Source organism: Chlamydotis macqueenii, chromosome 5 (genome assembly GCF_036417535.1).
Source record: "Chlamydotis macqueenii isolate bChlMac1 chromosome 5, bChlMac1.mat, whole genome shotgun sequence".
Taxonomy (NCBI): domain Eukaryota; kingdom Metazoa; phylum Chordata; class Aves; order Otidiformes; family Otididae; genus Chlamydotis; species Chlamydotis macqueenii.
In genome coordinates, this window is record NC_141560.1 from 41,618,320 (window position 1) to 41,672,898 (window position 54,579).

The 54,579-nt window shown below is 40.7% G+C and overlaps 1 protein-coding gene across 1 annotated transcript; it reads right to left on the reverse strand.

The window, feature by feature from the left end:
* Positions 1–4,330: 4,330 nt before the first annotated feature.
* On the reverse strand, positions 4,331–33,318 carry LOC104479783 (cytosolic phospholipase A2 beta). Its single transcript, XM_086748240.1, has 21 exons — positions 33,298–33,318; positions 27,390–27,462; positions 26,154–26,330; positions 25,395–25,531; positions 24,581–24,712; positions 23,318–23,376; positions 21,546–21,588; positions 20,257–20,320; positions 19,698–19,825; positions 19,465–19,575; positions 18,383–18,420; positions 17,339–17,474; positions 16,240–16,376; positions 15,755–15,977; positions 15,041–15,158; positions 14,042–14,179; positions 12,733–12,837; positions 11,911–12,096; positions 8,660–8,826; positions 7,931–8,117; positions 4,331–4,575 (listed from the first exon to the last, which is right to left on the reverse strand). The coding sequence occupies exons 1-21, from the start codon at positions 33,316–33,318 to the stop codon at positions 4,331–4,333; spliced, it is 2,625 nt and encodes an 874-aa protein (XP_086604366.1).
* Positions 33,319–54,579: the final 21,261 nt, after the last annotated feature.

Below are 54,579 nucleotides of genomic sequence, written 5' to 3' on the forward strand. Positions count from 1 at the left end.
TAACTCACCAATTAACTGGTAACAGTAAAGTTCAGTGAAAGGCAGACTTTTGTACACATTTAAATCAAATCAGCATGAGGCAAAATAAAGCTGTGCCTTGCTGTGGCTCAGTACAGCTGCCTTCCTACCCTACCTTGTGCCATTTCACTGTAGAGGGTTTTACCACAGGAGGCGGATTTTTTTTTTCCCACTTTTTTTCCAGGCTCTCAAAGACTTTGTAAACCAGAACATCGTCTCTCTCTGAGGTTTCCACCCAATCTTGAAACAAGTAAATACCCTACAAAGTGCTCAGCAGCATCTAGCATAAGTAGTGCTAACACAACTGGGAAAAATGTATTGTGTTTAGGTGCATAAAGACTTTCATGGATCTGGTGCTCCTTTGCAATATTTTATTTTTAATTAATACATTATTAAATGGTTAAAAGACACAAGAAAGCAATTTCTATATAGAGTAGCTAACAGTTATGAGAACAAACTTTTGTTCCCTTTGTGTTTGGCAGCAGACAGCAAGCTCTGTATTTTTTCAGGGTTTTCCAGCAAAAAGTTCATCTGAGAGCAGTGATCTGGGTGCATTTCAGATGAGGTTTTCGTGCACACGCATCCATCCTCACTGCTAAAGCAAACATAACACCAAGGCCCCATTTATAAGCATGCCATGTGTTTCACACACGCCTTTTTACAGTGAGACGCAGAGAGATGCTTTCTCCTCGCAGTGCCTGCTTTGGTTTTCACGCACGCCACTCAAACAGCCATTCAATAGCGTGTGGCACAAGGCCAGGCAAGACTGGGCACAAGGAACAAACATACAACCTTTGGGGAACAAACACACAGCATTTCAGTGGCCCATTCCCTTTTCTACCTGAAAGGAAACACGCACCAAGGAGCAGACCTGAGCGCAGGTCAGCGATCAGCTGTACGTCACTGCAGCTATGCTCTAGAGGTTTGTGGGTTTCGGGCTGTGCAAATCAGCGTGCTCTGAACCAGAGCGAGCCCAGATGTGCTTTGGGGACAGCACGTGCCAGCCACCAGCTCCCAACAAGCTGCGTGGACATGACTGTACCCAGAGTGGGTCCCTCCATCCCGCAGAGTCCTCCAGCAGCCTCTGCCCTCGCAAATGACCTCCAGCCACAGCGTCAGGCCAGCAACATGCGCCCTCAGTGTCATGCTACAAAAACAACCAAAACAACAAACAAATGCACGCTGATGGGCAATGATACTGCCCTCACATACTTTCAGGCTCTGAAATGCAAAAATATATTTTAAAAAACTATTATAATTTAAGGCTACAGAGGTATCACATGGGGCCCCAAGGAGCTCGGGGGGCACGTGCTTGTCTGTGCCCCTGGGCTGGAAGATTAAACAGCAGTCCCCAGCTCTGCTTTAAGTGTTGGCACAACCTTGGGTGACAATTCTCCTGGCAAAAGGAGCATGACATCATCTTCCCACCTCCTTCCCCACACACAGCCACCTCCCTCACTCTATAACAGGGTTTAACAGTCCCTCAGAAAAGTTATTCTCCACTGACCGGGTTACCTGAAAACCCTGTGGAGTTTTTTTGGCTCTTTGATATTTTAGTGGGCATTTCTGTTTGCATTAGCAGCACTATGAATGCACCAAACACACCCCAGCTACAGGTCTGTGGAGCATTTAGAGAGACCCAATTTTCGCAGCACCGCTGAGCTTCCTTGCTGCTGGGCACGTGATTCCAAGGCTCAAGGAGGTTACAGATCACTCACTGTAGCCCATGAACAAAACAGGGATATCTTTTTCCAGCAGCACAGCATAAAAATTAGGTAGATGAGGTAATACAGTGTTCCTATTTACAGTATGTAAACAAAAGGCAGGTACATCACTTCATTGGTGGTCTTGTTCCTGACACATCTGCTGGATCTCGGTGGGGGCTGCCTTGAATCTCCTGAAGGCCAAGTCTTCCAGCTTCAGTTAGGTATTGGTTTCATGTCAAAAGAAATCCCAGTCCATTGTGAGAACACCAGTGTCCCTGACTGAAATGAGTCCTTTAACCACTGCAGCAGCAAAGTTGCTGTCAGCTGCTATTACTGGGGCTCCCCACAAGCTGCTGCCCCCCGCCCCGAGCTCTCTCCTCCAGCTCAGCCCTTTGCACCTCCTGTGTAATAGCATAATGCTGGAAGACGCAAGCAATAATCTGATGCCCCAAACACATCAGCACAGCGAGGGCATGGAGATGGGCAGGACGATGGCATCACGCACTCCTTGTCCATCCTTCCCGCTCCTGCTGCCTGGTCGAGGTGAGCAGGGGTCAAACACCAACTGGCTGGGGGACCAAGCGCCGGAGCCTGGGTGAATCAGGGCACAGCAGCACATGGGATGTGGGAGCACACAGCCTCTTTGCAGTCATGCTGGAATCAGTTTTTGTTCTGTGCAAGCAGGCTATAGGAGGCACTTCTTCATAGGATCAGCCAGAGAGCCCCATGTGCTTGTATGTGCACATACCTGCACCATGGCATACTGTGCCAAGACGTGCTGCTCTCCCACGCAAAGTTAACAGATCCTGCTGGTAGGACTCTCTCTTCCAAAATAGTGCTCTGCTGCCATCTCACATTTCAACTCAAAATGGCTCACTATTTTTTTCTTGCAGATGGTATCTGATTAGTTCTTATCTTCTCATGGTCTGAATTCAGTTGTACAGTTGCATTCCAGCTGTTAAGACTCCTCAGGTTTTGCATGGTACTCTTTAGCTCAGCAAATCAGCATTGTACAAGGAATATTGCTGAGGCTTACTCATTGTCTTCGCTTGCAGCAGCAGAAGCATTCAGTAGATGCAGGATTCAGGCAATGAAGCCTTTTGTAAATGCTCTCCCTCTGAGCTTGAATACTGGCTGTGTATACCAAAAAGGCAGACTCCCGTTTCTCTGTCTAATTTTGGATTTCAAGTAAAACTAATTCTTGACATCAAGTAAAATTCCAACACAGAAGAAATGTATAAGATTTTCCTTGGAGGTCTCGATGAATATGCTGTGTTTGGATTAAATAAGCCAGAAGCAGGTCCAAATCCTTCACTGCTAGGAAGTTTGGAAACTTCTCTGACTGTGGAGCTCTGTTTCATATTGTGCAGCATCCTTTCCTACCATCTAGGTAATGGTTTCATATAGTGGAGGGCTATAAAGATGTTCCAAGCTCCTAATTCAAGGTAAAGTCTCTCACTGCACTCCAAAGCAAATTAAAACCAGGTGTCATTTTCCCAAATATTTTCCTCCAGCACGGAGGTGTGATAAAGAATTTCCTTTTTTTAATTTGTGCTGTATTTTAGTGTAGCACCTATTAAAAATACCTTGCCTATGATGTTAGGGATAGAAGACAGTAAATGGAAAAGATCTGGGTGTGAAAATACAATGGCTATGCACTCTGTTAGCGAGTTATGTCATCCTACATTCAGTTTACATACATAAGGAGCACAAGCTTATGTCTCGGTCATGATTATTAAATTAAATATACTTGAGTCTATGGTAATTATTCCCCTCAAGTTTCTGGTATCAAAAGCTTGTTTCAGGCTCTTGACATTTTAATGCATAAAGGCACTACCTGTATAAATCAACATAATCACTCACGCCTTATGCAGAGTTTTTCCTCCAGCCAACGCTCAAAAGAACCGTACTCGCTCTCCACAGCTAATGTCCTCTCTCCTTGAAATGTAACTGCCTCCCTCGTGGCAGTCTGGAGCAGTGTTTCTGTGCCAAACTCTTGCAGGGGAATGGAAAAAAAAGGAATAATTTCTACATCAGCAAAGGGAACCGGCCAGGCAGAATGCAATTGTCCATGTTGCCGTTTGGCCGTTGTTCACAGATATATATGACTCTTTGGCCTGACTTCAAAGCTGAGCCCACCAATTCAGTGCAAATCCTAGATGCTCAGCCTATCTGAAAATCTGGACATTACTGAATGCAAATGGCCAGGACTTGGTTTGTAAAGAAGTATTGAAAAGACACCAACAATGGGCTCAGGATTGAGGGGACAGGCACATCTGAAGAACTATCACTATCACCACCACCATATTCTATAACACTGGGGAGATCCTGGAAGGTCTCTGCTAACCAGGATCCTAATTTCTTAACAAGTAAGACCACAGTGTGAGGCTCTTGTGGTCTGAAAACTTAGGGGAAGGAGATTAAATAAACCCTTTTGAAAGCTAGGAACTTGACCAAGGCAAGATGAGAAATGTGCGGGTTTCCTCAGTTTCCTGCAAATAACGAACACTGCGACGTGTTGTAATGTGACTGTGACATGTTATGATGAGACTGTGATACGCTGTAATGTGACTGTCGTAGCCTTCAGTGGGAAACAAAAACTCAGCCTAGGGGTATCCAGCTCCAGAGTGACTGGGGAGATTCCCAGTCCTGCCGCTTCTCCTCCGTTCTACGGCACTCCGGATTGCCTGGAGGAGCAGATCTTCGTTATTGAGGATGTTGTACTTGCTCAGGTTCACAAGTTTGTCAAAATTTTCAGAGGAGTAGATTAACCTAATGAGGTAATAGGGTGAGCAGTTGTTGTCCAGATTTACTTTGCCTTCTTCCATCTCTGAGAGACCACGCTTTACCCCTGCAGAGAAAGACAAAAGCCACCACAGTGAGGTGAATCTGGAGCACAAAACAGACAGTGTTGTAAGGGACTGATCTACTTTGCAGAACTCACTATTAAAAACAGCCTCCAGGAAAGATTGCACCTCCTCACAGCTTGAAAGAGCCATTCCTGGTCAGCTTTCCCAGCCGCTCCTCCATCCCCCTCCTGCTAAAGCTCAGACCTGGAAATCCCTCAGCAGGGCTGGCAGGAATCATTACCTTTCCCCTCGTTCTGCCCCTGCAGACAGTCATTCCTGGGCAGCATGCCCCAGGGTCCACATCCTTTCCCAAACCCTATAAAACTGACTCTCAGACAAGCCACACACCTGGAACATCCTTCAAAATCCATGATCAGACCTTGATTAGCGGTGATGAGAGTGTATCTGCCAGCCAGAGCAAGTGAACAGCCTAGTACGTACAAGGAGGCCTCGTGATGCTAACCAAGCAGGACTGCCTGTTGCAGAGTGCGGAGGTGCAGAGGGAACAGAGCACCCCACATCAGCTTCTCATTCTTCAACTCAGCCTCAGGTTAACCCAGCCTCTTGGATTTTCCAACATTCATCCTCCCTGTTAGGTCAGGGAGGACATCTTAAAAGGACACCCTCATTGCCTGCAACAGGGACTTCTGCAGCCCCATATTTATGCTTCTACAAAATGTTTAGAGTGACATTTTTTTCTGGTTTTTTACCTGTCTCCTTGCACTCTGAACCAAATATGTCCAAATCACAAATGTACTGTGAGAAGACTGTCAGCAGGGCTACAAACAGACTGCTGAGATATTCCTTATGATGTCCACCAGAACCGCACGAAAATTACACATGAATGTTGCTTGAGACATAGCAGCTTTTGGTCTAACCTAGTGGTTTCTCAGCAGTGTGATCTCAGGGTGCTGGGCACAGGCTGTCACTAGAAGTAGCTGTATTAAAAATGTCCAAGCTTTGCTTCATTGAGCCTCCCAGTATTCAGAGAGCCATATTCTCTGTGCTATCCACATCCAGATACAGCTGCATCTGCCGCAAGCACGCAAAAGCACAGTCTATAGTTGTGCTATGGACACTTCACAAGCTGATTCTCTTTTCTAGAATTTAAATAGTTAAAAGTAAGAAAAATAAGTACCCACATTCCACAAGGTGTCTCTCAGCCATCTAGAAATGAAAAGCTCCACTATTAAACTTGAAATCCATGCAAGCAGGTTGCCAAGGTCCCTCCTCCCCCAGCCACCCACATCAGTTGCTGGCTGTCAGCTTGACTGATGAATCACTGGCTGCTCAGAGACACACAGGTGAGTATCACAGCTCACAAATTTGGGCCTGGAGCGCTGAGAAGCTGCAGCAGCTGCTTTGCTCTGCATAATCTCATCCATCTTTCATTCAGAGAGACTCTAAAACACCTGTTTTACCTGCTAGCCACTGCTCAAGGGCTGTATCTCACCGCGCATTGCCATTTGGACCATCTCCAGCCCCCAACTAACAAGCCTACTTCCCTCTACTGGGTATCTCCTCTGTTCATCCATAGAGTCTCTAACCATGATTCTATTGCTGTATCTCTCACTGCACATATTCTCTGAGCATTGGTGAACATCATAGCAGGAAAAGAGCTTTACTTAATTTGTTTTGCTGTTGTTCATAACCTTCCCCAAATGTTCGCTCAGAGACATCCATTTTGCTGTGGTCCCAGTGCTGTAACACAATTTCGGGTAAAGCTGAAAGGAGAGTGAATGCTCTGTCTGCTGTGTTGAGCAGTAGTGAGGGAGAGCAGAAATCCCCCATGGCCTGATAACTCAAAAGGTGGTGTGTGAGATACATCAGGGTTTGTTGCTGTAAGAGCTCCAGGACAGAGGAAGGTGTCAGGTTAAGGAAGTCAGACAGCAGAGGCACCAACAAGTTACCACCTGTCTGATTTTTGCAGAATATCCCACATGGTGTTGGAAAAACAGCCTGTACTGAGGCTCTCTTGTTCTAACACAGCCTTCATGGTTGCATTCAAAGACAACACATGAGGGCAGACCCCACTGCCAAGGGACTGCTGTGCCTCCACGTGGGACCAACCCAACTGCCTATGTCCCCATAGCAAAGCCACGTCTGTTGTTGAATTCCCTGGAGAAAGGGAGGAAGGATATGAGCTGTGTTACCTGGGAAACTTAGGGTCTTGCTGTCTGTTAATCATGTGCACAGGGCTGCAAACTCATGTGTAAAGCTCTTTATAAGTACAGCACAAGGCTCTTCTCTGTGAGCTAATACAGGCTTTCCCTTACGTACACCACAGACTAGCAGAGCTTTCTGGGAAGCTCTTTCTATTCACTGTCTTTTGGTAAAGGAAGCAACCTTCTTCTCCCACAATGCTTGCACCAACACCATATAATGGCTAGGCCAAGGTAGGACAATTGGTAACTTTTATGCTTCTTACCCTTATGCCAGCAAAACATTGCATCCCCTCCACCTCCTACTATTTATTTTTCTGAATATGTTAACAGAATTACTTGACCTAGCTGTTAGCAGCCACGTGCCCATTCCTTCTGCTCTGACTCTTGGGCCACAAACATAATTCTTATTATTGCTGGAGAGACTTGCTAATTCTCTCCACCTAAATGGAGATTGGCACAAAGGCATGAGAGTATGGGAGAAACAACCAGTGCTCAGCCCGCTTGCTTACTGCTAGGTCTTAAATTGATAGGGGGAAGGTGAGAGAAGAAGGAGCTGGCAGATGTTCTCGGTCTCTTCTAGATCAAGGAGAAATTCTGGCCCTACCTTTTCCCCAAAATCTTACCATTGCAAGTGCTGCCTTCTCCAGTATGCCTTGCAGTGTGAGTTGTGACTTAAAGCCTCGTTCTATCTTGTGTCTTACTCAACATCTGTCAGTCTGCTGTGGTGTGCTAACCTGCCTCTTGAGGAGTACGCGGAGGCTAATCAGTAGAGACATGGACCTGCCTCAGCTACCTCTGTCACATCATTGTTTACTGGATGGAAGATACGGTTTCACTCTGTAAATGGGGAACATAATCTTGGTTTTGGTGAGAAGGTTAACACAACTAGGTCAACAGCAAAAGAGCTGACACCTCCTTCTCCTCTGCCATGGTGGAAACTCATGTACTTGGAGCTGAATGCAGTAACCTAAACCTGGCCTGACAGATATGTGGGCATGCTCATTGATAGCCCAATGGAAGAGGCAAATGCACGTGTATGATGGTGATGGGTAGGAGACAGGATGGTCTCACTCACACAAAGGCTGTGCCCTCACTTAAAATTATTGCTACAAAGGACAAATAAGATCCATGCTGTGGAAAGACAAGTGGCTCAAACTCACCTAGAAAGTATAGTTTTGTTGACTGAACTTACCAGGCTCCTTGAATTCCTTAAAGGTGTCATTCACCAGGGGGAAATGGATTACTATGGGCGCTCTGGGGTCCTCCGCATCCGAAAACACATAACATTCCTTTGGGTTCTTCTGTTCTTCTTTACTTAGCTCCACTTTGGGGAATGGGATTTTTTGTATCTTGCAATATTTGTATGTCATCTCCAATTGCTGTGGACACAGAATGTCATTGCCTTAATGCTAACATTAAGAAAATAATCAGGTTTACTGAGGTTTCATAGAAACACTGTGACAGCTTAATTCAGACCCTAGAATCACTCTGCAATGAATGTGTAGTCTGAAGTAGTCACAGTATAACCCTACTTTCTGCCACCACTCACCACAAGTCAGAAGATGCTTCTTATCACCCTATAATGTTTTTTACAGCTAGAGGGAATGACCAAAAGCCACACTTAGAATTTGTCATGAGGATAGACCAGGAAAGATCAAGGTCATGTCTCCAGTAACCAATTGTTACTGCAATTCCCTGAGGATCCTAGAAAGTGTATGCTGCAATCCGCTACAGAGAAAAGAGCCCAACAGTTTCTACAGTTCTGGTCTTGAAGGAAGTTTCTTTCCTCCTACAAGATACAGTGACTGGTTTGCTACGGAGTATATGATCAAGGCTTAGACAGCCACTTTCATAAAAGTTTTAATAACAGAAGAAGAGGTTTATCAGGGCTGCAAGGAGCAGAGCATGTAAATTTTCTCACCTTGAACACATTCCCCAAACCATAATCAAGTGAGATAATGACATCTACATTCCTCTCTGGCTTGAAAAGTGCTGCACCACTGGTGTTGATGAAATAGCCAACATCTATCAGGCAAAGATATTTCTGCAGCGGTGTCAGATTGTTAGGGAAAGAGTCCAACACAGTGTCTGAAAAAAAATATTTTTGATATTGTTAGTGTTGCATTGGTAGGAAAGGAGGAGCCAGTAATTCTGTCTGTGCTACGTGTTACGGGCAGCCCCTTGGTTGCCCTCAAGACCAGGCTCACCTCCCTCCACAATGCGAGCCCACAGACGTGGCCTCAGGAGCACACTCTCCAAACTGCACGTCTGAGCACATCTGGTCTGTTACCACACTCCCCCAGGCACACTCACAAAGGCAGGCTGTGAGGCAGCCAGGCAGAGAACAGGTGAGACACTGACTGCACTGGACTCACAGATGCTCGGGGGAGTGATTTTTCACAGAATACAGACTTTAGCCGATTTTTTTCCCCCTAAGAACTGGGAAAAATGCAAACAACAAAAACAATTTCACAATATAGCAACAAATCTAACAAATGCAGTACATCACTGCACTTCTGCGTTGCTTGTTTTTTGCTTTTGCATTCTCAGGATTAGACTCCTCTCCCAGGGTGAAAGATCTGACTTCACCCTGCTTTCAGTGATCTCTCATATAAATTACCTTAGCCATGCTGCACAAAAATACCACATCATGCACACAGCATCCCCTACCAACAGCTTAAAATCTTGCTTGAATAAGCTAAACCTCACATTAACACCAAAGGGAGCCAAAAGGGGATTATACCAACTGGCAAGCTGAGATCTAAAGCCAATTTCTGATAGCTAGACTCTTACTTCTCTGCTAGCAACCCCACCAGCCTGCCCTGTAGACAGTAAGTCCACTATTGTTCCCCTGGTACCATTTCTAGTCCAATGGAATAAGAAACATTTTGTCATGGTTTTAAATATCAAAATAGTGGTTTCAGAGTGTTCCTCAAGTTCACAAAATGAGGTAGCAAAGCCCAGAGTAGAGCCCTTGAGCCTTAAATCATTTTGTGCTTAGGTACTTTAAGAAACTGTTGATCACTGAAATACTGCAGGTAAGTTCCAGCATTTCACTTCTTTCAATCTCCCTGAGTCTCCCTGGCCTCATTCTATAGTGTTGACTTAAACCACGCAGAATAACTCTAGCTTGTTCCATAGCCTGGAATGTTTGACAGCAGCTTGAAGTAATAACTCATATTTTTTCCATTCCCTCACTTTACAAAATTATTTGCTTATTTTAGCATTCACGGCTGCTGGGAATTCACAGATTCTGCTGTAATGAGACATTCGCTTGCAATCCCTCACAAAAGAAACAGAGCATACTTTTTAGTTTTATTTGGCCTGGTGAATATTTTTAGTTGAAATTCTGTTACCCCCATTTTCTTATCACAGAGATGGAACTGTGCAGCATTTATTCATGGCTAGATATGTGAATTAGAAGTAGGCATTTCCTCGGGAGAGTCTATTCTTCTATCCCACACACAAAAAGGGACTTTAAAGAAGTCCTGCCTCAGGAATTCCCTTGAAAGCACAAACCCTACTGTAAATGCATTAAACTAATTCCAGGCTCTGAGCTCTCAAATTTCTCACCATGAAAATCAGGCTTTTCACATGGCATTTAAAGTCTTGTTTTAATGGGTCAGATAACCTGAGCTGCAGGGAAGCCTTTAAAACAGCTATATTCTGGAGACTTCACCTACCATGAGGAAGAGCTGACTTCACCTACCCCTCACAGAGCTGACATTTCCTCTTGCACCTAGAGATGGATGCATACCTGGTTTTAGCTTGGTCTCATGCAGGAAGCCAAAAGAGGATATAAAATCTGCTAATTCTTCCCTCTCCAGACTTTTTGTTTCCCTTTTCCCACTCCAGACTTCATGCTTTTCACTTATTTTACTTTATTTGTGTCATAAATATCTACTCTGAGGTAATCTTTAGTGTCCCTATGCTCTCTTCCTCCAAATCCTCCTTGAAATCTGCTTCTACCCATTTGCCTTTACAAAATTGCTAGTCAGCAAATGTAAGGAAAATTATTTTTTTTAACATTTACTGACTGATAATTTTATCCTTCATCCACCCTCTTAAGCTACTTGCTTGCTCCTTCTCTCACCCATGCTAGTTGGTGCTTCTTATGCTAGTTGTTTTCTCCTTCTCTCACTTGTTTTCTTAGACCAGATTCTTTTAGGACACAGACTTTTTGCTTACTGAACATTTTGAAACCACTTAGCACACTGTGGGCTCTGCCTTAATCAGAAAAAAAACCTCCACCATCTCTTGCCATTGTCAGCAAACCATGTAGCAATGGCAGCGTGGGACAGAAAGTGTTGTAACTTAAATGAAAGAGGGGTGATAAAACCCGAGTTGCCCAAGAGAAGGACTCAGAGGAGGCAGAGAACAGGTGTTTTCTTGCTGAAGTTAGATTAACCTTAATAACGTCGGGTCCTCCCACACTGCTACCTGCTCATGGAATAAATGAGGACACTAGGATTACAGGAAGGTTTGTGATGAACAAAAGCTCAGCTCCATCACCTTGCTATCATTTCACAGATTCTTTCACAGATTTTGAGATAAAACTATTCTGACTGTTTACTTTCGCTGCCTGCAGAGCACAGGCCACAGAAAAATCTCTGTTCTATATATATATACCAAGTCTACAGATTCTGTTTAATATGTATATAGTCTAAACCTAAGTGGCTTTAACTTTCCGTTGTTGGATCTTGGTATTTCTGATTCTGAAGGGTTAAAGAAAGGTGTCTGGATGGATAAACCATCAGGCAGAAATACCACACAAATGGGCAACCACATGCGTGCAGCCAGTCCTTTCCTTCATCTGATCCGCATCATAACCTGCCATTTTATGCTTCCAGTGTTACCTTTGTTTCTTGACCTCTAAAGATTCTAACCTTTCTGAATCTTTTGACTATTGTACCTATGCAGAGTGACAAACTTCCTGTAGAAGAGCATGCTTTGACACAAATTACAGATATCTTCAAGAGGTGAAAGAGTGGCCCATGGACTAGTTCATTTTAACCTGTACCCTAAAGAAAGAGACACCATGAACATAGTTCCATCTCAGCAAATTTCTAAACCCTGAGAAAACATCTCTAAATATGAGATTTCCAAAGTCTAAAAAAAAAGAAAATCTGAGATGTTACCTGCACACTGCAGTTAACTCTTTGTTGCAGTTACCTTTCCATTCAATAAATTTTCTCTGATGGATATAATCCTTATGAAATTCTAATCCTCTCAGGAAGTTATGAGACTTTCCCAGTAGCGGCCGCTTGGTCATAATGTCCTGAAACATTTCATACAATTTCCCTGACAAACAAGATGGCGGCTCAATGGCAGTGATATCATCCTCAGGGGAATGTTTTTCTGAAACAGGGAAGGAATTGTGAGAAAAAACATCAGCAATCTGTTCTGCTAGGCACCCTTACCAGCTAGCTGCCCTTGCTATCTTTCTGTGGGTGCCTCCCCTTCCTGTTTCTTGCAGTCTGCTTGAAAACATACGCACATGACCAGTCCCATTTAAACAAAGAGATATTTGGTTTTGTTTAAAGCAAGCACAGTTTTTGTCTCTTACTCTTTCAAATGACAAACTAGCTTTGTACTTTTGCCTACAAGTAAAAGCCACCCTTCTCATTTCCAGTCATGGGCAGAGTCATTTAACAGACTGAGCAAATTCTAAATGAAAAACAACTGTAACTAGCATGAAGTGTGCCTCTGGGTTAAAAATAAAATAAAATAAAATAAAATAAAATAAAATAAAATAAAATAAAATAAAATAAAATAAAACAAAACAAAACATCACATAGTGATCATTCTGATACAGGTGAAAATCATGCTGGAAGATCCACAGCAAAGCAAGAGGGAGAGAATTTAGGGAGCGACAATTTAGGGAGAACATGTGAGAGATTATTCAAACAGTAGCAATAGTGTATCTTTCTTAATCCTCTCCTGAATAGAAAGCACTGTCTAGTCAAAAACAAATACTGATTTTGAAGCTCTTACCTATATCTACCATATCTTTGGCCCATCGTTCCCAGAATTCATTTGAATTTGAAGACCAGTACAATCCATCCAGCAAATTCCTAGTAAAGATATTTGTCCAAAGACCTGTAAGTCAAACCACATGGGAGAAAATGCTCCATCACCTCATTAACCACTGATGAGTACAAGTATCCATGCTACATATTATTGACCCCCGTGAACTGACCCTGCCATGACACAGCTTAAGCAGTAGGTCTCACAGAGTTCAAACATAATAGTGTTGGCACTTCAGTGCTCTTTCTCAAGAGGCAACTACACACAGACCGTTCACTGTACAGTACAGAGTAACAAAATAAGAGGTATCGTCACCTAAATGATGTTTTAGAGTGTTTACTGTGTACTTGTGAAAGAAAGCAGGCTTTGAAAGCATGGTGAAGCCATGTAAGCATAAAGCCCTTCTTTAAACTGATTTATTCTTTGCATTTATCTAAGACTCATTTTTTCCTTTCAAGCATGTTTTGCTTCTGGGGAGTTCAACTGGTCCAGGATCAAAATAGTATTGGCTCCATATGTGAGTCTGCTTTTGGGTAAGAAAGAACTATCCTTCGTCATTAAGCCCTGTGCCAGGTACTCACACGAGGAACAAATTCAATCTCTAGCAGACTTCACAGGGAGAGAAATACAATTTTTGTCTTCACCGGACCCTTGGTTTTGGTATCAAAAGTTAAAACTGTGAGAAGGGTTTAAAATCTGCCTGGGGCAGATGCATTCCTCTGACTAGCTGCTTTTCCCTTTTTCTTTGCCTTTAGAAGCAAAACAGTCAGTCAAAGCAGTTGTTGGAGGTTAAAAGTGCTTCCTTCATTCTTATGGGCAGGGAAGATCAGCGACACCATTCTCAACCCACAAAGCTCAGATGGTTCTCACTTTTGTGGGTTGTTCTAGATGAGTAATATCTTATTTTCAGCTCCTTCTAATTCCACCCCAGCAAAGCGTTGTCTAGAAATATAGTTGATGAAGCTGAAGAGTTGATGACTGGTTAGGGAAGAAAGGCTTATTATTTCCTCAACTTGCCTTCTCCACCTTCTTGTTTGGTTCAGAAAATGGGAAAAGGAACTACAGTGCAACTTTCCCAAATCTGCTCAGGTTAAAATGGAGGACAGGAGGAAAGAAGCTTTAAAAAAAAGCAGAAGTGTACAAAAGGGGTAAAAAGCCCATTAAATCAAGACCTAGAGCAGACCTGCTGGTAAGGACTGTTGTACACAGATCAGTGGCTAGCTAGTACCATGCTTTCTACCATGTTGTGACTAACTATATTGCACTGCTAGGTCACCTTCCAGATAGCAGATCCGAGATTCTGGCAGCTTCTTCACTCGCCTTCCCATGAAGAACTCACTGTCAAAATATTCTGAACGAATGGAGGCTCCGTATTTTGGTATGGTCACCTCATAAGGAGAGAACTCTGCCCACTCTACAAAAGAATTGACACATGGCATGTTTACTATAATGAAAATAAGAGAACAAAACCTTCCCCTGTGGATAAAGCTATCCACATGCTCCATGGATCTTGCTTGTCTCAGCAGCTCTGTACTATCAGTAGCTCTGCATTGCGAACTTCACTGTCTAGCTCCATACAAACCCCAAACCTGTCAGTCTATATGATATAACAAAGCAGCCTGAAGATGTATCAGCTCCAAATCAGAAAGTACTACAGTGTGGGCATGGCCGTGCAGTTTCCTGACTCAAGCTGTGCTGTACAGATATTGCAGTAGAGCAGCAGCTATAAACCTAACCAAATCTACGTACTAGCTGTTTTTTCTTTCCAGTATCTGCTCATTTTAATACCTTTTGTTGAATGTAGCCTGTGTCCATTTAAAGGGTGTCATATCACTCCCGTCATAGCAATCATACTCCACTCCATTTTCATGCCCTTATTAGTGTAGTATTTAGGGAAGCGACAATTACATTTCACAGCACCTCTACAAACTAAGGAACCATGAAAGCCATTTTATAGATGTGGAACTGCGGCAGAAAAAGATCACATCATTCACCCACACTCGCTCACAATGTCTGTGGCAAAACCAGAATTTCAGCCCAAAACTTCAGAAATGCCCTGTTTGTGCCTAAGGATGTTATCCATCAGATCTGCTCTTTCCAATCAACACCCAGCAGTTTGCAAAAAAAAAGACAAAAAAAAATATTGAAAGATGAATACTGAGTCAGGGCACGCAACAGATGTATTCCCCTTTTATTCTTCACACACGCAGGCGCCTTCCCTCCAAATTCTCTTTACTTCCTACTCAGAGTTAGAAGAAACTCTAGGAATACTTACCTCTAAATTTGAAAGTACTGAACTTTTCCTCTTTCACATTGAGGACTGCATAGAAAGGCAATGGGTTTTGTCCATGCTCCAATGCCTTGCGCTGATCCGTGAGTTTGTACTTCCTTGGCTAATCAAAGAGATTAAAAAATCAGAGTAAACCTCTGGAAGAGCATTAGGCAAAAAACACTGGCACAATCTACCTGAGTACGGATAGATATCACACACTTTACATCCCAGAGGAATCTGAGAATCACATTTTTATGAGACACCTCTTCCTTCATGTTCCTGCAGTTTCCTTCCTGGTTGCCTTTTCGATACCTAGTAACTTCTTCATTAATATCCAAGTGCCTTGATTGCCTGCATCCCACAGATCTTTACTAAGGCTGAGACTAATGGTCCCATGAGGACAGATTACTCTAGCTCTTAAGTGTGCAACTAGAAAAAGACTTTAAAAGATCTGACTTTTCAGGGGGGATTGCTCAGTTCTTTCTGAAAGTTTGCCTACTGAAGTTGCTAGCTGTTGGGTGCCCTAGTACAGAGGCACATTCAAACCATTAGCTACCCCGGAAAATCATGGCTACAAGATCCTTTGTTTACAAATCACACTGGGATGCCTGAGTCACTTTGGATTTGTTCCACACACTACGTCGTGCCCTCAAAGAGTAAAGCTCTAAAGAAAATAAACGGATGTTTCCCAAATGTGTGGCAGGACCATGTACATACCCGTTCATGTAAGAACATTTCCTGAACAAGTGACCACAGAGCTGTAAAAGATGACACATGTCCTGCTTTTGCCCTTTCAGCGAGCTCCTTGTGATAATACTTTAGATGATCTATAGACATAAGGTTCAGCTTGCATTTTGTCACTTGCTTTTTTACTGCCTTAAGTGGCCCCTCCAGAGTCTTCTGTGACCAGTCAGCATGTTCGTACAGGTCTGCTAGGGTCCTAAAGAACAGAAATATGAGAAAATCATCATTTATTTGGATGGCTTTGGAAAATTAATATATTTACCCAACCACTTTCATCAAAGAAGAGAATCAGCACACCTAAACTGAAGCTATGATCAAGAGCCAACAGTAATAGCTTTACCAGGGAATTATGTTAACTCATTAATAATGTAAGATTTTGAAAGAGATGCATGTCTCTCACTGTGTAGAAATGTATTGTCAAAATAATTCCAAATACAAGACTCATTTTCTATACGCACCATGTCGAGCCAGAAGCCCCGGTGAGATAGGTAACACAGTCCAACAGATTTAGCTTCTGAAGAGCTAAGAGGTGGCCAAACATAGCCGACATTGCCCTGAGGCCTCCGCCTGTTGCCATAACAGCTATTACTGGGACCTGTTCAAAACACAAGCATTATCTTCAAAAAGTTACTCACTTGCCTACTTGCAAAAGTCTAATTACAGCTTTTATAATTTCCTCAGCAGACTTCATTGGAGGACAATGAAATTAAATCAACATTCAGCCAGTCTTTACTAGTACTTTCTTTCAATTAACCTCCAGATACTCAGTGGGTTCTTTCAACCCCAAAGCTTGGATAAGTTTGAATATGCAGTGATTTTAACTTTCCTTCCTCCCCTTGTTCTTCATAATTGGAATTGCAATGATTAGTAACAGATGACTTTATTATAAATAAAAATAATAAAGTTATATAAATAATTATTATATGACTTTATTATAAATAACAAAAATTGCCATAAATATAATTAAGAATGGAATCAAGGAAGTCCCGAGCAGAGTTCAGAAAAAATATATTAAGTAAACAAAATGATTCTTTGGACAGCATCCATTCAACAAATATCATTCGAGCAAGAAAATAAATGTTCACTTAAAAATTCACCCTGGATCTTGGCAACAAAACATACTTCAGCTGGAGCTTGTTATAAAATGGTCTTTCTCCACTCTAAACAATTTTGACTTTGTGAAAAGTGTTCTGAAAATGAAGAAGAAAGGTAAGTCTAAAGAAGGGACATCACAATTATTTCACAAATATCTGTGAGATTAATTTCAAATACTCCTGTATTCCTACTTAGTTTGAGTCGTCTGACTAGGCTGCGTCTAACACAATGTACCAATGACTCGTATCGTGCTGACCCGCTGCACCACACTGTTGGAGACTCTGGCTTTGAAGAGTGGTATATTATGTCCTCAGGAATTTGACCCACTGAAAACTTCTGTTCTGCTGCCATTCAAATCAATGGGTTTTTCATTGACATGAAAAAAACTACTAGAAATTTAGTGGAGATTGCCAATACTAATTCAATAGACCCACTCTCCAGCTTGGATTCCAACTCACAGACCTCGTGTCCATATAGATCTCTTTCCAGATGAAGAACTCTTTTCAGGGCACTGGCAACCACTCTCTTCCTTTTTTGCAAGAACTCTTGCTCTTCTGGGCACAGATCGTACCCTAAGCGCACATCTAGTTTTTCTGTGCTGAAATATAAATAAATCCAGAGGCACAGGATTTGTGTTTCAAATGTATATGGAACTATTTTCAGCAACTGCAGTCTACTAAATATGATGAAAAATCATGATTCACTGTTCACATTTAGAGACAGAAAAGTAGCTTCCAGTTTCAAAGAAATCAACTGCTTTGCTTCTATGTGGTCTCTTTATTTTCTGATGTTTCAGTGTAAGTCCTACTGCCAGCTAAGGACAGCAAATATGAAAAAAAGAAAGGCTTCTTTGTGTCTTTCAGTAGCTTTGTAAGCTGAATCCTTTCTATTTCTGCTTCGTATAATTTCTGAGCAAAGGGTGAGTTGAACCTAACAAGGTATTTCATGGGGATTTGTACCACAGATTTATACACAAAAAGTACAACGTAAAATATACTCAAATAATTTTGGTTTATTTGTTGTCTGTCTTGTTATTTTACAGTGTAGATTTTAATCTTCAACAGCTTGTACTTCTTTCTATTCATTTCACCAGAGCCACAAATCTATTTTCTTAAGAATACCTGAGTAATGTATGGACTCTGGATGTTTTGCTTATTTCACATTTCCTGTTCCCTCTGCCTTCTTCCCGCTTCTGTGTCACTTTTGAAGAAGCCTCCAATCTCAGTCTTTGGTTCTTTGATGCAAAGCACACTCAGTGACTAAGTTCCTCACTGTTTGAATTATTATTTTTTTTTTTTTTTACATCTTGGTGTGACTCTTTTGCTGCAAGGACGTTTAACTTTGATCTGTTGTGGTGACTCTTTAATGGTGACTTAACTACTGCTAGATTTTGCCCCTAGTCTTATGCATTCTTTGTATCTAAAAAAAAAAGGATACTCTGTTCTAGAATTCACAGTTCAAAGAGCAATTAAACCTTTAGAGAAAAAAAAAAAACAGTCCTCTTACCAATCATTTAGTTGGAGGTACAACTGCAGTGGCACATTCTACAAACAAAGAAATGACAGCAGGAATGTGAATGACTGGGAAACAGAGAAGTTCTGAAATCCAGATTTTCAGTGCCTCCTGGAATGCCCCACCACTACCACTCCTCATAGGGTTTTACAGAAAACAGTAGCAGGAGAGAGAAGGAAAGCAACTAAACATCAAACAAATTCTACAGAGAAGCGAAAGAGGGAGAAGGAGTTCAAGTGGCCAGATGAATGGGGCTGCGAAACAGGATTTATTCCTTACTGTGAATATACCTCCATGAACCATCCTAGCCCAGCAGCAGTATCGCATTGCCACCCTCCTATTCTTAAGGATGAAGAACACAGACACTATCAGACAAAGACAGTGATAGAAGACGAAATACAAGTCACATCCTTCCAAAAATCTACTGAAGGTAAAAGAGAGTCCAAACAGACAGGTGGCAAATCACTAGCGGTGAAACAGACATTTACTCTTCTCTCTACAGGAAAGGCTGCTGAGAAATTCTTCTCCTCCTATTTTTGCCTTTCATTTGCTGCAAGGTCTGGGATAGGATGTCTGGCTATTGTTAACAGATTCATCTGGCCACACAGCAGCATTACTACTGCTTTTAAAGTAACTTAAGAGTTGTATCTCTCCACCAGTTACCATCCTGACTGTATACATAGAAGAATGTGACAGAATTGTTCTCTGAGGGTAAGATTCAACTCATCTAACTTTAGCCATCTATAATTTAGGTATGTAGACTGAGCTAGCCACCCAGGCTTGATAAAGAGCTGCTGAGAATCCCAAAGCCTTGCTAGGGGTATTGAATATTCTCCTTCAACTGTGTAAGGACAGCAGAGGTTGCTCTTAAATGCATCTAAAACTGGTCAAGATGAATTCCCAATTATTGATTTTACTGACAGAAAATTGATATTTTTCTGAGAAAACGAACCTTTTTCACAGAAAATTTATATTTGCACAAAATTCTCACTCAGACGTATTAACTAGGTTTGTGGTGTTAAATACTGAGGGTTACTCTCCTCTCCAAAAGATCACATAAATGGTGAAGGACTTACATGTCTTACAGGGAGGGTTACTTTCACTTTATGTCCAACAGGGAGAAATTTCAGTGGTACTGTTAAGGTGTCACTTAAATTACTGTTGTCATCTTCCTTATCAGAAACTTTCTACAGAGAACAAAAAACATGGCTTTTATTCACAGAATAGAAACAATCCAGTTTTTTACTGTTTTGGTGACACTGGAAATAAGCAAGCAGTATGAACACTGGTATTGCATAGTGCCTATTACCTGCAGCCTGACTTTCAGAACTGGTTCCCAAGCCTTCACGCAATGGAAGTAGAAAGTATCTGTGTCCTCTGTAGTTTTCTGTGTTCCCTCATGAGATGCAGGCACCGTAAGCACAAGATTTTTACCCTCTAGTGAAAACAGATTTGTTTAGAGAATTATACTGCTGTTCAGGCAAAACAGCTAACAAAGTTGGCAAACTTTCTGCTGGAGTCATTCTCTGTGGTAATTCCTCTGTAAGCTGCCACACTGGCAAGTTTCCTACAGCACAGGAACTGGTACTTCTACCTTTGCCCTATAGCTTGGAGTGCTCCCAGAGTCAGCACTCTCTCATATTTCCACCAGCAAAGTTTACTGTGTCCAAACTTGAGAGCTTCAAGGAAAAGACACAGAGATCAGCATTAAAACTGGAGGCAGTTCAGGGACTTTCACTGCATCACTCTTTATTGTCTTTAGAACATTCTTAGTTGTCTCTGTATCCTAAAGTGCCTTTATTTGAGTCAAAATTACTATGATAGGGTTGATTTGGTCATGTCCTCGCTTCACAGAGAAATTGGCATACCTTTCAAATATTTCCTGCTTTCATTAATGTCCACTTGCACTTCTAAGCAGCAAACCTCGCGGGACTGTAAAAGACAGGAGTGGAAAAGTATGAAGATAGCAAATGCCACATCTGCGGCAAATAATGAAACATCATGCAGATAACCACTAGCTATAATACAGAGCTACTTCAACTGGTCTCAGTGCTGGAAGCAATCCAGCTGCACAAGAATAAATTCAGAGTTCAGGACAGTAGTCCAGTTACGCTGCTTCAGAACTAGCTTCTCCATACAGTGGGGCATTGCCAGGGGTTGTTATACCCATTCAAGTTATCCCAAAACCAGGAAACTCTGTACAACGCACTGTTGCCCAAACAGCTACACATATATCTGATAATTATTTCGGAAGGGTGGGGGAAAACATCTGACAATGAGCTTCTGTGTACTGTGGCAGTGATTAGTCTACAAGGCATCTTCTTGCTGGTCCTGATGTAGGGAGATCATGGATTTATTCCACCCTACCCTCCACCTGAGTCACTCCAGGTCACCTTTAATAACTCATGCCAGGACAGCTTTCCAAGCCATTTCAGTAACAACGCATGCCAATCATTACAGCTCTTATGCCTCACACAGAAAATGAGGAGGAAAGAACAGAATACGTGTTACTTTGCCTCAGGGGTATTAAAGGCTAGCATCTGGAAATCATGCACAGGCTTGGAGTGGTTGGCATGAAGTACTTTGTACTCCTTAGCTGCTGGGCCAGCCCAAGGAGATAGCTAATGTACCACATGCTGACTAATACCAAAAGAGGACTCTTACGTTTCAATGACTAAAATAACTCTTTCTAAAAAAATACCCTCATTTCCCAAAAAGCTGTTATATTAGATAATCTTCCAGCCATAAGCACAATGAATACTTACTATTGCCTTCTACAGTCACATCCCTTTTATAACCTTTATTTTTCCTGCCAAGTGCCATATTGTATTACATGAAACACAAGCAGTTTTCACCTGGAACACCAACAAATGTGGGCTTCTGCAACATTTAACAAACCATGGCTGGGCAAAATATTGATATCTGTAATGCCTGAGAACATCAAGAAACATAGCTTCTATTTTTGCATGGAGAAGACAACTGTTAAGCCATAACAAATAGGAATCGCCCTACATCTTTCACTTTATAATGCACATCATGCTCTTATCTAACATGGTAGCTTCTGTTCTCTCTATAAAATGTCAAGTGGATGGGGGGAAGAGGAGAGAATCAAAATGAGGAAAAGTCACTGCAAGCTAAATTCCTATGTGAACCTTACCACTAGGACATCATTGGTAATGAGATGCTCTGGAGGGCCAGGACTGAAAAGACAGAATCAAAAAACAAACAAAGAAAAGCTATGTGAGATTCTGGTATTTTAAAAAAAAACAGTAGTTTTATTATCTTTCCTGCTTAAAATTGAATATAGTTATGTTAGTATCACAATTTGTTTTCTAAAAGGCATAATACATTATCACCTGCTAAGCATATGAACCAAAACACAGTAGCCAAACAAAAAGTAAGGCAGGAGAGTCCATAAAAATGCCAGTGCTTATAACTATATGCTAAGATACAGCAGAACAAAGACATATTGGTCTACGTGGAAAGCAAAGACTACTATTAATATATTCTACAAATACTTATTAAGAAAGACATTTCTGACTGTTCCAGATTATAATTTACAACTGATCACAAATGAACGGCAAATAAGGATTAATTCCCACTGTGCCATATGTATGACTGGAAAACACAGAGGTAAGTAATAGAAAGTCTTTGTCCCAGACATTTTACCTTGTGAGATCTAGATCTGTCACTGAACGGATGTAGCTATTTAATACCATGAGTAACATACAGTCTACCAGCAGCATCTCCTATTAAGGCAAATACTCCAACATCACTATGTTACACACATTCATAAGTGCTCTCATTTATCTTAAAGGACCATTAAAGTTAAGTAATATGTAATCTTTGACTTTCTGCAAAGTCCAGGGTATTTTACCAAGCACCACTTCCAGCCTCAAAACTTCTATTTCAGCTGTAGAATGTATTTAAATCTAAATAACTAGGTTTCACTTTCAAGGACAGAGAATCCCCCACATGTCATGTAACTTGAATGGTAAAAGATGTTCCTCTTATTTCTAGTCTGAATCTACTCAGTCCAGTTTCCAAGCACTGCATCTTATTCTGTCCTTTTTTATGTGTTTAGCTGTGATTGCTTCCACATTTGCAGGAAATGCTTATACCATCTCTAAAGGTATTTCTCATAGATAAATTAAATAGATTTTCTTGACTTCCACTGTGGGAGGAATTATTCAAGACCTCCAGTGATTTTCTTCTGCAGCTCTTCCATGTTTAAAAATAAGAAGTCTTATCTACAGCTCCCTCTCTAATCACACAATTAGTCGGTTTTGACTGGACTTTATTCCTTTTTTGGGTAATGCTAAGCTCAAATATGCCAGAATGTGTAGCCTGGGTTTTTTTTTTTCCAACTAAACTTGTGATACCATTTAAAAAAGAGATAACATTTGTCTTATAGGATTTGTTCTCCTCAGGACTATGTTGATTATGACTTTGAGGTGGATGGTCTTAATTTTATTATTTGTTGATTGCATGTTTTTTCAGTTTAACTAAGCTATCATCTAATGAGTGATTTTTCTAATACTGCCTACATAACTCTATATCATGACAATAATACAAGACAAGTTTTCTGGTCTTTTAGAAACACCATAGTGTTCTAGGCATTGTTCAATTATTATTAACAACTTCAAGAGCATCTCTGTTAAGTTTAACATGCATCTTATGTACAAGTTATCACATTGTGCCAATGTTACTACATCTCCATGATCAGGATATATGTGTTGAGCAGAAGGTAAGATTTGTATGAAATACACTGAAAGGCAGAATTAGATGGGGAAGTTAAGGTAAAAAAAATGTTTGAAACAGTAATTTCAGATTACTACTAGGAGGAAGATCTGGAAGAAGTTCCTCTTTCTCTGAGATATTGTTGCTCCCTACCAGATCTATACCTTTCAGCTTTGGAATTTTACTCACATTCTTTCCATCCAGAATTCCACTTCCAAACTTTCCCATTTCTTAATGCAACTCTCTTTCTAAAAAGAAAGGGGTAAAATAAATATGGATTATCAAAGCCTGGAAGAATTTGGCAGTATAGACACATCTAAAAAGCACTTCTATGGCTGGTATCACTTCTGCTACCAAAAAAGCTGTGTATTACCTCTTTCCAAAGCTGAGATAGCAACAGAAACCACAGTCTTCAGAAGATTAATATTCTCCCATTTTGGGATATGTAGAATTATACATATTTCCAAAGATACAATCAGAGAGGGAAAGCTTGACTGAAACAGAAACACAACGGCTTTCTGCAAAGATGGTATGAACGAGGTGAAAGCCATTGAAGCCCAGCAACAAATGTGACTAATGCCAGTGTCATTTCCATGTACAAACCATATAACTCATATTCACACTCAATCCAGCAGAGATGAAGTAGGCAAGAGTACTCTAGACTGAGACAGTTATTGAATAATTATATTTCCCAGTGACTCACTCACTGGCTGCGAAGTGCATGGCACCAGCCTGCAGAGTCACTAGGAAGATCCATGTTAACAGCTTTCAGCATTTAGGGAAGCAGTTGTTCTTTTGGGTATGGACTGTCTGCTTCCTGCAATGAGCACGTAGCACTACCTTAGCCACAGCTCAGACAAGCCCAGGAGTTGTCATAGACCTACCCCAGCTTTGTTCTCTGGACAACTCTCTTTCATGGGCTTCTTAACAGAATACCAAAGATGTTAACAGAACAGGCATCCTTTTACTATGGGCTAGAGAAGCCTGAATCACCTAGAAGGAAACTCAGCACGAACACCAGTAGGAGAAGCCTGAAAGAATAATTTAATTTAAGTGGTGAGTGGATTGTCTTCATGTTTTTAATAAAAGTTGCCATTTAAGAGGAAATGTCCTCTAAGCATGGCAAAAGAGGAATAAAGCCAAAAGCTAAGGAAGTTAGTTATTTGGATTATAAAAGATAAAAATGACTATTTACAGATGCTAGCTATTAACAGATTTTGCCCCCACAGAGATGGTGGGCATGAGAAAGAAGCAGCTTCATTTTCTGAATCAGTGAAAAGAGAGTAATGAAGTCACAAATAACCAGCACAATGATATCTGTTTTGATTAAATATTGATAATGATATCAATATATATGGACATCTGTTTATGGAGACTCAAATCTCACTTAACATGGAAGTCAATGTGGACAATGAGGTCTTGCTGTTCTTTCCCTGTATTTTCAGTCCTTACCTCGGATTTCAAAGCAAATGTCTCCCGGAGTGTCTCTCCAGGTCTGATTCGAGCAACATTAAAACAAACTGTGAACTGTATGTCATCTTTGGTTAGTGGATCTTCATCACATACTGCCAATTCTAAAATGTTCTGGTAGTAGAAGAAAATAAATAAGAACTTTTATTAAGTTGCTATTACACAGAAACAAAAAACGGTTATAGATTTTGCAGCTGATTGATTAGCACAGTGGTAAGAACACAGACACTTACGCTTTCATTCAGGAGTTTGCTAATGTGGAACAGCATCATTAAACCCAACCTTGGGAAACTTATCATGGAACAGAAGACAACTACTTACAACAGAGAGCTCCCACTATCCTGGGACAGAAAAGATGTCAGTGCTCTGCACCACACTGCTAACCTACCCAAACACTCTATTTCTTCATCCCCAAAGTTCTCTTAATTACACAGCTTAGGGTAGAATTAAATTTGCTGTTTACTCCACAGGAACTCCTCCACCCTTCCCTTACAACCAGTAGAGGGAAAACTCTTTCCAAATTAACCATTCAAAATAGCCCAGATGAAGCATGCTACAGCAGCACTTATTTCTCTCAGGTGACAGCTAGGTGGACTAGCTCAGATGCAGGCATTTATATCACCAAAGTCTATAACTAGCTGAGGGGAGACGTGTCTGCTGTTCTGGGCTAACTTGGCAGTTGCAAATTCTCTTACACAAGCATTTTTTTAAGTTAGTTAGCACCATTGATCAACAGGGTGTCAACTGAGGACTCCCAGCTATTCAAAATGGTGAAATTTATTATTTTTTTTACTACCTCAACTTCTCTCTGGATCCTAAAGTAGAAAGTTTCATTCCAGACAGGGTTGTCAGAATTCTTGATGGTTTTGGTCTGAAGCTTTCTATTTGAAGCAGACGGCAGCCACAAGCGCACATAGCAGTCTGATGCAGTCACTGCAGCAGGAAAAAAATTAAAAATCCAATGCCAATATTATAGATGAAAAGCAGGACAAGGCCATGGTGCTGGGTACTAATACTACTTTAAAAAAAAAAAAGTAAAGAGACCATTTGTTGGAAGCAACCAAGGAAAACCATCTTGGTATACTAATAACCGGCTAACTACAAATTGCAAATGTACACATGCACACACAAAGTACACTAAGAGCTGTTTCCCAAGTGAAGAGAAAGGTATAAAAGACCCCACTGACCATTCATCAGGCATATTCCCTACAATTCCAGTCACCTATGTTTAAAAAAGTTTAACTGAAACCAGAGCTAGTTCCAAAAAGGGCTGTTAGGATGTTAGGAGAACGCATATTACAGAGAAGATCAGAGGAGACTGGCTTGCTCAGTCTAGCAACAAAAACATGCGGAGGGGACATGATGGCTGTATAGAATGGTTAGGTACTAGAGAAGATCTGTTGCAGCTAAAGGCCGGTGTGGGCCCCAGAACACGAGGGCGTGAGCAAGTTGGAAATCTTCATCTCACTTCCAGCCTTTATCTACTCCTTATGGTTAGTGCAACGCCTTGAACAGCCGTCCTTTGGGAAGAGCCAGGGTGGGAAAGCACATTTACTTTGTGAAGCTTGACAACGGTGTGAAAGGAAATCTCCAAGGTGATGTCTTTCAGAGCTGGAGTCTGGACTTGACGGAAGATTTCTACTGCAGCCCGAGATGCCTAAATACTTCAGACTGGTATCAAGCAGTGAGTAACATTGCCCCACAAGGTTTTGGCAGGAAAGCGGAACTGTCCCTTCAACAGAGTAGATAGAAGAGATCATTGAAACTCAGAAATACAGGCCTTGTCACACTACCACTTTTCTAGTGTCCACCTCTATGTGCTGCTGCGTGACATTTGCTCCAGGAGCACAGGAAGCCCTAAGGCAAGCAGTTACTCGATCAGCATGGGATTCACTCCCTCTGGTCTCCCTTGCATCTGGGCTTGGCTAAGGTTGGGCTCGGCCCTGCACAGCAAGATGCAAATGGTCTCAGCTGTAACTCAAGTAACTCACTGCAAAGTGATGCTTTTTTGGCGGAACACGTCGTTTTTCACTAGAGGAATACACAGACCGGAGGTTTCAAGAGTGTGAGAAAAGGGAATTCAAGGTCTCTGTCCTGACTCTGCAACCCATGGGAGACCTCTGCAAAAATGGCAGCTGAACAGCTGGTCCATAGTACACCTTGAGAAGGAGTCATAGGAGGCTGTGAGGGTGAGATAATAAGTTTTTAAAAGTTGAATACAAAAAGCACGCAGAAAAGTCTGTTTTGCCTGCACGTTCAGCATGTGCTTAGGGCTGGATCTGCGGAGCCCCTCCTTAACCAGAAACTAGCAATATAATTTAACATGACTGGTCATCTGAGGACAGCAAATACCCTGAATGGAACTGTAGTTTTGAAATTCTCTAATTTACCTTTGATTATCATGTATATTTGACACATTTTAATAAAAGGTTCCTAAACACATGGCCTGTGTGGCAAAATTCCAGTCCATTATATGACTTATACCTATTATGACCATCAAAAACAAACAACTCCAAGCAGATTTACAGATTGCAGTGCTCTCACGAGGTCTACCTTCCCTTATTGGTCCAGAAAATTCATTTGTGAGTCTTCGTTTTTACCAGTTCCCTGAAATGCCACTAGATATATCCTTCAATCTAATGATACCTCAGGCATTTGATCTAATTATAGCCCTGGCATTAGTATTTCTATTGCTCTGTTCTTTGTTGCTTGTATACCTTCAGAACTTAGGAACATTGTTCACTGTGTAAACTCTGGAGGTGACTAAAACCACAATCAAACCACAACTCACACAGGTCTCTTGACTTGATGTTCTTGGCTTGTATGATTCTTACAGAAAGCATGTGGACGGGGCAAAACTTCATCTGCAGAGAAAACAAATGCCATTAGTTTTATCAGCTCAGAATACAAAATTCATATATATTTTGAATAGTACAGCAGACTGTCTGTCCTTGATGTCTGTCTGTTTGAAGTGAGGGGACCACCCTCCAGCGAAAGTACACCATGCTATGATGATAGCACAATTGCAAGCTGGGCTATTTGCTAAGTAGCTTGAGTAAGTGAAGAAAGAGGAAGAAAACATGGACTCAGACAATGGTATGGAAAGCTTTTGTAGTCACCCTAGAGGTGTCTGTTCTCATACAACTTGATGTATGCATGGCCATGCTGATGGCTCTACGATCAATCTGCCAAGGGTCCTGTGCCACAGGTGGGTCCATACTGGCCTTTGGAAGGCAATACTAGGAACTTGCAGCTGCCTGCCTGGGTCCTGGCACAGCAATGACACTGGGCAAGGACATGGCAGTTACCATAGTGCTTTAAAAGCTTCTGACTTTGCATCCCAACTAGGACTTAATTTTCATGACGCTCATAAGTAGGCCAAGCTCACCAAAAGGCATCTAGAGAAATGCATTACTGACTTTGAGTGAATGGACTATAGACCCAACAGAGACTCTTGAGATGAAGAAAAAAGTGCCCTGTGTTGGAGGCATAATATCACAGAATACCACATCATTAGGTATCTTGAAAATACCTCATGGGAATGGAATCATTTCCCTTCCAGACATGAGATTTATTTCTATCATAGGGAAGCTATCATTGTAGTGCCTATTTCAAGTTACTTGTTCCTAAATCTAACAAAGAATTTAGCTTCCCAACCTAAGCTAGTCAGAAAGTATTTGTCATTTTTAAACAACATTCCGATAAGCCTGAATACACATATAGAGACACATGGCAATTTTAATACTAAAAGATGGAAAATATTTCCTTCTTTTTTCAAATTGGAACATTTAAATTCATTTTTCATTTTCTTTTGACTGTTGTATCTATTTTTTTTTTGCATATTAACATGGCTTGTCAGCAAAAATAAGCAGTAATAACATACATCCTTTTACTACTAATAAATTAAAACAGGGCCACACCATGTTGGAAGTATTCCATTACTCTGAATGGCAGCTTAAACTATACACTGACTGAAGCATCGTATCTATTTGTCTAAATGAAAGTATCCCATTACATTGTAACAAATAATTTGACAATTTTACTTTGAAAGATAGCACTATGATTAATTTTCCTGACACTGAAATGATTAAATTTAGAGATACAAGGAGCTGGGGAAGAAGGAACTTCTCTATAGAAACAGCCACTCACTACAGTTAATCTGAAATTCTTTTACAATGGGATGGGGGCTACTGGGCATGTTTATTAGATGGAAGAACAGCCTTCATTCAGTTTTATTTAGAGGTAAATTACGTTACATCAAATGGATACCATTTGAACCGTGAATTAGCATGTTCAAATAAAGGCTTAATATTAATTTTTTTATGTTACTTTTAAAGTTACTTCCTTTTTAAATTCAGATTAATATTCAAGAGTCACCCTGAGCAGAGAAACCCTGTTGTTAAGCCTACAAAATCACAGATTACTCTGTCTCTTGGCCTCTTAACGGTTGATTGAAACACTTTTTATACAAAAATGCAAGATGCATTTGTTCTTGTGTGACAAGAATAATTTCTATTATGTTTTCCTCCAATCTGAAATGGACATATTTAAAACCTTCTGGGTTTAATGCATTATGGACATCACAAGTTCCAGTTGGGACACTTCCATATTGTTCCAGTTACCCACTGCAAGAATTTGACTTTAATTTTCCTGTGCAAATAGTTATTTAACATAGAAGTACCAACTGGAACACTCAGCACTCCTAGTGGGTTTCATTAACATAAAATATTGGATTATGTAGACAATTACAGGGCTGACTGTTTTTAATTAATATGTTAATTCTGTGTTATTTTGTAATCAACTTCCCCCTTGCTCAACAGAAGCCCAAATCATTTTCAGAGTCTGCCTTCACTGGAGGAATGGATGTTGGTATACAATTTGCTTTGAACCTTTTGTGATGAAAATTTCATAACTGCTTACAAAAATGATACGTCCGCAGTGCATCACCAGAGTACTTTCAGTTGTGATAGGTGTCATGTTTTCATCCTCTCCCAGAGCATCTCACTCCTCCTCCCTGCCCTGTTCAACATTGATCACTTCCTTTAAACATGTCAACATCTGCCCTCCATGGAAACATGGCCAAAAATGACCATTCACTACTTCTGATTTGGCGCAGCTTAGTTCTTGTGTTGTTGCAGGGTAAAAGATAAAGCGGTTCAGATGGGTAAATGTGGCCAAAATAAACCCTCTGGGCTGCGCAAAATCTCAAGGGGAAGCCAGAAGCCATCCTGCTCCCAAGACTGCAGTTACTCCGGCCTGTGATAACTTTTCAGAACTGGGCTAATTCGTTTTTTTTTCATCAGAAAAAGGCAGAGCTAATTTCCAGCCTATTGGGGTCTGACTTGGGTGGTCTAAGATAATATCCTTGCCCAAAAGTGCTGGAGCTCCAGAACTGGTAGCTTTCTCAGAAGTGTATCATTCTGTTACTGCTGGAAAATTAGTAGTGCCACACTGAGGGCAATGACAGAGTGCAGGATTCAGCTACTTGTGTATGTTTGCATCCTAGACAACAATACTCCAGATTAATAAATAATTGCATGTCCAGAGTCCCAAAGAGTAGGCTAAAAAAATGAAAAAAACTAAAAGAAAAACAAACTTATTTTCACTTGGTAGCATTTAGCACTAAACTACATTCCTGCATACTCAAAGCAAGTTTTGGGGGAGTTATTTCATGTCTAAAATACAGGTAAGTCAATAAACAGGAAATAAAACTAGCATGGCAGAATTGCCACAGTTGTGTCAAACCTTAACAGACTGAAAATTCACATCTGTTGCCAACATCTTATTGAGTGTAATAATACATATCTGCTGGCCTACTGTCTGGCTTCCAGAAAGTAGTCATATGCCAGTCAGCTTCAGGAGGACACATAATTCTCCTGTAGTCACTGCAAGGTTTCATCCCAAAAAGACAATTTTTAGACTATGAAATCTCAAAACTCATTAATAATGAGGGCCATACTGAGACAGTCTTTGAATGGCAGTGAAAGAAGAAAAAACTACCAACAGCTCGTATCTTTGACTTCATTCCTTATTGCCCCTCCACGCTGCTCCTAGAACAAGATCTCATGGCTACCTCCACTAGAAAGTTATTCTTCTAGTGGGTAGTGTCAGCACAGCCTGGCAATCTGGGAACCTCCTCCCATCATCACCTCTTTTTTCTTTTTTTTTTTAAAAAAAAACACAGTCCTTGTTTTGCTCCTCCTGCACCAAGCCTAAGCAGTTCTCTGAGTGGAGTTACCTCCATGGGATAACACCAAGTCATGTGAGGAGTTTGCTCTCTGTCTTCTGACATTCTGTAAATAGCTGTGGGATTTATCTTTCAGACATTAATAATTACTTGCTTTGAAGGATTACTTTTTCTTTCTCCAGCACTGTACTAGAAGCAGTACAACATCTTATGTACAAGATGTCACACCAAATGTAATCATTTGGCATATTCTTACCATTTATTTTATCTTAGATACTGAGGATTTGGTTAAACTACAATTTGGCAATTTACCAAATTAAGGTTAAAGCTCTAAACTTATAAACGATGAAAAACCTTCATGACCAGCCTCATTCCAAAGCACTCTCTTCCACACAGATTCTTTAACATCTAACAGGGGCTGAGTTTATCAGCCTCTCCATCAGAGAGAATACTGCTAGCAATTTGCCCTTCCAATCAGCTGCTTGTTTTCGTTCAAATTAGAGGAATGCAAAGTTCTGGTGGGAAAAGCGACTGAATGAAGAAATATGCAAAACCAGGAGAGAGGATAGAAGGAGGGAGCATGACCATGAAAGCCTCATTTTCCTTGGGAATCACAATAATCCAAAATCTCATCACTGGAAGTTGAACAGTTAGTGTGTAAACCTAATTTGCCTTACAAACATTTACTGTAATTTCATGTTATCACTGATGGATTGTTTCAAGAGTCATTGTGGATTTGAGATGCATCCCCTGTTCATATTCTAGCAGTCACCTCATTACATACATGAGTGGATCCCTTGGGGCTTTGTATCGACAGAATTTCTAAGTATTTTACCACATAAAAATTATTCCGCAGTTCACACAATAAAACTGCTAAAGAGTGATTATTCTTGTCTAAGCAGAAGAAAAGACCCTGTTATGAATATGAAAAGCATTTCCAGTAAGTTGTAAATTAATATTGTCTATCACTTCTATGCCAATTTGGTAGCTTCTTTAAACAGCAAAAAAAATTAACTGGGAGACTTTCGGTAAGTCTTCCTAGATAGTTCAAAGTATCCACACTTTTCTAAACAACTTGCTTTTTTAATATAGAAAAAAAAAATCCACTCTTTTCTAATTTCTATATCTGTTTACTAATTTACACATACTGAAAAATGCATTTGCCTGACAGAATGGCAGAGCTACCTGCAGTACTGAACGAATTTCCTTCCTTGGGAATAGAAGCTTTCTCACCTGAAGCTATGCTTGTACTCTAACCTTTTGGCTGTGTTCCCTGTTAATCAGGAGTGTGTCTATACTTGTGGATAGCAGTTGCAGCATTAGGATTAAATGCAAGAACTTTCGCTGTAATTGAGACTTTCTAGATAAAATTACACCTAAGCTATCTACTCATCTATCAGATACAGAATTACCTTACCAGATACAACACTGATATTTAAAATTGAGAGATAATATTTACATCTAAGACAGGCAGATAGCTCTGGATCTAACAAGTAAATAGATTAGATACAAATTTTATTCAGAAAGTACATTACATTTACAGTTTATACTATTTGTCCTGAGCATCCAACGTTTGACCGTTTTTAACCTATCATTTGTGCTATCCATTCAAGCTACAGATATTGTCCTGAATCTTTAACTTCACCTGCAAATATTACCACGGCACAAGTATGTTAAGTATTCTTTATTCTTCATAATTAATGATTCTCTATAAGCCATAGCACATAACATTGTTTCTCATTATATCTAAAACCCATGAACGTCCATATTTCATTTGCTGCAAAATTTGAGATAGGGTTTGATACAGAAAGAATTGTTATAATTGGTATCTTGCATTTCAGATACTGCACGCATTACTTTTAAAGATATACAGGAGAAAACAACTCTTAGCTAAGAATTCTGTTGATTTACACTAAATACTATCAGTTAAAATCTCTGAGTGGAATTTACCATTAGAAAATTCGAGTCCAGACATGAAATACTTCCACTAGAATCGCAGATGTTGTAAACTTTACGTTACAGATAGCGAAATCAGCCAAATAGCTCATTAGAACTCTTCCCTGCAGCTAAAGTAATATAAATTATGCTTTGTTGCTAGAAAAAGCTGTTGGGTTTTTCAGCTGGAGCAAGCAACAAACATGTGCTATCCTGAGAAAAGCATGCAGCAGAGCTGAAGCACTTTCATTTTACAGTGAGGTAAACTCATCAAGGCCAGCCCTCCTCCTTCCTGGTGTTCACTCCAGCATGTACACCTCACAACAAAAGAAAAGGGCCAGATTTTCGCCACATTTTTGCTGAAACTCGCTTACATATTAGTTACTGTGAGGTAAAGGGGGAAAACGGTAAATTTGGAAAGTTCAAGACGACCCTGCCGCATCGCACTCGCAGCAGTTTGTCTCTGCAGTCTCAGGAGATGCGAAGAGGAGGGAGTTTGCTGGCGAGAACCAGAGCAGGGAGCTCCCAACAGCACGGTGCCGGGCCACGGCAAAGCACGGAGCTGCAAGTCTCTTACCTTGGCTGGTGGGCTCCCCATGACAAGCAAGATGGCGACCGCAACAGAAAACCCAATTTGAGTAACAGATCTGTCAGCTAACAAACACGCTTGCAGCTTGTTGTTGCTGCTGGAATAACATGAAGGACACATATAATTTATACAGGCGCTGAGCCCCACCCTCTGCCTTCTCTGTGCGAGGAGTCTGCCTACGTCTGAGAGGGAAAGATCTGCAATGTCAGAGGTGAGAGGAGAGCTGCAGTTACCACATCTTTGCCTGTCACTTTACTACCTCTCACAATTTCTTATTGCCCCAGTATTGTCCTCCCAGATTTTTTGGTGGATTCTGTCATGTTCAGAAAGCTTTCTTTCACTTCCCATCTCTTCCATTTATCTAGTCAGCAGGTGAATTTTCAGTAGCTTTTAAGTTTTTCCACAAAATGCTCCAGAAAAAAAAAAAAAATCAAAGGGAGGGGATAGACGGATCTCATCTATTAAAATTTCTGGTGGGAGACCAACCCACTTCTGAACGCTCTTTTCAACTCTTCCTGCAACAGGAACTTGTTCTAATATATTATTGGGAATCTTTCTGCCAACCAGTAAATCAAATCTCCTTACTTTGAAGTAGCTACTGGATCATTACCTGATCAATACAGAGATGCTGGTGAAACTGAGGTAAATATTGGTAGAGAAAGGGAAATCTGCATACCTTCTGGGCTTTTCCCCTCTACACACTTCTTGTAAGAAGAACATGACAACTTGACATTTCCCAGCTTCCCATCCTCGTCTCCCATCAGCTTGCTGGTGACAGTGGTGGGTCCTAAGGCATCCTCTGGAGATGGCACAGGCATGGCTTCCTCTACCTCTTTGGTGCCTGCTGTGGACTTCTGACAGACAGCCCATGGGGTGCTTGTCAGGACACTGCTCCAGGCAACCTATTCTGGCTGTACCTTAATCCACACTTGCAATTTCATGTTGGATGTTGTGCAGACCCAGACTTGAAAAAAGCCTGGAGGCCACCGTAACTTTGCAGTAAGATATATCCTCACTGGGGGACAGTAATATCAGATAGGACCAAGCCTCACCAAACAACCAGTGGACACCTTACATTGATGGAAAGGGAGAGTGTCTAGAGTTAATTTTCATTGAATAGTGGTTATGAGTTTGGCTTTCGGCAAAAGAAGAAAAAAAAATGAAATGTAACCACAATAATTGGCTAGGAAAATAGGTTTACTCAAAATCTTTCACTTTAGATTTTTCCTGAAACTCAGATGCACACTGTGGGTCATCTTTAAGCCACTTTTTAAAGCATTTTCCACAAGAAACTGTCACCAATCAAAAATCAGTTCTAGTCAGATGCTCCTGGGCTTATGCAAGTGACAACGAACAGCTCAGATTAACATTTCACAATGACTCTGCTGTGGTGACAATGCAGCTACCATGCTAGCAGTGAGGACTGGATGCGGAGCATCCCAAGGAGCAGAGTGACAACTTGAGTGCTCAGACAGCTTGCCATCTTTGAAACACCAAAAAGAAGGGTATCTCAAGTAAAGATCTGATGTGTATGTGCAGCAAATCAAAGTGCCACTGCAAAACTCCCAGAAAAATAAGGCAAACTTATCAGAAAGCAATCTTCCAGTTCAGAGCAATTAACTGTGCAAGTCTTGCACTCCTGCAGCAATATTGTTTTGATAGCCTTGCTTGGACACGTTTATAGAAGCAGTCAAGACTGCAATGCAAGCATTCTTCTCTGTGCTTCCTTGGACACAGAAGTTTGCAGCATCCCATTTCTGGAGATAAGAAAAAAAAACAGAGAAAAAGGGGAAAAAAGCTTTTACTCAGAGTGGTGCTTCAGTTTTCCACCTTTATATTGCTGTTGCAGCTTTGATCACAGGTTCTGCTGCTGCAGTGAACCGAGAGACGAAAATAGCAGGCTGACAAATTTACTTCCTAAAGGCAAATGGAAAAACAGCCAGAGAAAAATGAACTCCACTCAAAGAGGGTTAGGTCTGCCTGGAAACGGAGCAACACATTAAAAACAGAACAGCTGCAGCAGGGAGACCCAGGTCTTAATGGAACAGGAAAGAAGAAAAAAGGCTCCCAGAATGTCTTCAAATCAAGGTGCAAAAGTTGTTCTGGAGAGCTATGGAGCTAATTTTTCCAACAGCCCCTCCAAGAAGTTAATGTTTCTAGTAAATCATCGTGGCCAAAATACATAAACCGTTTTGTGTTTCTTGTCAACAACCACCCTGACAAGTACCACATCCATTTCCCCCTGGACATGAGGGAGATGGGCTACATGATGTCAGGTCTTACTACAGACACAAAAAATGTGCAGCATGGGGAAAGTAAGACAAAGAAAGTTAACTGCATAAAGAAGGAAGGACAAAACTAAAAGATTAAATCTAAAGCAGAGAGGGCACAGCACACTGCATTAGTGAACTAGGGGGTACAGAAAGTCCTCCCTCTCCGCTTGTTAGAGGGAGGTCATAGTCATGCCAGGCTTATACTAGTGGAGTTGCTAGATTCAGAAAATATAGCACCGTATCTATGGTTTCAGTTTGTAAAAGGCGGTACAGGAGAAAATGAGAAGAGGGATTCTAGAAAGATTCTATGGGTTAATTAAGCTCGTCTCCTTCCACCCTTATGACTGAATCTTATTTCTTTTCTGAATTAATAAGTACTTGGAAATAAGCTATAAGAGGGAAAAAAAAATTAGTTAAAAAAAGCATATAAAATTACGCTGAGGTTAAATTGCTTGTTGGCACTCAGATAATGCACACAAAAGAGTATGTGAAACAGAATCAGAATGGAAGGAATGCAAGCCCATGCTGTTCCCAGTATGCAAGAAGTAAAAGTTAATTAATGCAGTGCTCAACTTCATGCAACTTACCCCGTGGGCTGCTCACTAACAGCCCCTTGCAAGAAGCTACTCAGAGTCACAGCTGAGCTGCCAGAAACCAAGCAGTACAGTGGTAGCAAATTTGAATGGCTGTGATTTTGATCATCCTGTGATTTTGATCATCCTACTGCTGGCATAAACTTAAAAGCTACCTGGGACAGAGCTTACAAAAGGTACTGAAGACTCATTTAGTGGAGTTCATTATTTAACCCAGCAATGGCAACAGCACAGCAAAATTTTATCCAAACATGTCTCAGCACCAGTGTACAAAAAAATACCCTCAGTAAAGCACTGTCTTTATAGTCCTTCCAAAATTGATCCTATGAGCTTCACAAGCAAGGACAGCAACTACTGAAACACTCTCCTATAAATACAAATATTCTCCGATTTTGTTTGAGAACATTTGTTTATTGATCCCATGAAAGCTGTTAAGTAGAGATAAAGTGATAGACCTTCCTTGGGCTAGATGCAGCCACACCACTGAGGAGAAGGAAGTAGAAGACTGTGCAGCTTTGCGGAGACATCTTGTTGTGCCAGACAGTGATAATGGGAGATGTCAGTCGCTTTCTCCTTGCCTCATAAATCTGTTCATATCTTGTTCAGCTCAGTGGCTGGGTTAGAAAACTTACAGTAATCTGAGAAAATAATTGTCTAAAGTCAAATTCAAACAAAAAAAAATGAAAAATGTTCCCAGAAACTGAGAAAAAAAGCCTTATTTCTCCATACCTCATCCCCAAACTATTTTTTTTCATACCTGGGTTATTTAATCACTGTAAAAAATAATCAAAACAAACAAACAAAAAAAACTTTATTAAAATATATCTCCGTTTTTCAGTTCAACATTGCCATGTGGAACTAGAAGCTATAAAGCTTCAGCAATGCCAGATTTGGGAATCTTTCAAAACTGAAACATTTAATTTTGAAATAAAGCTTTCTAATTTTTCCCTGTTTCCCCTGCCCCATTCCTTTTGAGCAAAACAACACAGCTAATTTGAAATTATTTTAGATCTTTGAGTTCTTTCCAAACAATGATTCTCAGCACACCTGATGCTGATTAGAACAAAATACCAAGCTGTCTCTCTGAGCAACAGTCAGGTGATAGCAGCATTTGTAAAGGAACCATCCTTCTGGCTATCCAGATCTAACCTGTTTCAGAAAAGTAAAAGGTGCTGTATCCTCTTACCTATCTCCTGGTGCACTGCAATCTTAAATAAAGATATGATAACAGTAAAGCCAGTATCACTGGCTCTTTTTCCTGGCCAGATTAAGAGAGGTACTGATTTCCTTATGTACTTTGCAGGTCTGGTTGTAAATATGGCCAGATAGTGATCTTTGCAGCTTCCAGATGGGAGGAAGCTGCTCATTATTTACCTGGGGTATCTGAGGACTGGAGTAATATCTTTCCAAGACACGTCAATGTAAAGCCACACACTGAAACCCACTGTGTTTATGTTTAGAAATTGTTCTTTTGTTTTAAACCAAGCGATTGCAGAGCATTTAATTGAAATAATTGAGTAAGATATTTCAATGTCATTCCACTCAAGCCAGTTTTTGAGACCTTTATCTTCAGATCTTATTTAAATAGTCTGACACTGATGTCAGTAAGAAATTGCTTGAGTAAAGACCTCAGAAGAGTTAGGTAAGTATTACACTTCACCACTTGGCTGACAGGAAGACTTGACTTATGGTTATGGTATTTAGACTGAAATTACCAAGAGAAGGGTTTCTTTCTTAGTTGCCATCAACCCCTTCTATTTTTTAATAGTCACTTTTTTAGAATCAAGGTAGCAACTTTTGTTTTCTCCTATTCTTTTTCACTCTCTATGACTCTAAGTTCTTTGGGGCAAGATCTACTATGGAAATGTTTGCTACTGCACGTTATTATACTGGGCGAGAGTAATTAAAACCCAAAGGTTACTGTGATTGTATGACACACATAGCACTATTTCCTTTCTAACCTTGCTGTGTCAAATCCTCTTTCAGCCCTATATGTGACTGTATTCAAAGTTCTACCTTTACCTGAGCACAGCCCTTAGATGTTGACTCAGAAAGGGATAAAAGATATACACGGATTTGTTTCAAACAATATGCAAGTCATTAAGAGTTCCATTCATTCATTCCTGGCAGTAACGTATCCCTTAAGTAGCCCTCCAAAATTAACAAGACTAAAGATAGTAGCAGGTATCCTCACTATATTATTCTGTAAGCTACTATAGTTAATGTGTAGGCTTTTTAAATAAAGCTAGTATCAGCCAACCTATGTCCTAGCTTAAGTAAGACTTTAGTGAAGTGTAAATGTAAGAAAATCACTCATCTCAGCATAGAGACAGGGCAAAGAAAAACAGAAACAGTCAATTCAAGGTGAACTGAATACATCCAAGCATATCACCAGTAGCTTTGGAAATACCTGCAAAGTATGCCTTTGTAGCAGGCATACTGATCACAAAGAAGAAGTGAACACTGGCACAGAATCCTTGATAAATATCTGAAAAGATCTGAGGGTGAAGTTTCACGTTGCAGCAAAACTCATCTGAGAACTAGCTGTCACTAAAAGAAGAGGACTTGCTCCCATCCCAGTCCCAGGCTTAGAGAGTTCTTCCCCTACCCCACAATATTGGCTCTGTCACTCTTCTGGGCAAATACTAAGCTCATTTGAGGAGCTGAAGCAATAGAAAATTACTCTTTTCTTTTTCTGAGGAATTTCCAGGACTGCCTTTCTTTAGTGGCATGTAGCCATTACCTCAGGTTACTAGAACATACAAACTCACCTTGGATTCAGTAGTGGGAATCTGACCATGGGCACCTATATTGTCCATGAGAGCTGCCTAAAGCAAGGAGACTCAGAGGGAAATGAGTATCAGAGGTGGAAAAGACATTAGACACTTCAGTGCACATCCCTGCGAGTGGATCATGGCAATTCATTGACCCCAGTACCAGAAAGTCATGGGGCTTTTCACTGTCTCTCTGTATGGTTCTTCTAAGGTTACTGCAAGGTTGTCAAAATTGAAAACTGAATTCTTCCCTTCCTTCATTTATGTTCGTTATTGTACTATTTTTTTTTTAAATACAAAATCTCTAGACACCAACCAAGCTATGGGAACAACTTAAAAGAGAATAATCAGAGTTTGACTTAGCCATTAGAGCTATTATGAGTTATGAGCCTTGCAAGCTTATTTACAGCAATTAAGAACCCTGTGACTCACTTCTGGTGGATTATAACATCTGACAGCAGAAGACTACTTCTTGAGGACTTCAGGGACTCTACAGAGTCACAGAGATTTTAATACAAAAGCTCCTTTTGCACAGATACTTAGCCCTATAGAAAGTATTTCTGATTTTAAAAAATCTTGTTTAGGTATGTGTCTGTTCTTCTAGGCCATTTGTACCATTCTTGTGACAAAAAGAAGTCAGAAGGTTTTCCTAATAGTGCAGATGGGAATTCACCTTGCTGAGAGCACTCTCAGCTTTATTCTAGCAGCATGAAAGCAACTTTCTGTCACTTGCTCCCCCTAATCCAGTGCAGAAGGCAGACAAGTGTGAGCAGAGAGCCTGGCACTTGAAGCACACTGAGCATCTCAGCTGGTCTCAGGAAAGCTACTCTAACCTGTGCCAAGGCAGAGTCATCCATGGAGCCTGATACTGTCTCTGACTGTTTCTATGCATGCATATTAGGTTTGTTTTAATTCTTCTGTTTCAGCAGCACATAAAACATAACACCTGGCTGCAATTTTAAATGCTTTCATTCTAGTAGAAAACTGATTTTTCACAGGCACAGATCTTTTTAACCTCTTAATTCATGTAATACTTTGGGACTTATGAACCTCCTAAGATTTTTGTACAATGCTTCTTGAAAACTGAGAACCCAGAATAGAAACTCATACCAAAGCCAATAGAAACGTATACCCTTCAGCACCTCAATGAACTAGGGTGTTTTTAACCTTAGGCCTCCAATATTCTTGGTTTATGTGGCAGGTGAGACATATCGCCAACAAGCCAGAAAATTTTCATGTAGTTCATGAGACACATTGAGTCTGTTCAGAGCAGAACATTAAAGTAAGCTACCTACACTGCCTCCTTTGCCAGAGGATCCAGATCTATGTGCCAAAGGTCCAAAATTAGGTCTCCTGGTCCTAGCCAGGGAGAGTCCAGGCTGGAGGAGATGCATGCACACAGAGGCTCTAGCTTCCCGGGGTTGAAATCTGATGGAAGATTAGATTTCAGATGGTGACCTCTCCCATAAATACCTCCAGGAATCAAACCTCACCCACAGCCTGCCAATGCAGCGGAGCACAAACCAGTAATGGTGCCTTCTCTGCAACACGTGCAATTTGTACTCTGCAATCTCTCCCCATGCAATAGATACGTTGCAAAGTGGCAGAGACCCTCGCCTTGTATGATTCAAATCCACTAATTGCTGGTCTTCCCTACTATGTACTCACACACATACTGAATGCATTTGTCAGCCAAGTACATTTGTCAGCCAGCAAGCTGTGAACCACAAAAAGGTAAAATGTCCCGTGACTTGCCTGCACCAGTGCTGGGAACTGGAATGTTCATCCCACAGAGGAAATCATGTTGCCATACTTCCCCTCACCCTTCCCACAAAGGTTTCACTCACACATATAAGAAAGATTTTGAAACATTTCTGGGCTGATGCCTCAGTTCACATGCCAGGACTCTGCCTACATAGCTGTTTTGCTACCACATGCGTGGCTAGGCAGTCACCTGGGTGGGCTAGGAGCTTTGAAGCTAAGAGATATTGAAAACTGGAAGCAAAGGAATTGGTCATCAGCTGAAGGACACCTAATGAGCAGCTCATTCAACTGCTGATGAGCCTTGAGGGTAGCCCCTGGTAACTGGGAGAAGCCAGTTAGAGTAATGGCATCACAGAATAGTGGGTAGCCAGTGGAACAGGCCAGGTGGGTCCACAAGGTTTACGACAGCAGGAAAACTTTCCAAGCAGGTTTCCATGAAGCTGGAGAACCAGCCAACCCAGCAATACAGAATCCAATAAACATTTTCAAAAGGAGAAGTGTTGCATCAGAAAACATATGATCGACTCTATTCATCAGACATCACTTCCTCACATATGCTAAAACGGTGAATGGGAAGTACCTGACTGTTGTTAACACACCTCGTATTTCTTCTCTTCAGACCTGATACACAAACAGCTGACAACATGGACAGATATGTGGAGCACAGAGTGCCTTGTGCAACAACTGCATGCTCTTGCTTAAAGGAAAAAGAGGAGAGAGGAAATTAGAATTAAAATGTTAATGCACTTCCTGCTCCACTTGAATATTCCTTGGCTCTATTATGAATTCTCTGCACATCTTTGGCAAGTTAGCGAACAGTTTGTAGTGTGAAATGAAAGTAGCAACAGCCAGTTCACCCAAAATCCGGAGCAACTCAGAGGAAAGTCAAACTAGAAATACAAAGTAAAATTATAATTATTCTAGTGTTACAGAACCTTACTAGTCCTTCTTCCAAATAGTTATCATTTGAAAGTATCCCTTTTAGATGCCTTCCATTTATGAACCCAAACACTGCATGCTGATGCTGTCAATATTCGCAGAAATTAGGGGTATTTCCAACTAGGTGTCTGCATCATGGAAGAGATCATTTTACACATAGTCTAAAGAGGACCAAAACGTCCAGCAGCCATAGCATGGCTAAGAAATGTGTCCCACCCTCTGAATTCATGCTTGAAGACGCTTCTTGTTCCACATACGACACTGTCTAGCCTTATGTGGCTCTGAAACAAATTAAATGAATGGTTGTATTACATTATTACAGATGCAGCTAAATGCTGTTCACTTGTCCCCAGCAAAACATCCTTCAACTCTGTGGAGAATAACCTGGGAGTCAGAAAGTTAATTAATGGTTTCACTCAGCACCAGGGACAGTCTGTAAGAAGTAGTGAGCAGGGCAGCTTAATTTTCATTCAATATATTCATGTACTAGGAAGTCTGTATTAATAACTTCAACAGAATATATTATGGTATGCATTGCAAAACCAAGAAACAAAGATACCGTAAAGCTATTAGGTGCTTTCCTAAATAGGAACAGATTTTAATAGTTGACTATTAACAACTCCTTTTATACCTAACATTTTGAAAGAACTGTACAGATGAACCCATGCCAAACCATTTCAGCCTCTAGAGACAGGAATACTTATTTGATTTCTCAACTCTAGTTCTGGTTGTGATGATTTGAACTTCACTCCTTCCTTCTGACATATGTAGTCATCACCATTATGTGGTCTATCTGTGTCAGGACGGTGTCTAACACAAAACATACTGATGACAGAGCATCTCGGGGTTATTACTGCTACCTATGTGGTGCCAAGCACAAGTAAAATCCTCATTTCTTACATTACACCTCCTGTCCCTCACCATGCAAGATTACTGAGGGGAGCTAGTCAAAATTCAGCTAGTCAGAAACCAACCTACAGTAAAATTCTGAAAGTTCAAAGTTGTCTGTTTGCTGTTGGAAAAAGATGTGCTGAATAGATTCAGAGACACTTCCCTGAACTGCAGCTACTGGTAATTCATTAGTAGGTTTTGTGGTTAGACAACACCAGCTTTTCTGCTATCCATTTAGTAGTTATCGCAGGCATTTAAAAAGTCGAAACCTTTGATCCTCTCAAGACATTTACACATGTTTTTCTCAGGAATAGTCTAACTGATATTAACAGGATAATTCATAGTTAAAGTGCCGCCTCAGGTGCACAAGTGTTTGATGAATTGGAGCACAAACAAACAACAGACAAAGGAATATGCGCAAAACATTATCCCAGTCTCTCCTCTCTGTGCCCCACGAAAACCAAATATATCACATTTTATTCATAGGCTTAATTGTTGTTTAACTCCTGTCCTTTTACTTCTGTTTTCTCATTTGTGTTGATCTTTGCATTGGTGTTCATGTAATCTATTTAGATTGCAGGTTTTTTTCTGAGCAAGGTCTACAGCTTATCTGGGAACTTTTATCATTTTTAGCAAAATGAGGCTTACTTCTATGTTGACTTTTCAAAGTGCCACAGTACCATAAATGACAATAAATTCTATTTCTGATCCTTGAAACCTGTGTTATAGCTTAATTATGTATTTTCCTTCCTACACCTTCCTTTCATATTGTGACTTCTGACTTTTCTCAGCCTCCACACCACATTTCCCTGCCACATGATAGCTAAATTTAAATCAAGACTGGATGATTGTCTTTTATGTGTAGCTCATTAGGAACTTGATTCGGGAATTACTGAGAAAAATGCATGCATTGTGTAGGTCAGACTAAATAACAATAGCTGGCCTTAGCTTTAAAAATCTCTTTTTCTTCCTTACATCAAGTTTTTTTTTACATCTCAGACATACATTAAGAGCCTGTAGGTGACCAAAATACATAGGCAGTGATGGTCTAAGTGCTTTATAAAACAGGTTCACATGAACACACAAGCTGTTCCCATTATTTCAAGGAGATTCACTCTGTAGTCTAATAGTTTTAGAAACTAAATGCCCTGGGCATTGATATATAGTGTACCTCTTCCAACAAATATGGAGTAACAGAGCTTCCCAGAAAATACTTTGCACAGGACAACATACAAAAGCTGTCTCACAAGGAGCCTTGGTTCCAGGGCCTGAGGTTCATAAAACCCCAAGGGGAGGAAACTTCCCCTTCTTCACACCTTTCTTTGAAGGCAGTTCCTGGACACAAATCTTGAAGGATTTCCTCAGCCAGTTTCCATTTCTTATTCATATTTCTATAGTAAAGGCACCAACCAGCCCTTCATTTGCATCTCATCTGTGTCAGTGGGTTTCAGCCTTTCCTGTTTATAGTTTGTATAACATCATGGCAGCAGTGCCATTAGGGTAATTATAGTTATGATAGAACTCCCTTGCACACTACCAAGAAACATTTTGTGTCTAGATAACGAGGTCAGCAATTTCCAAGATTTGCGGAACAAGGACAAATTGTATTGGCAACGTGCCTGATTTACTCCCAAGTTTGCCTGTACCACCTTCTCCTATAGTAGACCTCATCTACTTTTCTGCATTACTGTTCAATACTACTTTCTGCTTCAGGTTTGTCTTCCCCTAGGATGAACCATATCATGTTTTACCCTCTGCCAATGCTCCCATCCTAAGGGCCACCACCAGCGCAGAGGCCAATGGAGAATTCTTCCAGTTAAGAGAATTACAGAGGCAATGGGGAGGGGGAAAGGGGAGGAATCATCGGCAAAAATCATATTTCAGTAAGAGTTCCTAAATAAACATCACCAAACATACTTCTGAGATGTTGTTACATTGCAAGTAACAAGAGAAACACAATTTAATCTGCTACTGGTCTGGTCTTCCAAAACCCAATCTCTATGCTGTTGCTGTTTCTTGAAGAGAGTCATATACCCCAGGGCACCTCTGCTCTACTCTAGCCTGTGAGATCTGACAGTCCAGGTTTTATTTAGCCCTTAGTCTCCTGTCACATGCAAGGCCAGACTAACACAGCCACTTCCTCAATTCATACCATTGCACCAAAATTCATACTGAGGCACTAGAATTTTCATAGAGCCATGCTTTGTAGACCTAATGACTCTAAATAGAACTTGACCATGCACTTAAATTGAAGATATGGACATCAAAACAGGTTAACTCCTGGCCCCCACAAAATCAGTAGCAAAACTATCACTGAGAAATATGCATCTAAAAACAGCACTACCATTCTCAACAGCTATGCGGACAGTAACCTTCATATAAAGCCGAGCAGCTGACTTAGGAAAAGCACTGCAATTACCTAGCAACAAAAACAAAGCACCTGGCACTCTGCATGGGTGGTAAGCCATTGCCAGAATCAGGCATTTATCCTTTCTATAAAATCTTAATCTCACTTATGCAGACTGTCCGGATGTTACATAAAGCCTGCTGCTCTAGACTCACTCACCATTTTACAGAAGAAACAGCGCACACCAACGCATGAGGTTTTGCAATCTTTCAATATGCCCTGAGCCAGACAGCATCTTCTTGGCTAAGGTTCATACAGTATCTGTACACAACTGCTTCTCTCAGTGTTGCTACAGCTGTACATTACGATACTCCTTGAACACCCAACACATTCGCTTTTGGCACAGCTCTCCTGAGCAGGTGTGTTGTGCAAAGCATTCTTCAGGGCTCGTAGGGATTAAATGGCATTTTGTGGGTCCCAGAGGCTGCAGTTTATATTGCTCTGAGCTCCATAAGGCCAAGTTTCCTCTGGTCAGCAAAGCCAAAGGATGTTGTGCATTCAGATACAGGAAATGAGAAGGACAACTATGACTAAAGTGTAGGATGAGACCAGCACCACTGAAATTTTAAACCTCTGATTTGCATCAATTTAAGATAAAGTTTCCCATATAAGCATGCTCGCAAATGCAGACATCTGGAGAACAAGTGCTTCTGGGCTAAAAACATTTCTGATTATTCCAGCAAGATACAAGGAGGTGGGAAACAGATGCTTTGTATAAAATATATTCCTAAAACACTTCTATAGCAAAGCTTCTGTGACCTTGTCATTTTTGCTGAAGCGTCTCCTTAGATAGTATCACATAGCTGGGATGGATACTTTGAAAACTTGGAATTGCTAAAGCCTTTATTGCTAGAGGTTTTGCTGCTTTAAGACACACTGACACCATGTGGTCAATTTCTTTGGTTGGAAACTACATGCTAATGGAAAGGGCAATGTAGAATTTTCTCCTTTTACTTTATTAAATTTAGCTTAGGGATGTTCAGATGCAACTATAATGACTGGTGAGAGTAAACTCCGATAGAACAATTGTCATCTAAACAGCTATACAAAACCAAAGCCAATGACCATTTGGGATTTCAGCGTATGTTCAAATGTCTAATGTTTGCAAAAACGTCCTCTGAAAATGTACCTGTAACTTCAGCAGTTACCCATAAGCCCAGTTTGCACATGTGCCCAGACATCATATTCACTTGGCAGATGCAAGCAACTGGTAGAACTATGCTTCTAGGTCCTTTTTTAAAAAGTGCACCTGGAAGGTGCACCTAACTATTGATGTTTAATTCTGCAGTAACACCACAAAATAACTGCAATGAATTTTGAATATTGATAGATTCTCATGGCTTGTTCTCCTTCGAAGTATATGCAGATACCTCTGTTTATTTTTAGAGACATCCCTGAGGAAAGCATTTAAATTTACAATTGGGAATATTGCTCCTATAAATGTTCCAGTAGAAGTTATCACTCTGCATTATATAATACGGTGACTGATGCGATGAATCATCTCTCCCTAGCACAGTTTGTTTTTTCCAAATCAAGTACTGCACATTGGAAAGGTACTGCACATTCAAATGGTAAGAATGGGCAGATTTCTTTGAAAGACAGACACAGAGACAGAGGAAGGCAAATAGGCAGATGAAAACTGAATACAGATCACTTAAATATCCCTCAAACAGAAAGAGAATAATACATTAAATAAGCTCTTCACAGAGAATATATTCACTCAGTACTACTATAAAAAAAATAATGTCCAGTAAGAAGTGTGTATTTTGAGGCAGGGTTCAGAATATCTTGCTCTCAAGAGCAGAAAGGGAAAATATAACAAACATGACTCTCAGTGGCGTAGGCCTTGCAAAGTTAATGTTCCATAAATGTTGCTTTCTGTATTGATGAGTTAGGTAACAATTTTTTGTTCAGTATTGAACTCCAAGTGAGCAATTTATACCAACACTATCGCAATGCATTTGAATTTAAATTAAATAGGTTAGTTTGAAAAGTGATGTAACAAGATTTTCACCTACATATGTAATAGTTTCACATGTATACATAGTCATTTAGAGCTGGGAAGCACCAGCTAGTTAGACACAGGACTTTCTGATTGTCGAAAATAGGAGATTTGAGTTGAGGAAGATTAATGACCTGATCCCTCAAATTTTGTCACCCTGACTAGTGAGACTATGCTGCCATCTTGTGACCTCTAAGTTTTACTTTGCTACAGTGACAGCAGTTTCCTCTAGACAGTGTACATGTCTCCCTGGTACAAAGGCACAATGACCATGCTTTTAGCAGCTGAGCCCTCTTTTATACTCCATGTTTTCTCCCCTTAGCTTTCTTACCTGTGACTCACGGGCTGCACCCTTCAATGTCACTGTCACTGCTAATGGAAGTCCAGGGACAGGCCTGGGTAGGGACTGGAGGGAGCCCTGCAGAGGGGATGAAACCCACAGTTTAAAGAAGCAGTGTTTTGTAATAAAGGCTACAGAATGTCCCCGGGCTGCCAAGAGAATCATCCATATTGGAAAGCAAAACGCAGACTTAGCCAGCATTTGAATATGACAGTATACAAAAAAGACATACTCTTTACAGCTGGGAAGGAGAATTATAAATGATACACAGTTTTCCACATTGATTATAAAATTTTCCTCTCTATCTTCCCAAGGGCAAAGTTTGTATATTTATGACAGAATTTTTCTTGCTTGAAAAAAAAAACTGTGTTACGATTGGCTGTAGTCTGAATCTAAATGGGGTGGTTCCATCTGGTCAAATTAAGTAAAACAGCTGTATGTCAACGTGGTTATGCTGTTCCCTGGAAACAATACAGACTTCAGTTGCAGTGACTGCTTACACAGCATTTTGGAATACCTGGGAAAAGCCTATTATGGCTGCAATCACATCGAAAAGCAAGCTGGGAACCTCTCTGCTAGTAACCTCCTGTTCCTTCCTTATACCTCAACTACACCTGCTTCCATCAGTGTTCGCTCCCAAGACACTTCAGAAGTGAAAACATAGAATCAAACCTTGAAATGCTGACCATCTGAAATGCGTGTGCGAGGAAAAGGGACTTACTAGGTATAAGCAGGCTTGAGAGCTCTGAGCTAACACGGCAGCTGCTCTGAGCTTGGATACGTGTTTGGGAGAGCCCACAGAAGGCATGCATAGCTGAAAGGTTTCCTCAACATGTCTGACTGGAGAGAAATCAGCAGTCCTTCTTCTTCACTACCAAAGCCTCAATCACCATTATGCCCCCAAAACACTGAAGTATTTTCTCTCTAATCCTTGCATGCCAAGGTAAACCAAAGTATTCTGCATTTAGACTCTGATTAGGGTTTCCAGGACATACTATATTTTCTTCAGGATACAGTACAGCAGAATGAGGGTTCCCAGCCAGCAACTGAAGGTTATGTTTGCCTGTTCTCTGTTTTTGAGGAGGCTAATTGCATTGATTGTATAAATTGAACCTCAAATCTTGTGACAGTGGGGACTTTATACTTTCTTATAATACTAAAATATTCAGGGAAATACACAGCCAGCTGAATAATCTCTGTGAGACTTAGCAGTATATTTCAACAATCATAATGATAAGTACTATTGCTGTGGCAGTCTAAAGCTCTGGGCAGATTTATAGCTAACACATTTTCAAAGTTAAGTCCAAAAAAAAAAAAAAAAAAGAAGTTATTCCTTCAGAAGACAAGGAAGTTGTTTCAGGTTTCTTTCTTTCCAACATTCCTGACAGCAAAGCAATTTGTCAGGGGAGACATTTAGTATAGTCACATCAGGAGAGCCCTTGGCACTGTGCTGCAAGTTAGCAGCGACCCATCTGATGTGGCACAGGAGAGACGTGACATAGGAGAGATGCCACAGCTTGAACAGCTGATGTGCCTGAGATCCAGGAGAATGTAAGGGTAAGGGCCAACTGCAAAAGTTTGTCTACTGCGTAAGATCTGACTGGGGTAGCTGGCCCTACTGAAAAGGCTCAGAAAGGACGTGTATACTATTGCTTCTGCAGCTGTAGATTTTTTTTTACTCTGGAGAGCCACTTTCCTATTCCCTCTTCAGAGCTGCAAGCTAATTCCTGTTCTCATTACTAACTGCTACACCTCCTTTGCAACCACACAATACACTATGTAAGCAAGCAGTAGAAGAATTAAATCACCTCACATCAAAGCTTATCTTTAATATGCTGTATCCAAGTGAGAGAATAGAGTTCATTCTTTTCCCTTCCTTTCCAGCAAGCACCAACTGACACAATTAAATATTCAGCATCAACTAGACATCATTTCAAATCTGCTGGAGCTAAAAGCAGATCTTGATGACTATCTGGGGAAAAAATATTCCTTTCAGCAGCGCATACCTGGAGCTGATATAGTCCTACATATGTAAGTATAAACATGCTTCTACTGATCTTTGCCTGTCCCCTTATCTTTCATTACTGTTTCTTTTACAGCCACCTTCTTCCACAGCCAAGAAAGTATTTAATCTCTCTGCTGGGTTTGGATGAAGTGTGTCCTTGCACAAAAGGTCAGCTGAAGGCAATATACCAGTGAAATTCCAGACCAGCCTTCAAACTACAACCAGAATGGAGCTTCAATGGCAAACAATCATTGTACCTAAACTCTGTAGAGAGAAATGCTCCAGCCCCGGTCCATAAGACTCTACTGCTCCATTACTGACTTAATACCCATCTGGTAAATTTCTAGAATATGGAGAGTGGAAAAACAAATCTCTGTTCTCACTCAGCATTCATTTCTGTAAGATGCTGACCACTCCAGCACCAATCTAATATTTGTGGATGTGTAAGATCCCATTGATTCCAGTTGGAAGCCTTTCAGGATGTGTGACATCTGGCCTTATAGTAGTCTCGTGGTCAAAAATCTTGGATACAGTGTTCAAGACTCCACTTGGTGAGCTGAAACATGAAGTCCTTAGAGCAGACAGATACTGCTAAAGAGATCCTTCCTTTCCTCTGAAAGGGGTAGAAGACCCATTATGAAAGCAGAAGGTATTCCGTTGTCAGAAAACCTCTGTGAATCCAGACTAGTATTCAGAGATTGCTGGTGGTTTTTGTGGGATAGTAGTAAGCCAAGGATACATTGGACATCCATAGCTGGCAAGGACACATCCTCTCTCTCAGGCAAACTTAATCCACATGTGGAAATAGACAGTCACATGTTAATGACAAAGGTAAGAAAGGGTCCTATGTCCCTAAAGGAGTCCTTGCCATGGCAGCATTTGCATCTCCATATTTAAAAACCCAGCTCCAGACATACCGATATTTTATTTCTGGATAAAATCCACCTCTGCTGGGCCTGCCACTTCTTCCTCATTTCACAAGGAGGGCTCAAGAGGTACCATAAGCACTGAGTGAGCCCCTCTGCCCTGAAGCAAATATAATCTTTAAACCATTCTAATATATAATATCTCTGTTACAGTAACACACCAGGCTCTTCCTTCTCTGATATAGTCTGCTTCCATAATGGATTCAGGTTGCAGCAGCAGTCCAAACAGCCAGTGGCTTCACAAAGACCTAAGTCCATACCAGTGTTAACAGAAGTATGCCATAGTTTGAGAGCCTGCTAATTGGACTAAAGCCTGAGACCTGGTAATACCTTTCCTTTCAACCTACTTCATCACAATAATCTGATCATCTGTATTATAATAAGAGATACAGAACTCATTTTACAAACTTTGTCAAGAATGAAAGCTCAAAATAAAGTTGGCATTCTTCTCATGAGAGACACGAGGAAAGAAAGAAAAGCAGAATTCAGAAAACCTAACAGAGTGAAACATGCTAAAATGGGAGGAAAATAAAACAAGGGACCAAGGACAAAGGAGGGGTAAACAGCAGAAGCTCAGGCCTCTAGCTGCCCTGCAAGTAACAGCAGAAGAGCATGGTGGTTTGGTCTCTGGCTCTTCCCTGATACTGGAGGTAGATACATGCTGCGCCTGCAGTTTCTGCTGTGGCTGGAGGAACTCAGAGCTGAGGGTGCTGCAGAATTGCGAGCCAAACAAACAACATAATGAACTCTAAGCTCATCAAAGCATCTTGTGCTTCAATGAAACATTTTTCAGACGATGAATGGCTTTTGAGAAACCAGATCTTTTATTTACTTTTTTGTCTTTTTCTGCTGAAAAGTCTGTTTGAAGGCACATGATCTGATACTATCACTTTCAGAGGCGTGAAAAGATTGAAAACATGTTTAAATGTGCTTTCAGTTTTTACTCTTCTTTAATGAAAACCTAAAACACATGAAGAAAACCCGCCCAGAGATAAAAGCATTCCTGACTGTCTCCACAGGGAACCTTGCATTGGAAAACTGGGGACCACAGCCAGGAGGAATCATCTTTACCAGCCACAGACACTCATCTGCTCCCAGAAGAACTACATTTCTTATACTAAGCCACCTTCCAGCTAGAACCTCCTTGACTCTGTGATCTGTGCATGCAGTAACCCACAGAAAAATCACTCCCTAGTTTTCATGTGTAGCTGAAGGCTCTGTCTTCCAGAAGCACCACCTCATAAGGAGAGTTTTGCACCATTCTGCAGATAGAATAACAGGAAAGCAGCTGAGACATGCACAGGCATTAGTCAAGTCATGACTGTATGTACAATGATTTAGCCTGAACAGCTGGCTGGGATGTCATAAAAGAAATGTGTTTTACTATGTGAGTTCTAGATGGAATGACCATGTTGCCAAACTTGGCTAAGAGCTGGAACAGCCACAGAGCATACATTGGATTTATGAGACTAACCTCTGGATTCCTTCCTGAGCCCAGGAAATTGCATTCCTTTGAGGTCTGGAGCGATGATCATTGATAATGCAAAATTATGCACTTCTGCAGGGAGAAAAGCAAAGCAGAAGCACTGGAAAGCCAAACAGCCTTATGTAGAGAATTGAAAGGAATGAAGAAGGTTAATAAATTACTCTCTTAAAAAATTCTGCTGTCCTCTCAACTCAGGGGAAGGGGGAACTTCCACATGCAAGACTGGGAGTAAATGACTCCTCCATGTTCATAAAAATTCAAGCTTTTTTTCCTTAAATTCAGGAATGGAAAGGTAGAGTGGTACCACCTGCCTCAGTACATTATCATCCTGTGTGTGGCATCTGTTATACGGCTTATGAGGCAGACGCAACTGATGAAAACACCCAGAAAGCAAATGGAACAAACAGAAAAAGAAGGAGAGAGACAAGACATCTCGGGCCTGAGGATGACTGAACTCTCTCTGCTTAGGACCTACTGGACACTAGCACCTTCTCTCAGGCCTCAGAAGATGAAGAGGCCATGTAAGGAGATGAACAGGGTTGGCTTTTTCCAAGCAGTTCTTTTGCTAGTGGACAGTGGTTCTTAGGCTATGCAAAATGCACTTAGTAGCCAGAGACAACTGAAAAAAAAAGAAAAAAGTTAATGTTTATCTCTGATCTTCTTTCCCCCTCTTCTGAGCATAATATTCCAGATGAATCAAGGGAAACACAGACAGGGCACACATGAGCCATATATGCTAAGGATGCTAAATTACCAAAAGACTAACTTCACATTATATGATATGTAAGGTAATAGTTGGTAAAAGAAAGCTTTTATCTCATGAAAAAAATACCAAGATTTCAAAACTGATTGGTCTAATGTGGAATAAAAATCAATACTTTCTTCTGAACCCACCATAACCATCCATGTACCAATAATCAACAACCTGCTCATCAGAACACTAGTCTGGGAAGTGGGAGAACCCAATCAAGCACAGCCGAACCATGAGTCCCAGTCTCCTAATCCCCATGGAGAGCCCCAGCTTTTAGTTTAACAGCTATTTCAGATAGACTTTTACCGCCTTTCTTTATGAGGATAAAACAGAGTTATGCAACTAAGTGCTAATCTTTTCCCCAGTGGGAGAAAAAAAAAAAAATTTTAAACATCTTTCATACTCTCTAGCTGTTAGAGAACAAAGGACTATGTTATTTTTATGTCTAATTAGTGAATGAAAAATCTGAGTGGAATCAACAAGAAAGAAAGCAAGTAGAATTTGTTCCTTGGCTTCTACACCGACCTCAAAGTGAGTGATCTTGAGAAAATTTCTATTACCTGTCACTAGAGCTTCAGTGATGGAAAGCAGTTATTACCTCTTCATAAAAGCATTAGTTGTCAGCATCCCAAGACAATAACCGTACTAATAATAATGGATTCCAAAATCACTTAGTTACAAAAGTATACAAAATACACATGTCAGCGACTTGTTTCTAAGTAGGTACTGTGTCCTGTGCTAGCCAGTGGTACTGTCATCCACTGTCTTACAGAGAAAAATGGATTCACCTTGTGACTGAGCAACCGTCATCTCGTAACCATGCTTATTCTACTAATCCTGGAGCAGGCAGTGGTTACCGTACACTCTTCTCTGGCACGGCACAGAGAAATCAACCATCTGGTCGGGACCCAGGCCATCTTGCTTTTACTTATGTATGTGTATCTCCTGGCAGAAGGAGATTTCTGATGGGGACCCTGCATTCTACAAAAACCATACAAGCAATTACAAAAAATATTTTTTTAATCTTTTGTTTTTCCTTTTCTTTCCACTCTCCATTCCTTCCTCCTTTCCAACACACATTTATATACACCTACACCCACACTCACATACCTCCTTTTATGAAGGGGAGAAATTTAGGAATTGATACTGCTTGAATACACTTTTAAAATTTGTTTTCTTTAGAAATGTGCAATTTATACCTCTATTTCAGTTGATTTTTCATTTTGCCTAGCTGAGTTATGATTTTGATTTTGGGTATTGCACAGACTGAAATTCCACTGCATGTGCTGGACTAGAGTGATATTTCTACATATTTTCTGATCATAAAGCAGAAACTAGTAAAAAACCCACTCGTAAGACAGCAGCAGGCAACAGGGTTTGTAACGGACCACTTCTAAAAAGCCTCCATGTTTGAGGTGCACAATGTTTTATTCCACAGAGCTGAAGGATGATGATAAAATGTTGATTATAAGAAGTATTGGAAATCATTTGCAAGAGTGTAAGACGCAATAAATCAGTGACTACAGGCTGAAGGCATTGACCTTTCACTGATCACAAGAACTATGAACAAACCTCTGAAGTAACTGAGACTGAGAAGGATAAGAAGTCTTACAGGAGCTGTGACAGAAATATTACCGTGTCAATCATAATCAAATTTTTTATGGTCACATTTTAACAAAATTACTTTCATGGTGAGTTTTGATTTAAAAGGCAAAAACCCTGTTCCCTATAAAATCTAGGCATGTTTGAAATAACTACCTTCCCTTTTCTGTGGGGATGCTCCTGACAGGGTCCTGACAAATCAAATGCACAGATTCTTCTGCCCTTTCTCCTTACATTTTTTCTTTTACAAGGCCATAGGAGTCATTCATATGGAGACCTGGACTGCAAAATCTAGTCTGATGAGAAGGACAGAAATAAGCCAGTCAGAAATTAGCCTCACATCGAATTTTCTCAAGCATCACCTTTTTGCACTGTTCTAGTAAGAGCTGACTAAAACTACACTACATCTGGGATTCATGCAGCTGCTAGAAATCTGTCATTACTTCCAAGGAAGGGTTGGGTTTTGCTCTGCAGCGATATGCATACAACACCACTGACAGCTTTGGATGAAAGGTGT

What these genes read in the sequence shown, in the direction of transcription:
- LOC104479783 (XM_086748240.1), bottom strand. Translation starts at nt 33,318, where the DNA reads ATGGGGAGCCCACCAGCCAAG. An exon ending in TACCTCCAACTAAATGATTG is followed by an intron (nt 17,475 to 18,382) that starts GTAAGAGGACTG and finishes TTTATATTTCAG; the next exon opens with CACAGAAAAACTAGATGTGC. An exon ending in AAAATTTATTGAATGGAAAG is followed by an intron (nt 8,827 to 11,910) that starts GTAACTGCAACA and finishes ATTTTTTTTCAG; the next exon opens with ACACTGTGTTGGACTCTTTC.